General features: G+C 24.5%; 2 protein-coding genes across 2 annotated transcripts in view; one reads left to right on the forward strand and one right to left on the reverse strand.

Annotated features, from left to right (window-relative positions):
* The window catches only part of LOC145844504 (uncharacterized), a 13,941-nt gene extending 2,222 nt beyond the window's left edge, over positions 1–11,719 (reverse strand). Inside the window, exons 1-2 of the mRNA XM_082951903.1 lie at positions 11,690–11,719; positions 1,017–1,130 (exon numbers count right to left, since the gene is read on the reverse strand). Of these exons, the coding sequence (XP_082808029.1) occupies positions 1,017–1,109 (93 nt within the window). The 5' untranslated portion in view covers positions 1,110–1,130; positions 11,690–11,719. The remainder of the gene's footprint in view (positions 1–1,016; positions 1,131–11,689) is intronic.
* An 11,437-nt stretch (positions 11,720–23,156) lies between these two features.
* Positions 23,157–50,610, forward strand: LOC145845225 (uncharacterized). Its single transcript, XM_082952648.1, has 13 exons — positions 23,157–23,355; positions 30,601–30,785; positions 31,740–31,823; positions 35,014–35,124; positions 37,920–38,021; positions 39,734–39,850; positions 40,668–40,727; positions 41,264–41,329; positions 43,857–43,964; positions 45,268–45,336; positions 46,310–46,523; positions 48,428–48,511; positions 50,486–50,610. The coding sequence occupies exons 1-12, from the start codon at positions 23,157–23,159 to the stop codon at positions 48,496–48,498; spliced, it is 1,386 nt and encodes a 461-aa protein (XP_082808774.1). The 3' UTR covers positions 48,499–48,511; positions 50,486–50,610.
* The last annotated feature ends 21,479 nt before the right edge of the window (positions 50,611–72,089 follow it).

Raw genomic sequence — 72,089 nt, forward strand, 5'->3', positions numbered from 1 at the left:
GGATGTACATACACAAACAGCGTTTTATATATGTGAATTGTAGTGGTCTACCAGATCCGAAAAGTTAGGCTGGATTTAGATCCTGAAACAGCTAGTGTAGATTTTTAAAATCTCTTAAATTACGCCTAAAAACGTTTATTAAAAACCCCTTAAAGACCACTGCTCTGGAACTTTCTAAGCAATATTATAGTAATTGGAAAAAGGTGAAATGAGATAAGTAAATCAAATGCTCTACCGGGTCTGTATCATTATAATCAAGCCGGGTCGGGATCTTATTTTCAAATAAGGATTAAACCGGATTAAAATAAAGGGTTCGACCGAAACGTTGAGGTGTTTCCTCTAACATTTGCTGAGTGAAACTTTTTTTTAAGTTTATTTTTTTAATGTTCATACTTTTATCTCTTACCGACCTTACCCAAACATAATTAAAACTAGTAAAAAAAATTAAGTTTATTTTTTAATTAAGTTTATTTTTTTTTATATTTATACCTTTATTCCTAATCTACCTTACACAAACACAATAAAAACTTGAAAAAAAAAACTTTAATAAGTAAAAAAAAATAATTATGAAAAATGTTATTTTTTTATACAGAAAATTTTAGGGGAAACAACTTAACGTTTCAACAAGACTATAAATCTAAAAGGCGTAATTCGGCTGGATCCGATCTTGGGTCAGGTTTATCAATAGCTTAACAGTGGTAACTTAGCAGCAAAATTACTTAAGTTGTTTACCATATTTTGTTAAGTTTAAATCAAAATTAAGGTGGTTAAATTACTCATGAATATTAATAACCGGATCTTGACACTGTGCTTTAAACAAATCTTGTATTTTTAAACGGGAAACTTTGAAGTTAAAACTATTCTGTTACCACAAGTTTATTTCTTTAAACAGTATAATATAATTTACATATACTAGTTTTGAAACTTTGAAAAAACCATTCACCTCATTACAAGTTTATCAGGTCAAATTCTGTACCATTAAAGTTAAAAAAACAAACAATAAATTGTTTTCTCACCACAATCCTGTCGGGTTTGTGTTCATCCAGGAGCTGATTGACTTTGGAATCTTCGTCGAAACATTGGGATATGTCCAATACCAAAGTGTTCATGTTTTATTTGAAAAAAAAAACCTATTTAAAAATGCACAGTTGCTTTAAACTAATTAAATTTTAATTAAAATTTATTTGCTGTGCTTTAAAATTTAAGGTGTTAAATCTTTTTTTCTTTTTTAAAGCTCATTATTCAATGCTCATTTAGAGCAATACAAAAATTAAAACAAAACTAAAGTTTCAAAAAAAAAAATATAACTATAGCAAAATTACTAAAACAATTTAATGGCTTAATAAGCTTTTAATGTAAAACTTGTGATGACTTTTCTTTTAGTTCTAATAAAAGTCCAAAAACTTTATAAGTTTTCTGTTCTGTGTGAACGACTGAAAAAATTTTAAATTCAAATTTTATTAACAACAAGTTAGTTTGTTTAACAAACTTTATATTGTTCAGATATTTGTTATGAATAAGAATTAAATCTAACTGAACTGGTTGAATTTCAAAAAGCTAATTTCAAATATCTTTAAACTATTACTTATGCACAATTGTCACAATAGTTTTTCTTTTTTTTGTTTATGAAAAAAATTTATGTTGTTTAAAATCAAGTATGTATAGCTAAAAAGAGTGGATGTTTTCTTTTTTATAAACAGGTAATTAAACCACAGGTAACACGTAATTGTAACTGGATTTTTTGTTATCAAAACTTTTTATTTTCTTCAAGTGTTTCAGAAAATGTGTCAGTAACATGTTGACAACACTGATAAATTAGAAAATAATATAGTCAAGTTTTTAAAACATTTGGTTTTAATTATGGATATGAGCAAAGAAATATAGTTTATTAAACCAGTTGGTTCGATCAGACCTCTGATCTGTGGTCTTCCAAAAATTCATAAGAAAACAAACCATTGAAACCAATCTTATTTAATAAAATTCACGTATCCACAACATAAAGTAGCAAAATTTCTAAGTTGTCTACTTGAACCTGTTTTAGAATATTATTCTGAATATTTAATTAAGAGTTCATTTACCTTTGTGTGAAATATTTGAAATATAAAAGCTAATGACACATTTATGACCTCGTTAGACGTTGATAGTTTGGTCACACAAATGTCCTTTCAAAAAAATTGATATTTGCATATAAAATTTTATGAACTTGGTAAATTTTGATTTTGTAAAGAAATTTTGTTAAGTTGCTAAAGATTGCCACTAATGATGTAAGGTTCTCTTTCAATAATGTCATGTTCACACAATATGATGGTGTGACTATGGAGTTTCTTTTAAGACCTACATTTGCCAATATTTTTATCGGCTTCTTAGAGTCAAAAATAATTTCTTAGGTTCAAGATAGAATCCACTACTTTAGGTATGTAAATGATTATTTCGTGACAGTTAAAAATGAAGAGGAACTGAACAGTTTCTACAAGTTATTAAATGAACAGCATAATTCAATAAAGAATACAATTAACAGAAGAAAAGAATAATTAGTTATTTTACTTTGATGTAATAGTGAAAAGACAAAATACTAAATTTGTGACTAATATTTAGAAAAGAAAATTTTATAGATTACTATCTGAATTTTCAGTCACACTGTTGTCTGAAACGAAAAGTAAATCTAATCCAGACACTGTGTCATCGTGCACATTTAATCTGTTCACCTGAATTCTTTGAAGAAGAAACTAGTTACATTAAGACTTTGTTGTATAGCAATGGATATCCTTCTGAGTTAGTAAGTAGAACTGATAAACGTAAGGTTCTTCGTGCACCAGGTTCCGAACTAAATATTTTGAGCGCTTTTTTGTTGTTTAATACATTATATTAAACTTCACCTAAATTGTTCAAGAACAAAATTGGCGTCAGGAAATTGGACCAGAAAAAAGTATAAAAAATCTTCAATTTTTCCATACATAAATAAAAGATCATTTTATTTAAAGAAGAATATTAAGCAACCTATAAGTTCTACTTTTTAGCTGCAAAATCCAGAAAGATTTTTTACTCAAGTCCTATGTTGACACCTGAAGGCAAAGGTTAGAAACCCACATTTAATTTAAGAATGGTTATATACCTATTTAAATGCTATTGCGACAATAGCTGTATTGGTCTTACAACTAGACAGCTGAAGAAAAGGGTCAAAGAACATATACCTGCTTGCATTGATAAGTTATAAATAAAGAAAAGAATTCTAATAAATTTATGAATGCAATATAAAGATCAGCTATTGCGGAAAACTTGGTGAACAATCAGAGTTGTGCTAAAAATTTCTATTAGAATAGATTTCATACAATTAAAAGTTGATATAAATTGTTTGATTTGTTAAAATGGAAGCTATATGTATTTTAAATAGAAAACCTACCTTTTGCAAGCAAAAAGAGTTTGACAATAGTGTTAATATATTTACTTAATGCTCTTTTTGGTATTTATACGTTTGTATTTAATCAGCTTTAATAATTAGTATTGTGAATAATTTTTGTAAATGACTTTGTATGTAATCAATATTTATTTAAAATGATTACTACTCTTACTATATAAGTTGAACTTATCTTTTATTTATTGCTATGTATCCACTGATTAAAATAGCTTCAAATATATCTGGATTTTGCACTGAGTCTCTTTTGTTTATGAATTATATATATAGTTTATTAAAGTACAAAAAAAAAAACGCTCAAAAAACTTGGTCCTGGAACCTGATGCGTTAAAAACCTTTCGGTTATCGAATCGCACACCATGGATACCTTTTAAGGTCTTGTCTAGGATACCTATTTTTTTAACAATTTTAAAATAACTGTGTTTATCAGCAAAAAAACAACTTTTTGAAACAGGAAAATCTAGACCTTTTTTTTAAGATGTACTTAATTAAAAAATAAACTTACTCGGCTTCAAACATTGCTTAACAAACCCGAAATAAAAGTTTAGTATAAATCTTTATTTGTTTGACGTTTTCTTATAATAAATGCTCCAGCCTAAGAAATCAAAGTGAGATCACAAAGAAAAACCAATCTAATTTAAAACTAATACGATTTAAAAAATACTAAATGTTTAGACAACTTATATTATTTTCAGAGTTTACACAACATAATAGTATATTAAACGTCGCTAAAAATGTTTGGTCCTAGGACCTGGTGAACGAAGAACCTTTTGTTTACAAAATATTTAATATAAAAGATTTTAAAAATGCTACTAGGTAGACTTTTAAAGTACTTTTGTGTTGTTGAATCGATCTTAGATTTGTAGTAAAAAAATGCCGCAATACTTTTTAGATAGTTTTTGTTTGAAATATAAGAGAAAATTGATCGCTTTTTACTAATTGTCACTTCTACAATACTTGGAGCAAAAAAAAAAGGTTTAGAAAAAACTCAATTTTTCCAACTATCTATTTTGCTTAATTTAAATTTCTAGACACCAAAAAAATTAGCTGCTTGTTAGCCCACTGTGCACTACACCTCAGAACACTTGTTTGAAAATTACTTTTTATATATACACAACTATATCAACTTAAATATTATTTGTTTTATTTTTTACAAAGTATACACATTCATCATTATCCTTAAGTATATTAGATTCTATGATTCCTCTGTGTCAAAAAATGTTGTGCGGAAGTACGTCAGCAAGAAATATTTTAATTAGATAAGTTTTTATGTGTTAAAATGACACCACTCATGCAAAACTTGTTTTACATTTTAAAGTAAAATCATGGAAGTTTAAGAATATATGTTATAATATCACCAACGCTAAAGATTTGCCTGTATAGGTTTTGAGTATACTCGGTAAATAAAACTAATATAAAATCAATAATCAAAAAGTTTTAATAACAAAAAGGTATGATTATTAATATAAAAAAATTATATTTAGTGTAAATTTTACAGTATTTCATGTATGTTCAATTTCAAAGATAAAAAATCTGTGACAAAAAAGTATATTATTAGTAAAACAGTTATTTTTATGTTTGCTAAAAGTAAAGACTAAAAAAACATAGGTAAAAAGTTAAAAGAAATGTTCTTGACTCAATTTAAAATTACTTCATATCCAGAAAATGTTTTTATAATCTAATTCTATGGCTAAAAATTAAATTGCAACCAGTTATAAGATAAAATCATGTTTGTTTAACCATACTATATTTCTATACTTGTTATTATTTCTATAAGAACTTAACAAATACTTTTTATTTAAGTTGTTAGAAGCTAAAAAATTAAAACACATTTCATTATTACAAAACATTAAAGATTATATATAGCATAAAAAACAAAACAAAAATTAATTCTATTTTAGTCATTAACTCTTTTAAAAATAAACGTATAAGTCTCACTTTACTGATCCATGTATGTACAAAAATCGCTTAAGTTTTTTTCATTTATTATTTTAAAAGTAATTTTTAAACTATGGTTAATCATATACTTTAAAAATTAAATGTACAACGGTAATTTAATTGTGATTATGATTTAAGTCAGAATCGTGTTAAAGCCATTTGTGGCTTATAAAGAAAAAATCTTATAGCCTTTGAGGTACTTGTCAACTAGAAACATATTTTTAAACAAAAACATTGTCAAAGCTTAAAAGTAGGCTGTTAATATTTAATAATATTTTTTCTTTTTTTCTTTTATAATTTTTTTAAAAATATAAGTATTTGATTTGTTAAAGACTGACTCCAATATTATGTAAACAAATTTAAAGATTTATTTAGAATCATAGATGCTTATCAATGTTGTTTACATATGGTTGTTATATCAATACCTGTTTTTTAAATCTAACGTATTATAATAAGATTGAAAAATCTAATAAAATTCCCTGATATAATTCTAAATAATATCTGGCAATTTGTAGTAACATTTTTACATAAATATTTTTGAACCACCTTCTTATATAAATCTTTTAAAAAACCGTTATGAAAGAGTGAAATATATTACTTTATAGTTTTCATAATTAACATGTATTATTCTAAGACAGTATATAAAAATAAAAACATAAAATATTGATTAATAATCTTTTTTTACAGATAAAATTGTAATATTAGTATGTGTTTATTAGTAATTAATGTAATCTATTTTTACAATAACAATAAAACAGTACAAAAATAACAGCATAAAAATTTTACTTTTCTAGTATGCACAGAACTTAGTTAACTATAAAAAGTATTGAATTGAAAGAAAAATAAAACAGTATATGTCCTAAATAAGTTAAGAACTTTATAATACAATCAATAAATTTAACTAAAACCTTTTGATTGTACTTAACACTTTTTTTTAAACTAAAAAACTAATAATTATATATTTTATACAGAAGTATACAAAAATAATTACACAACTTTTATTTTTCTTAAATCACTTTGAGAATTTAGTTGTTATTATAACCACTGTGGTTGATAAAAAAAGAATACAACATTTAAAGTATTTAATAAAATACTATACAAAATATATTTCTCTGGTGACAAGTCTTGCTTTAATTGCAAATAATATTACATGAAATAAAAAGTTTTGCTTGGTTTAAAGGATGTTTCAAAGTGTTAAACAGCTTTTAATTACACTTATATACAAAAAAAGGTTTTCAAAGGACATTAAGTGTGTTTCAAGCCTTTTTGATGTTGTTAAAATATTATATATATAAACGCTAAGTTTAAATTCATACACTTTTTTTTCTAATCTAGCAACTGACAAATACTTGATTATGATTATGCAGTTAATTTTTATATTACAGAGTATATATATTACATTATTAACTTTTTAAATTGTTTTGCTTTGTTAAAACCTTAAAAAAATCACAAACCAGAGATAATTAGTGGTTTTACTTAAATTAACTTTATAAAAACATCAAAGTACTGAATAATAGTTAAAGACATCAAAAGTTTTAGCATAAAATATAATTTAACCCAAGGCCTACATAAGGTTTTTAAACTTAACAATTTTTCAAATTAAATCAGGAACCTTATTTGCAGTTATGATAAAAACCATTTTAGAGTACTTTTTTTATATTAAATACAAAAATATTTGTTTTTTCATCATGACACAACTATACTGCATTAAAAAAACTTTCAAAATTGTATTAGTTCAATTTCATTAACAAAATGATTCAATTATTTCATTGATACTTAATTATTATAAAAATCTATATATCAACTATAAAAAAACAACTATTATATGTTACTCTATTCCCTTAAAATAAAATGACTTTATGTGCTTTAAAAAGAGCTATATTTAACTTTTGATTTTATAGTTATTATAAACTTATAGACCTTTCACAAGTAAGGGACACGTTTTCCTGGAAAAATCATACGGGGTTGCAGATTACTTGGACAAGAAAATTCAAGTGGTGTACTGCCCGACAACCGAAAGGTTTTTTTGTACACCAGGTCCTTAGAACAAAATTTTTTGAGCGCTTTTTTATTGTTCAATAAACAGTCAGTTGTTCTAAATAGTTCTGGTAAACAATAAAATCTACTGCTTTCACTAATGTGATAAAAAGTTAAAATTGAAACAATAATAGTTATTTGTTATACTGATATTTAAATTGCAAACTTTTACCACAACTTTTTTAATTGTTTTAAAACGCAATATTTTGACTTTCAAGGTAGCAGTTTTCAGATTGCTGATATAGATACTCAATACATCTCATACTAGATAATCATTAGATACTTAAGAGTAAAGTTTTGACAGAAAAAGATATCATATAAACGTCTCTAAGTTGTTATAAACATGCATTTTTTTATTGTTTGTTCCTCTTTAGTGCCTGATATTGATAAATAAGAAAAACCTTGTTTGTTTGTTCTGTATAACTTTTAAAATCCAAAAAACAAAAACACATGTAGTAGGAATATTTAAATTATACAAAGAAATAAGATTGGACACCTAAAATTCGTTTTTTTTTCATTTTTCAATTTAAAAAAGATAATTTAGTGTTATGTAAGTCTATTAAACTATGTACGTCCCATTACAAAAGAGTAAAATGGCAGAGTCATTAATGATCTTCTAACCAGGTCTTTAAGTTTCTGTGGCATAAAGAAGTTCAATTTGCAAGAAAACTTTTTTTTGTGGCAAATGTTTTAGTGTTATGTAAGTCTATTAAACCTAGTTTTTTAAATCGTGTCTCATTTATAAAAAGGTATAGCTGATAAATATGGAAAACGTTCATCCAAACAACTAAATGAAAATTCAAGAAACGTTTTTCTAACAAGAACTGTGCGTATGAAAATGCGAATTTTAAGTTTTAAAGGGTCTGAGTACTACATTTAGAAAAAACTGTTAAAAATTTTAGACAATCTGAAAATTTTTCAAGTTAAATTTTATGAAAAACTTTTATTTTGGGACAAGAACTTGTTTTCGGCTGAAGTGAGCCTTCTGTTGTTACAAGATTTTTTGAAAACGTCATCCTAATGACACAAACATCCCCTGAAAATTGAAAACTGTCGCACTTTCTATAATGAACCGGTTTCAATCTCCAAACTTGAAATTCTTAGTTGGAGAACTCTTATGAGCAAATGTTAACAGTCAAAAACGAGCAATATTTCTCAGTTTCTGAAATTTGATTCAGGATCATTCAATTGTTCTAGCGCGTCAGTGTCAGCCCAAATACTTCAGGACTTATCTCTGTCGTCATTGTTGATACTTTCTGATAAACTTAAAAACATCTTAAGATTTTTTTTACAAACCCTAACACTTCATTGACTTAATAAGACAAAAATAAACAATCTCAAGGGAGTAATATGGTATAGTCGTTAGTAATATTCTAACCAGGTCTTAAAGTGTCTGTGACACCAAGAAGCACTGTTTTTGTAGAAAAGTTAACAAACTCGAAAATGCTGTATCCGTGATGCACTATTTAACTCCGTGATGCACTCAATAACCGAAAGATTTTTTTGTGTAGTAGGTCCTTGGACCAAACTTTTTAAGTTTTTTTTTGTCTTTCAACATACAACAGTTCTAACATAAAGCTTTTAGTTGTCTACTACACAGAAAGTGAGTTTCTTAGCTGACTATTTGTGTTAAAAAAAACAAAATTTTTGAAATTTTATGTCTATTATTGGTGGTTTATACTTTGTGTCACTTTGTATAAGCAGTTAGTTTTATAGATAAGTTTTATAGCTTAGTTTTGTTGATAAAACTTTTTGTGTATTGAGTATAAGTAGTGGTCAGATGGTTTTGAGATTAGTTACCGACTTTTAGAACAATAAAAATCTATATGTATCAAATGTCTAAAAAAAGTATTTGACCTGCGTTCGACTCCATCTAGAAAATTTGTACAATATTTTTTTAATATGAAAGCTTATAGTTAATTAAACGACAATAAAAAAAACGCTCAAAATATTTGGTCTTACAACCTGGTGCACGAACAGCCTGTCAGTTTGTCAGTTATTTAACCAAACATTCAGGTTAAATAATTAAAATTACACTACAAAAATAAGCTTTCTTAAATACAGTAGACTACCGCTTAAGTACGCACTTTTTTTGGTACGCACCCCGCCTTAAGTACGCACTTATCCAGAAAGACAAAATCGAGAATTCATTCTCATTTCAGCATTGAAAACCCTAAGAAGCTCCCTCATATTATCACATATGTTGGCTTTGGTGGTGCGACTTTACCTTTATCCTTAGACTTGTTCAATAGAGTCATTTTCTGACGCTTTTCATCCTTTTTCCTTAATTTCTCTAAATTTTTCTAACTTGTCTTAATTTTTTTTTATTCAAAAACTTTAAGAATATTTGCAAAGGAATAGCTAATATTAATGTGACATAATATCAAACTAGTTAAACATAAAAACTAGTTACTAATTTTATAAAGTCAAAATAAACATATAAAAAGAAACAACAGCAACAAAAAAGTAAAGTTAAAAAAAATTTAATGAGCATCTTATCATTATGCACTTATACTATAAATGTTTCTACTGATATAAACTTTCTTACAAAAACAGTCCTGAAACGTTTTTCTTTCAAAACAAAATTTAAACACTTTTTAGCTAATGGAAAACTAAAATAAATGTATTACTTTTTTATTTTATTTAAATTAAAAAGACTTATTTATTTGGCTTAATTATTTGGTGGCTAGTTGTAAGAAAGAAAACAAACAACTAAATTTCATATTATATTATGTCGTCAAAAAGTACGCACTACCCGTGCTAAGTACGCACTTTTTGGTCGGGTTCAATTTGCGTACTTAAGCGGTAGTCTACTGTACTTGAAAGACATTTTAGCTGTAAGCTTTATAATTTATTTAACTTCATTATAAATGTTAATCTGAATATTATTAGCCTAATATGTTAATTGCTGACAAAATCAGGTAAATGGCCCATTGATAAATAAAAATAAAAATTGTAAGAATTTCAAAATTGTATTTCGGTTGTTCGAAATAATTTAGTACAATTTTGCAACTAGGGATAAAACTAAAGGGTTTATTTTAGATAAAGTTTTATTTACTTTTTGTTTTTAAAGAGTACACTTTTTCATGCAATTTTTAAGCTTTGTGTGACCTACAAAGACTACTTTTTTTATTAAATTTGACCTGCCAAAAGTTTTCTGTTGAATATAATCTGTGACTGCAAAGTCTCCTCATCTTTACCTCAGTTCAAGAGTTTAAAGCCTTTATTGAAAAGCGGGCAAGTTTGCTCGAAAAATTCTTTGCAAGTTAAAGAACTAAAAAGCAATTAGATGAAAATTTAGAAAAACATATAGACAAAAGAGTAATTATGTACTTCAATACATGAAATGTAGGGAGCAAAGTTAACACAAGTTAAAATTTAAAAAACTCTAGCTGTCTACATCTGCACAAGTTGCTTTTTAGCTGGAAAACAGAGCCAAATCTTTTGAATGACCGTCCGCATTCGGGCCGAACTTTACCGACCGCTGCCTTATATCATAACTGTTCCGTTTTTTAATTGTGATATTTATTCTAAAGATATAATTGAACTTGATTGATACAGTGAACATTGTAAGTGTCATAGAAAATAAAGCTTTACAATGAAGATTACCGAAGGTTGCCAAAATTATTTGGTTTGAAAGGTTGTAAATAAACTTGTAAGGAATTATAAACACAACATACACATATTTTATCGAAGTACAGTTAGAGTGTTACCATGAACAACTTTTGATGTGACGTTATAATTACTAAATTTGTCAACATGTAAGTAAAAAGTGCAATTATAAATGTAGCCAATTATACTTATACAAACTTTTACAACTACTTTTGCAGCAACTTTGAGCTCTAATTATAAGTATAAAATGACCATAAACGTTTTCAATCAGATATATGGATAAATATTTATTCCTCTTTGTAGATCAGTTACAACAAATTAAACAGCTGAAGTTATTAAAACTTCGTTCAGAAATCAATGTCTTATATATAAAATTGAAATATTTTAGGAATAACTAAGTTAATGATCACCGATTATTCATATGGCAAGCATTTTAAAACTGTAGTCTTTTAAGTTTTTACATCTTAGTAAAAAGAAACTAATTTATGTATAAGAAAAGGTAAACTTTTAAAATTGAATAATTATTTAATTGAACAATTCAAGTTGTTTGTATACATTTAAACTGTTTAAACTTACTTTAAATTGTATTTTTTAGTGAAACGTGTAAATATTTTAGTTAATATTTCATATCTAGAACAAAAACATACATTTACACTGAAAGTACTTACAGCAAACTACAGTATATCTAACCTTATATTCAACTTATAATTAAAGCTCCACTCTGTAAACTTAATATAGAAATGAAAGTTTTTTTGCTCACTAAAACAAGTGTAATTAATTAAAATTTGTTATTTATTACCAAATTGCTATATATTGTATGCTTGGGCACAATTTCAAAGTATTGTTTCAGGAAACTAAATATATTTCCCCTATTTCGTTATCAACACACATAACCTCAATACACAATATTCAATAACGTGTATAGTAACGCGTAAAAAGCTTTTATCAGACACGAAAAAGTTATTAGTTTTCGCTGAAAAGATTACACATGTACTGAATAGTAGACTTTTTATATTTAGACTGTTTATACTAAATTGCTTAGAAAAAATAAGTTTTCAACAACTATTTTCTCTAACTTTTTTATTTTGGTTAGTCGCTTGAAGTCGTCAGTTTAAATTAGCACTTACTGCTTTAAATCTATCTATATATATATATATTGTTTATTTAACGATAAAAAATGCTCAAAAAGTTTGGTCTAAAGACTTGAAGTACAAGGAACAATAGACGTTATTGAAATAAAAGTAGATTTAAACCAACCGAATATAGACAGATTAAGTTCAAAAAAATCGAACGTTATGTACTTATAAGGTAAACGATAACGATGTTTCATACAAAAACCTTAAACAAAAGATTTAAAATTAAAAAAAAGCTTATTGACGTACTATTCTAAAACTTAACAAAGAAAAATAAACGTTTTGATATGCTTAAGGCTAAATTAAATTGTACTGTATTTTGAAATAACATTAATGTTCATAAAAAATCAGTACTATTCTGAGGTAGTAGTAATTAAACAACCTTTTTTGGTCAAAATTGTTTACGTATGGCTTAATAGTTTTATTAAAAACTAAAAATAGTAAAGTATAAATCATTTTAATGTGTTATTAGCTTTAGAAATCTTGGGTTAGAATAAAATATTTCATATTAATGTTGAAGTTGTTTGGAAATTAAAAGTATACCAAAATAAAATTGAGTACAAAGTGTTTATTTTTAAAACTGTTAAGCCGTAATTTCAACTCCAATTTAGTCAAGAATAAATTAAAAACAGGGAAATTAGAACTATAAAAACTTAATTAATAAAAAGAAAGCAGTTTATAATTTTGAAAGTTGCCACATAATCGGTTTTAAACACGAAAATTATTAGAAAATTTTCTAATTACAAAATAGCTTCGTTTAAAATTTGCTTAAACTCATATCTACTTTGTTATTTGAACAAAGAATAATACAAAAGCTTAAAACTAAGCACAGTTAAGCTTCATTTAGTAAGTTTAGCTGAAATATCTCCATAAAGAACAAGATTAATTTTGTAACTATGTTCAGTTTTCACAAAATTGCCATGCATTAAGTTTGTAGTATAAATATTAAATATCAAGCTAGATTATTATTATTCATACATAGTTTAGTTTGATATCGGTATGATATTAATTTTTTTTTACTTAAGTAGTTTTGCTAGCAATAATAGTTTAGATTGTTTTTTTTTTCTATTGGCTTGTCTTGATGTAATTTAAAGTAAACTAAAATACCGTCAAGCTTTTGATACAATACTTTATATGTTGATACTTATAAATAAAATCGAGTAATGTAATCTCTTAAATGTTGCACTTTGAATTAGTTTTATGTTTTTCATTTGTAATAATGTAATATGTAAAAAGGTTTTTTCTTACAAAGTAAACTACAAATTAAAAATTAAAAATAAACAACCATAAGGCTAAATGAAACATTCAAAATATTCAAGTGCTACAACTATACTTGTTTACAGATTTTTGAAATTTAACAGAAAAGTATGTGTCAGCTCTACGAGAAAAAGTTTCATAAACTTTCAATCGTAGTTATGGTTTGGATGTAAGTTTCCAAACTGTTATAATTGTATATATAGATAATTATTTTGCAACAAAATAATTTAAAGTATCAAGTTAAAATAGAAAGCACTTTTTATATATTAGTAATTTTAAGTATTTTACAAGTATTTCAAGTTTAACTGTTAATTTTTGTTTTTACAGGTTTAGTTTAGCTGCTATTGGTGAGTTTTTCTTCATGTATTTATTTCTTATTATTTATTTATTTATGCCTCATATTTAAAAAATAAAACTATTGAGCAGACATGGTAACATGCGTGGCAAATTAAATATATCACTACCGAAAAATCCCCTACAGTAGGGTTTTTAATCTTAAATGTAAATAAACTTTTAAAAATAGTTATAACAATTAATTTTTTATCTTAAGATAGCTTTTTTCATTCTGAAGATATTAAAATTAATTTAAGCTAAAATATTTTTAGTTTCATCATTTAAACCTGTGATTTATTTGAAAGCCACAAATTAATACTTTATAATAATTTTTTTTAAGTTTAAATATAACTGACTCATTTTCGAAAAAAGTTTATTGATTAATTTCGATTAGCTCTCTTCGGAATAAAATTGCTAAAAACTATGAATATTATAGAGTAATTTTAGTTATATATAACGAATTTAAAAAGACTAACAAAAAATAGTTACGTCATAAAAAGTTATTTTTTTATAATAATTTTCAGCCTATAATTTACAACTCTCATTTGTAGACAAGGCATGCACAAAACAAAACTAATTTTTGTATATTGTTATAAAGATATTAAATTATTTCTCTAAAAATGTTGTTTCTAATTTTTATTGATTAGTAAAGATATTAAAACATTTAAGTCTAATGTACCTTGAAAAGCTTATGTATTTAACTTTATTAAAAGTTTATACAAAAAATAATAATAGTTAATAATTAATAATCTTGAAAAAAAGATTAAAAAACCAAAAAAAAAAATTTTATATTTATAGCTTTTTCTATTCTTTTTTTTAAACTAAAAGCCGTAGCATATAACATCATAAACTAACAGCCTATATTTATTTAATTATAGTTGTATGTCTTAAAAAAAATTGCTCGATTTATTTATATGCAGTTTACTATTTTATTACAATTGAAATAATCGTAATTTTTTTTTGCCGCCAAAATCTGGTAGTAAAAAACATATTTAATTTGCAAAATATTTATTGTTATTTATTTATTCAACTAAAAAACCATGTTTATAAAAGTAAAAGTATGTGTTATCATAGTTGCATGGGATGAAATAAACAAACATGCAATTGCGAAAACTGGTTCTACGATGGGTTAGTTATTTTCAAAGTAAATAATTGTTATTTGTATACTACTTATAAGGCAGCGTCAGATAACTTGCGCACGAAGAAAGAAGCTAAAATAACCTGCAATTTTTTTCCAAAAGAGTTTTTTAGTTTAAAACTGAAGTAATGTGTAAAAAAACGAAGGAAAATTCGAAATTAAAACGCAAACCGAAACCGCTACGCATCATCGCACTGAGAAACAGTTTGGTATTTCAACTTGTATATATATAAATATTGAAGAAAAGTTGTTTGGTTGATTTTAATCATGTGTTTTGTTCAAGCGAGAAGAAGGAAGCATCTTTATATCTAAAAATTTTAATACATATATTTCCCTTCATTATAATTATTTAAAAAAAAAAAAGTTTACCACTAAGAAGATAGCGGGAGGTAAAAACCCTTTTTTAAAGCCTGCAAATCTTTTTTTTCACAAAGCAGTTTATTTTTAACTTTGGTAAAAAAAAAATTAATTACAAATATAAATCAAGCCTACTGTCAACACACACAGTTTGATATTTAAACATGTGTGTATAAACGTTTTAAAAAAAATGTTCAATTGTGTATATAAAATTTTAAGAAAAATTGATTTTTTTAATCATAATAATGTTTTTATTCAGATGGGAAATGTGAACCGTCTATTTATTTGAAAATGTTAATTCACACATTTCCTATTGTTTCGGTTTTGGACTTGTGGTGCTTGGGTTACTGCATTTTCAAAGAAGAGTTAGTTTTTCATTTATGTTTAAGTTTAACTCCAAATTTCAATTTTCTATCAAAACAGTGTTTCACTCGTTTGACTCGAATAAATCAAACGAAATCATCAGTCGAATATATAATTTGTATTTTTTTAATATAAATATGCAAGTTAGGCTAAACTTGGAATAAAACTGCCAATTATGTGTAAAAAACAAACAGCTTTGTTTAATTTATAAACTAAATGTATTTAATATAAACATGGAAAAAGACATTTGGCTAAACTTGGAATAACATTATGGCGTTTATGTGAAAAAAACATACATTTTTGGTTGACCGATTTTCATAACAAAAATTGCTATCATAATTTATTAGAGTTTTATAAAAACTCGCATTAGTTTTAACAAACTTAGTTGTTTATATTTTATGCCACGATTTCAGGCCATTAAAATGATTCAACTGGTTTTGCAAGTACGAGAATTTGTTTATAAACTTGTGATAGTTTCGTCTGTATAAAAGCTTAATCTCAATTAATATCATCTTAATATTTGATACAAAATTTTGAATCAGTTTTAGGTGAATAAGCATTTATTTTTTTATTTGTTATTTCAAGTGAGTTTATAAGCATCATAAATGGTTTTATATGCTAGCGATATCTTAAGTTACTTTTATTAAGTTTAACTTTTAGGCTTTCGTTGATAAAATCACATTAGTGTAAAAAATGAGCACACATTGTTTACAAAAGTTTTTAGGATTTTTTTTACAAATTTAAGGTAGTTGAGTTGATAAAAATTATTTAATTTTTATTTAATTAAGAAGTATATAAAACAAGCTTTTGATCCTTTTGTTTTAACTTATTTCTATACATATAAGTTCATAAAAAAATAATTTGCACAAGCAAAATAAGTTTTACTAAACCTGATTTACGAATATTTTATAGTTTTGCCTTAAAATTAGTTATTATAAGTATTTAAATGTTTTAGAATACTAAAAGTTTAAGCTTTTCCAGTTATAAAGGCTTAAATACGTTAGAAAAAAAAATAGTGAAATGTATAAAAAACAAATTTAATTTAAAAACTTTTTCAGCAAGTAAGTTAAAAAACAGTTTGTTACTTCTTCATGAAAACTTTAACAGTAAAAATAATTTTTTATAAAGTATTTATTAAACGACATGAATAAAGTATTTTACAACAAAACAATTAACAAGTTTGATTACCAAAGCTGATCTTAAAATATTAAACAATATTTTATTGTAACCTCACATCAACATAATGCATTTTTTAACTTTACTTATTATGAATCAACTTAAATAAAAATTTTGCGCTAGTTAGTACTTTAGAAAAGGTTTTGCTTTTAAAACATTTCTTATGCATTTAAAATATTTTTTCAGCGTTACAATTACTTTTTGTTTGGTATTTTTATTTATTCTAGCAACAATTTATATTTTTTAAGAAAAAGAGCCGACACAAAGAAAGATGACGATGCAGATGATGTTCAGGAAAAAAACTTGAAGAAGGTTTCCAAATACGGAAAAGCAGCAAATATTTTTAGTGTTGTCTCATTTACCATAGTGTTCTACAAGTTTTTATCGAATTTGCTGCACGTAAATGTGACGAACTAGATTGCTTATCTTACTTTTTTTAATGTTAAAAGTTTTGTGAGTTTGGTAAAAAATAGTTCGGTTAGTTACTTTTGAAGTCAATAGTTTGCTGTTTCGGATGATATCTCTTAAAATTAGCTTAGTCATATACTTTTCTTTGGTGCAACAAACATACTTTATATAAAAAAAAAACACTTAATTGCATGCTATCGTTTTTGCATTTACTATTTTAGTTCTAGTAACTTACTTTCAAGTTCAAAAATTTTATTTTAAAAATGACATATACTAATCTTGATTTATTTATTTATTCACGTTTAACCAAATATAATTGTGTATGATGTTGTTGTACAAAAAAAAGTATTAGTTTTTATTTTATTTCATTTGTATAGCTGATGTTTTAAAAATAATTGTTGTTGTACTTTCCTTTGTATACTTGTTAAATAATGTTACTTTCAAGTTGAACATGTGTATTACTTTTTGTACAAAAACAAAATAAACTATATTATTCATTATACTGCACGAACTAGTTTATAAAAAATGTTTGAAATATAAGTTTTAAAATATTTTGCGGTTCACATTTTTCCGTGAGCCCTAGTTTCATTAATATCTAGAAACATAATAAATTTGTAAATATTAAAAAAAAAATTTAGAAACATTTAAATAGTTGGATGAAGTTTACTTTAATCGTACTTTAGTGAGCTTCAAAAAATAATTTTTTTTATGTTAACACCTCAATTTGTCTACCAGATTATTTATTTAAAACTTTGACAGAAGGTTTACTACTAAACTTTAGTCTACTTTTTACGGTAAAAATAAGTAAAGAAAACTTTATATTAATAAAACTTTATATTAAAACTGTAATAAATTTATACTTGCTTAAGTTTACTTTGGACGACTAAGTTTTCGAAGTTCATCTCATTTAAATCTTAGACTTGATAAATAAAACTTTCTAAAAAACTTTAAGACTTAATTGTGACGCCACTAGCTAACGACGATTGGCGATGAGTTATCAAGTTGGTAGGTAACGTAGCGTTTAGTTAATTTTTAGATATTAAACATAATTTCATATGAAGCATTTCTTTTTAACTACAAATTATCACTTAGTTTAGCAGCAAATCAATTGGGTATTTCTATTTACTTCTGTTATTACTGCTGTACTAACCCCTGAAAAATATATTTTTGCCATAATTTAAGGTTTTATAAGTCTAGCGAATACAACTGCTGATAATTTTTAAAGTTAAAACATCTTGTACCAATTTTTACAGGTTTAGTGCAAAAACGCTATTAAAAAAAATTGCTATGTTCGATTCGCCTTTAAAAGTATATCATTTTGCTATAAAATTTTAGCGAAATTACACTAGACTTATACTTTAAGTAAACTCTATATGAAAACAGTACCAATCTTACAATTTCAAAAGCTTTAAAAGGATTTATAGAATTAGATCTTGTACTACAGTCTTTAGTTTTCCGTTATAAATTAAAAAACAAAAAACTAAAGTTTTTTAAAGAAAAAAGTTTTCATATAGTTTTAAATTATTAAAAAAAAGTATAAGCTAAAAGCATATTTACATTTAGACGCACAATTCATATTATTTAAATGAAATGTTTTAGAAATAAAAAACAAATAAAAATGTTTTAATAGAAAAATAGACTAAATTTAGTTTTTAGGGTTTGACAAAATAGTCTATGAAGTATATTGGTAGTAGGTAACAGGGGTGTGTCTATACTTTTTTCAGTGGGGTAGCACTTTTTATTGTTAAAAAAACAAAGCATTTTCTGTGGTAGCTTTAAATAAACACTTTAGAAATTTTCTTAACTGTCTACTATATAACTGTTTAATATTTTCTTAGCTACATGTTTTTTTTTTGAAATACTAGTCAAACAGAATGCAAACTATTGATAATTAATACAGTTTTTTAAATTTTAGTAAAACAATTAAAATGTACACCTAAATCATTTATCATTGACAATGTGAAAACTTTGCTTTACATTGTGAAGCTAGTATGAATAACTAAAATAATTATAAAAAAGAAACTTGACTATTTAATTAATCAAAACTAGTAACTAACTTGTCCTAATAATAGTAAAACATATTCAACATTTTGTAAACAAATTGATAAGTCAAACAATTCCAGTTAAAATAATACTAATAAGTAAAATAATTAGCTAAACATCAAATTTTAATCAAAAATCAATTATTTCTTTGTAAACGAAGTATAAGCAAAAATAAAAATTTCCAACGTTAATAAATGAAACCTTTTGACTTGTAATAACATTCAAAAATAGTTTCTGTAAACAATTTTGATTGGCTTATATTGTTTCGATAGTTTTACTTTTCATATGTGCAACTTTTGAAACTATTACATTTTTTTTACAGTTTTTACATATTTTCTACATTAAAAATTACAAAACTACGTCGTATTAGTTCAACATTATTCAAAAGTTTAGCAAGAAACCACAACTAAATCTACTTAAATATGTAAAGTCCTCGGTTAGATAATGTTTTAATTGTTAATATCACCTTTTTTCCTTATACTTCTTTTTTAGGGGGTGCACAGGCAACAGAAAACCAGTCAAAACACACCCCTAATAAATAACTAAACATTTCAATTTATTTAGATAAATTGTAGAGTAAAATAGTTCAATACTTAAATTACGTGCTCATCGTTTTAATACAGAGGGTTTTCTTAGAACTGTTTTAAGTTTTCTGTAAAGTTAGAATACACAAGCTTTAAAAAGTTCTTTATTTAAGTATAAAGACTTTTTTAAATAAACAAATCTTAGGTCAACCACTTCTTTTAGTTATTTAATTAAACTTAACAATCTACAAGCATATAATAAGCTAATTTACAAATTTTGAAGTAAGTAAAATTGTTTAGTACATAGTTCGAACAAATTTCAACAGAAACTTTAACTTTTTTAATAAGTAGCATTAAAATTTTATACCAAGTTTTCAAAGATGGAAGAAAAACAAGACAGATTAATAAACAAAATAGCCTTATTTGGCAGAAATTTAAATTAAAGCTAGTTATTTTGTGCTACCAAGATAAAATTTATTTAGTTCTGGTCGAAACTGTGTTTTCATAGTGATAAAGATATATAAAAAACCTAAAATCTTTTTTTAATAAACCGTTATATAAACCGTTTCAATAACCGAAAGGTTACTTTGTACACCAGTTCCTTAGACCAAACTTTTTGAGCGCTTTTTTTATCGTTCAATAAACAATGCTATAACCTTTTAAAATGTTTGTTAGATAAATAGTTTTCAAATTGCTGAACATTTAAAAATAGTTATTTTTTGACTTGTAACTTTATTGTTTTTTCGGTCTCTGTAAATTTTTCAACTTATTCTTAAGTAGCATTTTCTTTTGTTTTAATACCAAAATATACCAAGTCAAAGACTGCAATAATGTTTCTAAAAACATACAGGTTTTAAACTCATTAATAAATTTATACTACAACTTATTTACTTGTATACTAAAATTGTCACATACGTCAAAAATTAAAAAAACTAATTTGGTTTCAAGTAAAAAATATTTTACAAAATGTTAAGTTTAGTAGCTAACAGAATTTTTTTAAAGGTCTTTTAAAGGTAAACTATGTGTCATATGATACTGTTTAATCCGATAGTGTTTTTAGAATAGTTGATTTTAGGTCAGATTTTTTTGATAGTAGTTGCCGTTATAAATAATGTTTCTGGATAGAATATTCACACACTGTACAAGAATTAGTGACTTGTAATGCACACATTGAATAAGTGTTAAAATTTAACTACAGACTGTACTAAAACTGGTAGAAAAAAAGCATTAGTAATGTCTCATTTTTTATTAAAAACTTTAAGTATGTTTTGTCGAAGTATTTAGATGTATTAAAATTATTATTGCTGTTTAAAAAATTCATTTGATAAAAATCTTTTGGGAGATTGAATTGTTTGTATTGAAACATTTATTAAGCGTAACTACACCTCTTAAAAATTTAAAATCAAACTTTAAAACATAAGTAGGAAATAACACATCATTTTTGAAGGATGTATTGTTGTGTATGATATAAATTACACAAAACTTTACAAACTGCTTTACAACCCTAGTTTAGAACATGAAAAAATAAAAAAAATGTTTAGAAAGTTATCACGTAATAGTATATTTCGTAAAACAATTAAGAATTATAAATTCAAAAATTGAAAACACCAAAATCAAAAAATCATAATAGACAAACAAAAATGGAAAAAAATTGTAGCTACGCTAAGTAACTTGTAAACAACACCATGACATTGAAATTAAACTTTTGACAAGTATCAGTATTTAAATTAAAATGAAGAAAAAACAACTTTTTTCAATTGTAAACACTTTATACTAAACATTTTATTTCGTACCCACAGACTACTAAACAAAATCAACACAGTAATTTTTTTTTTGTTTTTCAAAAACTTAGCATTGTCTAGAAAAGGTACTTGTTCAAAATTAATGTTTGTTTAAATTTTATAGTTTTATCGTAATTATTATTCTTTTTCTTTTTTCTACAAAACCAGCTTATGTTAAGGTGTTATGTAAAAATGATTGAATTTTAGTTTATTAAGAAAATCGTTACTAAATTTAATTGAAAACATTGTACCAAAAAAAGAAAAAAAAAATTACATTAATCAGTAGCTTTGATATATTTTTTTATCAAAAATTTTTAAAGTATAGTGTAAACTTTAATTTACATACTTTCAGTGGTTTAACACCAAAAAAAATCTTGTTTGTCGACTAAACGTCGCTTATGTGTTGAGTTGAGTCATTCATTTCGTTGAAACAAAGAATGGGATAAGGTGCGCTTTGTCTTTTTGAGCAGATTTTTGTAAAGTTGGCGCGAAAAATCAACCAATTATAATCAAGAATACCTCGTATGTTAAATTGCGAGTATTTTTTCAAGTGGAATTTTGAGTAAGTATAATAAAGATGGTCTTTTGACTAGTTTTATTATAATAGTTTTTTTAGATTAGTAAAGTTTGTGTAACATTTATGATTAAAAATTAAAAGTTTATTTTTCTAAGTATGACTTTTTTTGGTAAAGTATAAATAGTCTCATTTCGTTTATAAAGTTGATTTTTTAAGTTCTTTCATTAAGTTTGTAGTTTAGTGGTAAAAATATATTATCTGTAAATGCTTAATAAGCTTTGGTTAGCTTACAATTAGTTTTACATATACTTTTAACTAGTTTAAAACATTTTGAAATAAGTATTGTCGGCTTAAACATATTTTCATTAGGTAAGAAAAAAGGTCAACATTTTTTAAAACTAGTTTTTCAATATGTTTGGTTAAGGTGGGTTAGGGATAAGGGTATATAAAAAAAACAAAGCTTTAAAGAAATTTGTTGACTCAATAAATATTAGGGGAAGTACCTTGAAGTTTCAGTCGAACCCAGAAAATTAAGGGTTTTTAACTCAGACTATCACCCGTCTAGTTCTGACAAATTTAATGAAAAGAACTAAAAGGTTTTTGACCGCTTGATTCAAAGTGGTTTTGTTTATAACGGCATGGCGTATCACGTTATGTATAAAACAGGAAAACGTATTTATGAGAAAAAGAAAACATTTTTTTGCATCTTGTACAGCTTTTTCTGCTTTTTCTTATATTTATTCTTGAATTAATAAAAGTGCATTTTCGTATTTAAATACATTTGCACTTTAGTTATTTAGTTATTTTTCTTTAAATTCATAAAATGTGTGTTCGTACAAGTTAAACAAAATAAGATTTCACAACTCAAAAAATAATTTCAAAGTAAAGCTTGTTTAGTAAAAAATTTTTTTAAAGTAAAATATTAATCCACCAAAAGCAATGTTTTCTCTTTTTAAAATTTAAATTTTTCAAAAATACAATCTGATTAACTATTATTTAGTTGTACAAGTAAACAGCGCCACATATAACGATAATAACATACACATTGGCAATCAAAACTGCATGTTCAAGTGCTAATTCAACAATTGCTCAAAATTGTATGCACTGCATTTAATTCCAACCTAAAAATGGAGGAAGATAATTTTTGTGGGTACAACAACGCGAATTTCAAATCGGCCCTGGACTTTCAGAAAACGTACGAGCCCAGGAGTTACGTTTTCTCCCCGGATGAGGACCCTTGGCAGGAGAGGAAATTGATTCCGTTGCTCCACATTAAAGCCTGGGCTGACCAACACCTAAATGTGACTAGAGGCCTAATTTCAAATGGTTAGTTTTTTTTAATTAACCAGTAAATTTTCTACGCCTAATTTTAACCTGAGTTTGAGATGTTGTTTTCTGAATATAACTGAAGGTAATTTTAAATTACTATTTTACTGTCAAGAAATTTAAGTTAAAAAATTTAAACATAAACTTTGAAATTATTAGTTATCTTAAACAACATTTTCACACACTTATCAGCTAATTTTTGTTTTAAAAGGCTATTGCTCCATATAATTTTTTAAAGTAAGTCACAACATTATATAGCAAGCTGCAAAGGGGAGAGTTTGAGACTGATATTTATATATACCATTAAAAAAAAACTAAATACTATTTAAATTTTTTTTTAATGTCTTAAGCTTTAATTTAACCCAGAAAAGATTAAGGTACCCTTGTAATTTATTTTTAAATAGTATTATTTGAATACCATAATTTTATACACTAGACAGTTTGGCCAGCCAGCTTAACTTAAGCCTGCAAAGCAAAAATATGTTGTTGCAATATTTTTTCAGCTAAAAAGTATATTTTTCAGGGTTGCCACACACTCAGGGAACTCAGGGAATCTCAGGGAATTTTCAAACTGTAGAAAATCTCAGGGAAACTCAGGGAATTTTGGCATTTTTCTTTTAACTCAGGGAAGTTTTGATTTTTTTTCTAAAATTCAGGGAAGTTTTTGAAAATTTCAGGGAAATTTTTTTCTAGATCTAGAATGAGGTTTAGTTAATCCAGTTTCAATATTTTGTTCAAAAGTAGTAATTTTTATTATTTAAGTGGTTATTTAGAATTTTTTTATCCTTGCGGCTAGTTCTTCAATATTCTTAGTATTAACATTGTAGTTATTTTAAGTTTTAAATTTATATTTACTTAAGTAAAATCAGACAGTTTAGAGAAATGAAAGTTGTTGTTAACTATTCATTGAAAAGTTCTAATAAACTTTTTATTTTTAGTTACTTATGTAGTTTAAAAAAACTATGTTGTACAAGATATGCCCAATATTTGGCATATCTTGAGCAACAGCGCTTTGCTAAAAATGTTCCAAATAAAGGTGATGCTTTGAGCAAGTTAGGAGAACAAAAAAGTAAACTTACAAAGCAACTCAAATGTTTGAATGAAGACTATGACAAATATACTGCAGATGCCAACAAACAGTCTGATTTAGAAGCAATGAAAGAATTATTAGCAAGAGGAATAGCTGCTAAGGACAACGCAAATAAACTTGAAAATAAAATTAAAACTATTGATTTAGAAATTGCATACTTAAAAAAACAGTATTAAGATTTTTTTATTAGGTAATGTGAAATTGTTTTAAAATCAAAATTATGTTTTCAGTTATTTAAAATAGATTGTGTATGAACATCTAAAAGACATAAAAAAAAATTTTAATTTTAGATTATTTTGCATCAGTTGTTAGGTATTAAGTTGTACTTTGATATGAGATATTTCTTTAGCTATTTTTTTAAACTTTCTTTTTGCAGGTTTTTTTACAATAATGTTAAGCTTTTAAGTTTTATTTACTGCATTCAGAACAGTTGCTAGGAAAGACATACAAGTCATAATGAAATTATTATGTATGCATTTAAGTGAGTTCTTCATGTGAAATTATTATTATAGTATAATTAAATTTTGTCAATTAAAATGTCAAACAAATTAAACTTTATTCTTTTATGTAGAAAGTTAACTAACAAGTTTACACAAAGTTGTGCAAAAATTTAGTTTTTAATTTTTAATTGGTTTAAACCTTTTAAGATTGAGTTTTTGAAAATAGTTTTTTTTCATAAATTTAATGCAGAAGCATACACATACAACCTTCCTTTTATTATTAAGGAAGAAAAATGAGAATGAGGTATTAATAATTTGTGTTAGAAGAGAAAAATTTTTTTTTAAGATTTGAAAAATACTCAGGGAAACTCAGGGAAATTTAAGGTTACTCAGGGAAATTTTTGGTCACCCAGGGAAGATTTTTTGGCTCAAAGAGTGGCAACCCTGTTTTTTGAAACAATAAAAATAAAGTTTTGTAGTAAAAATTTACAGTTAGGCTCTTTATTTCATAACTAACGACAGGCTGGCCAAAAAACTGAAAACCAGGAAAAACCTGGAATTTGAGGATTTAGGCTAAAGACCCTGGAATTTTGTCAATTTTAACATTTAAGTAGTAAAATTTATATTTGACACATAAATCTACAAACAAATAATTTTTCTTTTTTATCATCAAAAACAACTTTATTAAAAAACATATTTAAAGTAGCTTTACTGTATCTTTTCAATGTTGTTATACTACTCAGCACAGTTTTTAACCTTAAATTAAAAATAGACCAACAAAGGTGTCTTTCAAAAACCTGGAAAAAATTCAGAAAACCTGGAAAAAATTTGCCAAAAACATTTTACCACCCTGTAATAATTACTAAACTAATGGTTCATTATTACATTTTTTGTCACACTTTTGGCTAAAACAGTCAATTTAAATGATTGTTGTATTATTTTAAATACCTGTTTCCCACATAAATCTTTTTAAATGAATATTGGTCTGCTACTTGTAAAAGGTTGCAAACCATTTAGGTTTGCTTTTATAAAAAGCTTATATACTAACTTTTGTAAAAAAAAAGCTTTTAGACCCTTAATGTGGTCTTTATTTAAGCCATATTTCTAATTAAAAAATAGTTTTTAATATTTCCAAAATTATTGATTAAAACTGCTTAATTAAATTACATACTAGTTTAGTTGTGTAATTTTCTTAGTATATGTTTTAGCATAAGAATATTAATAAGTTATTTGTCAGTTTTAGTTATTAACAGTTTTTTAAAATATGTATTTTTTTATGTTGCATTTTTCATAACAAACAAAAAAACTTAAAAACTTTTATTACTTGTTCAGTAATACAGGGTTGCCAAAGAACCTGGATCCTGGAAAAACCTGGAATTTGACAATTTAGGCTAAAACGATCTGGAAAAACCAAGAAATTTAAACAAGTTTTAAATGTTTAATAGTACAATTTCGATTTGACTCACAAAATATATTGTTTAGATTAAAGTTTTTGTCATCACCAGATATTTTTTTATTTAAAGAAGCTTTACAATATTTTTTGAATGTTGTTAAACTAATTTTAACACAGTTATCTTAAACTTAATTTTAAACTTGATGTAGACCCTAAAATTTTTAAATTTAAAAACCTGAAAGAATTTTTTAGAACCTGGAGAAAATTTCCCAAAAACATTTGGCAATCCTGTTAATACTTAAATGAAGAGATTTTATAAAGTTTTTCTTAAAACTTTTCAAATACTTTTCAAATGATGTCATATTCTATAACTGACTTAAGAGAAGTTTTTAAAAAAAAATTGTTCTGTTTAAAACAACTTAAATTTATATAAACACAAATAAATAGTTTATTTTTTAAAGTATTAGTAGTTTTAAGTGTAAATTTAATATGTTGTTTGGTGAATTCCGTTTAAAAACAATATATTGAATTTACATGTAGGCATAATTAGAATGTTCTATTAAAAACAACTTGTTATCTATTAAATGTAAGCTTATTTGAAAGTACATGAACTCCATGTAAAAACAATTAACAAAAGTAATTAAACATGACTTCTTTTGACAAACTCTTGAAAAAATATTATAAGAATTATTTGAAAAGCTTGAAATACAATCTAAGCATAAGTATCTTGCATTAAGTTATCAAATAAATTGTTTTCAACGTCTAAGTTGATTTTAGATAATAAATCTACAAATTATTAAAACAAAAAAAAAACTTTTTTAGTTTTTTGCTATGGTTGTGTCCAATCAGCAAAACAATGCAGTATTAGAAAAAAAAATAAACACTTATTTTAATGCTTTTATGTAAGTTAACAATCAAATTTGAAATAATTTAAGTTATAATAAAAACACAATTTTTTTACAGACATTGAATTTATTTCTAAAAAAAACAAGCATAAGTTTCAACAACATCGAATATTTTTAAGAGTTATGTCTTATTGATTATAGATTATTTAATAATTAAATCAAGTTGTCTGTTATAGAAAAAAAAGTGAGCAGAAACCGCTTAGAAACTTTTATTGTAAATAATTTTTTTTATTTGGAAAGAATTTTTTTTTTTACAAAAAATTGTTATAACAGCAGAGAGACCAAATGAATTAATTAAGTACTCAGTGTTTAGAAGCTCTTGAAATAAACTTATATATCTAAAACATTTTTAATGTATAATACAATTTTTGTAAAAAGTTAAAAAAAAAACTAAAAAAAAGATAAGTTAGTTTTCAATTAAAGTTGTAAATACTCAATCATTTTTAATTATTAGTAATTTAAGGCCATAGGGGGGGTAAAACATGTTTTTTACAAGTTGATCTTATTTTAAAGAGTTTTTTCTAAGCTTGAAGATGCTTTTTATTGTTTTTAAAAATTCAAATTATTTTTTGAGATATGACTAGTCAAAGTCGGGCCGCATAATAGGTTCCCTATGGAAAGGGAAAACTAAAAAAGCAAAAAAAAGACTATTATATTTAAAATCTATCTCCTCCTACATTTTTCAATCAATGTTCTTCAAACTTTCACAGTCTAATCTTTATACAATAACAAAAAATCGTTACTTTGGAATTTAAAAAAATTTTGTAAAAATATTTTTTTTTGAAAAAAAAATACTTTTTTTAATTTTTGTGATAAAATTTTTATTTTTCTACATTATTAAAATTCTAAAGTAACGTTTTTTCCTTTTAATATAAGGAACATTTCCTGAAAATTTGAAGATAATTGCTTCAAAAATGAAGGAGGAGATAGATTTTTAGTGAATTTTTAAATTTCCAAGAAAATTGACCCCAAAAAATTTGCAGTCCATACGTTTGTATTGGAAACTTTTTACAAAAAATAAAATATCTCAAAAGTTAAATGATATTTTTAAATTCAACAAAAACAGGCTTGTAGTTTGTATTTGAAGCTTTCATATAAAAACCAAAGTTAATTTATGTAAAAAAAAATGTCTGACCCCCCCCTATGGCCTTAAATTAATTTTGTTTGAGAAAATTTGTTCAAAAAGCTCATGTATTAAAAAATATAGAATGAAATTAAATCAGCTGTATTTTGAAAAAAGTTTGTTTATAATATGACTAAATAAAGCTTTTGCTTCTAAATGAAAAAAAAAATATAATAACTACTTTTTACAAACTTTAAAAAATAACAATTAAAATTATCTGTATTCACATAGTTGCTACAAAGCAGTATGTACAACCTAACTTTGAAGAGATTCGTTTTAAGAAATGCAAATCTAAGTACTTACACTTACAAAGAATGAATCCACATCATTATCAAAACTTTAAATCAACAAACTGCAGGCCTCATTCAAAATTTAATTTTAGTTAGTTCATTACAAATTTGCCTTCAAAAATATTCCTTTAAAGTTTGGCCCAAAATGTTTTTATATTATTTTGGATTAATAAATTTAGAATATGTTAAAATAAGCTGTAAAATCCTCTAGTACTGAAAAAAAAGAAAAAAGGTATAATAAAACTTGTTATTTGCATTAGCAGTAGTCATAAAAATGTTTTTAAATACTTATTGCAACACTTACCTTTTATAACAATCTGAACAACACCAGCAAACCTAAACTTTTAAATAACATATCAAGTAACTGTCAAAACTTCTGAAAGTGGTAACTTGTTCTTAACCGTAAAAGAACATTAAAATATTTGTTTTTGATGCAAACAATATTTCCTATTTTCTTATTGTCCGTACCACAGTTAATATAAATAAATCAGAAAATAATGTATATATTACAAAGTAAATTTTGAAAAAGTAGTTTACTATAATAAAACTTGACGATTTCAAGATGCTCCACTAAACAAAATAACAAATAGTGTTTAAAATATACTAACAGTAATGTTGAAAAATAACAGTTATACTAGTACAAGTAATAGTAAAATATTGCTATAGATGTACCACCAATAAAAATAAAACAATACGTTTGTACTAGATGTTCCACTAAATACAATAACAAATAGTACTGTTTAAAAAATAATATTAACTACAAAAAATTTAAAAGTATTTCTTCCAGATGCACCCCAAGCACAATCACCACTTTACCCTAGCAAAAAATAAATTATTATAAACCTTTTATAATCTCTCACTTGACATTACAAAATAATATCTTTATAAATTATAGTTGTGAAAGTATCTGTAATAAAGCTTGTCATATCTTCCAGATGCACCACCAATAACTCCTACCCTGCGTTAAAATAATACACAAAATAATAGTAGTAACGTTTAATAAACAACTATGATAAAATTGGACTAAGTATAAAAAACACACATATTTACATGCACCTCAAAACACAATAACAAATGATGTATATAACAGTAATCTTAAAAAACATTTATATAACAACAATTTATTCATTCCAAATGCACCAATCACCCCTCCAACCCAATAGAGTCAAGATGATAATATTAATAATAAAAAAAAAAAAAATTAAATATAACATATATTTCAGATGCACCACAAAACAATAAGAAATAATCACAGTACAGCTGTACCACCAAGCACAACACCAAATAACATTTTATAATAAGATAAAAGTACTACTATAAAGTTATAATATAGTATAATAAGTTAAAATAAATAATAGTTTATTTTAATAAGTTGTAGTAAAATAATAATATTAATGTCAAAAAAACAATAATTAAATTTGTATTAAAAAAAAAATATATATTCAAGATCTACCACAAACACCTTAACAAAAGTATTTAAATCATAATAAACAATTAGAATAAATAATAAAACATATATTCCAGGTGTACCACCAATAAATCCACCCCAACATTATAATACCAGTAATAACAATATACTTATCCCAGTGTACTACCAATCACAATCACTACTTTACCCCAGCAAAAAAATAATAACAGCAATGTTATAAGTTACAATCATAACACCAATAACCACTCTCCAAGCGTATCAAATGCAATATTTTATTATTAATATTTTTAACAATAAGAATAATAAATTCCAGATGCACCACCAATAACCCCTCCCCAACCGCGTCAGAACCAATATTTTATTACTAATATTTTTAACAATAACAATAATATATTCCAGATGTACCACCAATAACCCCTCCCCAACCGCATCAAATGCAACATTTTATTACTAATATTTTAAACAATAATAATTATAAAAAAATTCCAGATGTACCACCAATAACCCCTCCCCAACAACATCAAATGCAACATTTTATCACTAATATTTTTAACAATAACAATAATAAATTCCAGATGCACCACCAATAACCCCTCCCCAACCGCGTCAGAGGCGCCCCACGGACCACCAGAACTTGCTGTCCGAGTTCGCCAACGAGGCCGACATCGAGCTGAAAAGACCCAGCCAGCTAGCCAAGCCCAACCCCCGGTTCAAGAACGCCAAGCTCAACTTGAACAGGAGGAACATAAAGCAGTCGCCTGTCAGTTTGGAAGTTCTAAAATTTATATTTTCAAATTTTTACAGCTAGTAGACACGCTTGTATTCCCGGATTTTAAGAATCTGGATAAGCGCATTCATTGTCACAGGGTTGGTATCAAACTCAAAGTTCATTTTTAACAGGAGAAACATAAAGCAGTTGCCTTTTAGTTTATCAAATAATTTTGATATTGGAACAAAAACTTTTTTTTTCTTTTGCCAATGGACACACTTATTTTCACGGGTTTTACAAATCTGGTCCATTGTCACATGGTTGATATTTAGGGTCACAGGGTTGTTAAATTAAAATTCAGCTTGAACAGGAGAAGCAGTCGCCTGTCAGTTTGTTTGTTTTTATTGTTTTTAAAAAAAAATTAAAACCTTAAAATTATAAAGGCATAAGGTTTAACACTCAAAGTTCAGCTTGAATATAATAACTATCAATTAGCCTTTAAATTTATTCTAGATTTTATAATTAATCAAAAAAATATTTTAAACTAGATTTCAATAGATGCATTTTTCTCCTAGATTTTAAGTAGTGTTTTATGCAAAATTTAGCTAGAACAGAAAATCAATAAGGCAATTTCCTCTAAGTTTATTTTTATGTTTTAATTAGTTTTATTAATTATTTTATTTATTATTTTTGGCCTTATGACAATAGATTCACATTTTCCTATTTTTTCAAATTTTGTTATTGGTTGTGCCAATCACTACTTTATGTCATGAAAAAACAATTATTTTAACACTAAAAACAACTCGACAATGTTAATAATTATTAATACATAAAACATAATTCTATTTGAATAAGGCTTGAAGATCTATTTTTTTTGTAAAACGACGTTGCCTTTGTGTAAATGAAATGTTTAATACATAAAAGCTGAAATCAGTTTTAACTAACTTTAAAAAGCATTACTCCTTTATGTAGATTGTGACGTATCAAAACAATATGTTTTTACAGAAAACCCCCCCTGCCTTAATGCCTTACATAAAAACTGAGCCGGGAACTTTTGTTGCGTCCACTTCGTCTCAAGGACAGCAAAGAGTAAGTTTGGTTTTTATTATGTTAATATTAAATTAAAAACTTTCATAAAAATAACATGTATATTCATTAAATTTTTATTTTACTTTAATAAAAGGTAGCTGTTGTTTTGCTGGTCAATTAATTAAAATTCATTTTATTATTGATTCACCTTTTTTTCATCAGATATTAATTCTGGTTTTAAATTTATTTATTTTGGAATCATATATTTAATTAATTTTTTTTTTCAAGAATATTGCAATTTAACCAATTTTTAAGTAGTTTATTTACAAATATCGAATATTATTGATTCAAGATCATCATCTAATAATCAGAATATTTAAACATTAATAAATGAATATTAAACGCCTAACTAAACAATATTAGTTTTAATTTATTTATATTTAAATTCATTTTAATCATTTTGTCTATCCATCCAGTACAGTTAAAAAAGTATTTTACATATTAAGCATAACTGCGGAGTCTGTTTAAGTTTAGTTGTATAAACAGGAAATTTTTCAAATATAATTCTTCCTTAACTAGTTAATTTATTATATTATAGAAATATACTTTATTTTTATTATCTTTCAGATGTACAACATTGAATCAGAATTTTTTTTTTGTTTTTTGTTTTTATTTTGTTTCAAAGATTCACTTTAACCAGTTGGTATAGTTTAAAAAGTTTTTGTTTGCAACATAATTGAAACGTTTTAATTACAATTACTTAGTTTGAAATAGTAAATTAATATTGTAAAGTATATTGATTGTTATAATTTTGTTTCAAATAAAGATTACCACCAACTGTATAAAAAAACAATTTGATTCTTTATAAATAAATTGGTTAAAATTGTACTTTTTGAAAATTCACTTAGAACTTTTTGTTTAAAGTTTTTTCACATTCAAACTTTTTTAATTATTATATTATATTGCAAACTAAAAAAAACTTAAAGACACAAACTGCTAAAACACATGTTTTTATTTTACGAAAAAAAAACATAAAAAATATTTTTTTTTAAATAAATCACTGTATAACTGCATATAGTTTTCCTTATATACAGGGTTGCCACTTTACCTGGAAAAACCTTGAAAAACCTGGAATTTGTGAATTTTTAAAAAACCTGGAAAAACCTGAAATTTTGATCGAAAAACCTGGAATTTTTAATAATTTTAACGTTTTCAGTAGTAAAATTTCAATTTGACCATTCAATTAAAAATTTACTTATACAGTTGTGCAGTAGGGTGCTTATAATTTTTATTATTATAGAAAAATGTTTATAAAAAAAGTTGTTTAAGAAAAAAACTGGAAATTCAATAAAAGTTACAAAAAGTGACAAAAATTAGATAAAATAAAGAAATTCCGCCATAAAACTTTCTTTGAATCGTTTGAAATTGTTCACAGTGCGTTTGTGTGACAATTAGCCACATTTGAAAAAAATTGAGCTTAAAATTCCAAGGTCGCAATATTCCGATCCCATACATTTTGCATTGGATTGGTTTTTAGAAAATCGGTTGGTGAAAATTTCTTCAAATCATCTAAAAATTTTTTACAGAGTGTTTTTATGATATTTCAGAAACATATGTTTTTTTCCAGCTGGAAAACTAAAAGTAGCTGTAAAAATAAGCACCCTGTTGTGCACTACTAAAGTATTGAGATTTAAAACTTCATGTTACTTTTTATTTTTTGGTTTCTTTTAATGTTAAAGTCTACTATGTATTAAAACCATAAAACTAATCATACTCATATTTAATTTAATTATTTCCAACAAATCTGTGCATAAGTGCACTAGGTTTCAATTATACATTTGTGTTTTACTAAAGTGTTGAAAGCTAAAATTTCATATTATTTTATTTTATTCATTATACATGTTTAGTTTCTCCTAATATTAAATTCTACCATGTATTTAAACCATAAAACTAACCATGTTGTTTGTTGTTTCTCGCGCGAAACAGAACAAAATGGTCGTTTTGAGATCGACCCCTCCCATCATAATTAAAACTGCGAGCGGCCTCATATGCAAAATTGAACCGGATCAGACGGTCGGACTCGTCGATCAAACTCAAGTCGGTTTGTTCATAGTAAAGTGGAAGAAAAAAGATAATTTTATTTAAGTTTTTTTAGTGGCAAACAGCAAGATACTGGTAAATTGTTTTTAGCAGCACAATGATATCTGTGTTGGAAATAATGCAAGATTACAAAAAAAATTTGATAGCAAGTGTTACAAAAAATTGTGTGAATTTTCAAGTAAACAGTGGGTTTGAAATATTTTATGAGTTTTAGCAACAAAACTTGAGATTCCAAGTTTGACGGTTTGGAAAAGGCCCGAACGGTGTTTTTTTTAATTCTGTATCTTGTCATCTTATTTAAAACCAGTTAAAACACTTACATTTTTTTTGTCCAGGTAGATGGAAGATTTGGTTTTGTTCTAACAAAAATTAATTTTCTATTAAGTAGTGTATATTTAAGTTTATATACTAGAAAACTTAAATACTAATTATATACTACTTGGAAACTTGGTCATTTATCAAGATTGAGATAGTAAGTAAATAGAATAATTAAGCATTAATCTGTAGTAAAGAATTATTTAACATTAAAATTCACACTTTTATGAAAAAAACTGATATTTACACATATGTTGTAAAAAAAAAAAGTGACGAATTAGGAAGTTCAATAACAGCCAAACTAGGATTGTAAATTGTTTTATAAAGCATTTTTATTTCAGCCGTACACCAATAACGAGTAAGAAAATTCAATCACATTCAAACTAAGACTATTATAATATAAATTTGTACATTATTGTATTAAGTATTTTTATTAACAGTTCAATTACTATCTAGTACTATTATACGATAAGTTTATAAGTTATTCCGTAAATAATTTTTATTAACAGTTCAATTACTAACTAGTACTATTATAAGATAAGTTTATAAATTATTCTATTAAGTATTTCTGTTGACAGTTCACTTACCAACTAGTACCATTATAAGATACATTTATAAATTATTCCATAAATAATTTTTATTAACAGTACTATTATAAGATAAGTTTATAAATTATTCTATTAAGTATTTTTGTTGACAGTTCACTTACCAACTAGTACCATTATAAGATACATTTATAGATTATACCATAAATATTTTTTATTAACAGTTATCTAACCAACTAGTACTATTACAAGATAAATTTGTACATTATTCTGTATTTTTCAATCCACAGCACAACAATGGCAATCTGGACAATTCAGTCAGCAACCAACTAGTGCCAGTGCCTTCTTCCTCTACGCAGTTGGCTACCCCGAATAGCAGTTGCAAGCCTAAAAGACCCAAAGTTTGTTTTGTTTCAACGTTTAAATAGTGTTTGATTATTTTAATTGGAAATACAAAATTCTTCGCGGTTATAAAAGTTGGTTTAAGAACATATCAAGTCAAATAAGTTTGTTGTAAGCGATTTTTCAAGCCGCCTAAAAGACCCAGAGTATGTTTTGTGTTAACTTCAAATAATTTATTTAGTTCAAATTTGGTTAGTTATATAAAACTCTATCAAATTGTACAGGTCAGCCAATTTAAAAATGTTTAAATTCAATTTAATTTGTTTTAAATAATTTTCAAGCAGTGCTTATAAATGAATGAATAATAAAATAATAACAAAATTTGAAAAAAAATCATAATTCCGTAAAATGAGTGAATCTACCAGCAGATGTATTATGACGTCATAATAAACCGATTCTTCTGTGTGAATCAGTCCTCAGGCTATTTATGTTGGTCAAATGTTAAAAATTAAGTTGAGCATATGTTTTTGTTAAAAGTAATCTTTAAGGGTTACATGATAATTCAATTTCGGACAATTCAAATTCTTAGAAAAAAATTGGAACGGCCACAAATAAAAAAGTAATGTATATTTGCAAAAAATAAAAAATGCGTATGTAGATCTCTTAATAATATCTTCCAGCTACTTTTACATTTTTCAAAAAATAAAATATTTCTTAATATATGGCTTAAATAAAGTAAAAAACATAGTTATTATTAGTATTTATAAAATATTTTGAATTTTTTTTTTTCTTGAAAAAAGAAAAAAGTAGCTTGTAGATATTATTGAGATCTACATACATATTTTTTATTTTTTGCAAATATACATTACTTTTTTTGAATTGTCGGAATTTTAATTGTCTGAATTTGAATAGTCTTGCACCCATCTTTAAGTGTTGGGATTCTATGCAGATTCTATGTGTAGTTCAGCGGCGCAGCAGTGGTAAAAACCAAACAATTATTTTTACAAATTTAAATTCTCAAATAAAATCCTTCAAATACATGTTTTTTGTTGTTTGTTGAGCAGAAAATTCTCGTGAATGCCTCCATAGTGAATGGAGTGCCAGTTTTGGATGGGAGTTTTGTTCCAATTTATACTTTTACAGATACGCCTTCCATAAAAAAAGTTAGTTGCATCAAACTGTACCAGAGGCGCACCTAAAAAATAAAAAAACTTATAACATTATATGACTGTTGAAATCGTTAGTTTTAAAATAATAAAAACAAGTTATACAGTATCCTTCTTTTATTGTACCGATATATGTTTCTGTGTGTTAACGAATTAACACACTTCAACTGGGTTCTGTAAAAAAATAATACTGAAAATAAAAAGAATAGAAGCGAATTACTACATATTTTTAAACATATGTCGGTACAATAAAAGAAGGATGCTGTATAATTTGTTTTTCTTATACATTCCAGTGAACTTGTTTCACTAGGATTTTTTTAACATCACTTAAATTTATATTTTGAATAGTCAGTTTTGAAATATATTTTTGTTAACAAACGAACAGTTATAATCGTAGTATTTTTATGATGCTAAATTAACTTTTTTTAATATCAAATTGAAATGAATAAATTTTCGCACACCTAACAAGTCAATGGTCAGTACAATTAACAACCAAATAATGAAACATACAGGCTTTGAGTAATTTTTTCGACAAAATGTATTGCTACAATAGAACAAAAATATATTAAAATAACTGCACTTTTTATGAAAGTGTAGTGAAAACTCAGTTTTAAAACTTTTGTTTTACATGAATAAAAGTAACTATAAAAATAAAAATGTTTATAAATTCATAACATTAATTTTCGCATTATCATTAGTTATTTTACATAAGTTTTTCTACATAAATTCAAATGTTTTAGATAAGCGTTAGTTGTCATTAAATTTATTTATATATGTGTGTTTTTAATTTAGGTTTTCATATTTTCATAACTTTTATATACCTATTTCTTATATAAATTTAAATGAAAAATTGTGATTTTACTGAAATTTATAATATTTTTTTCTACATATATTGAAATGCAGACATTGTGATAGTTTTACATTTGTAACTTTTTTAAATTCAAATGAAAAGTTGTGATTTTACTGAAATTTATTACTTTTATTTTCTACATATATTGAAATACAGACATTGTGATAGTTATTACATTTGTAACTTTTTTAAATTCAAATGTAAATCATGTAATACTTACTGCATCTCTTTCACAAAATTTTATATTTTATAAATAAATATGTTTTAATTTATGTAGAATTTAAAATTTAAACTTTTATACTCACTAAACCTAAATCATATAAGTTCAAATTTTTATGTTTTTGTAAATTTATAAATATATATTTTTTTACAGAAGTTAAAACGCAGATATTGTGATACAATTTCTATTTTAATAATTTTAGTTATTTTTAATATTTCTACAGAAGTTGAAAAATATAAACATTGTAATACTTACTAAACCTATTTCACAGAATTTTTAATGTTTGTCATAAATTAGTAGTTTTTTTAATTTTATACAGTAATTCAAATGTTTATACTTTTATAAGTTTATACCATATATATATATATATATATATATATATATATGGTTTTTTGAAGAAATTCAAATACAAATAATGTGAGACTTAGTACTTAATATAAATTTAAGTTTTAATATATTTTTAAATTCATAGTTTTTATTCATACAGAAATTCCAATGTAAAAATTGTAATATTACTAATAATATTTTTATAATTTTATATGTTTAGTTTATAAAAATTCAAATGCAGACATTGTGGAATGTACTATTTATATTTTTATTATTTTTTTTTTTTTGCAGAAATTCAAATGCAGGTATTGTGATACCTACTACACTTCCATTTCTTACTGCAAGAACCACGCTAAAAAAGTTCACAAAACAAGATCTGCGCGATTGTTAAATGTTAGTATTTAATCAATACATGTATATTTAATTATTAACATTTAAATTTTTATACAAATTAGTATTTAAATGAATTCATGTAAAAATAATCAAAATAAGCATTTAATTTTTTTTATAAATTAGTATCTAAATGAATTCATGTATAAATAATGAAAATAAACATTTGAATTTTTATATAAATTAGTATTTAAATGAATCGATGTATAAATGATGAAAATAAACATTTTGTTTTTTTACAAAGTAGTATTTAAATAATTTCATGTACAAATTATGAAAATAAACATTTAATTTTTTTATTAAAGTAAGATTTAAATAATTTCCTGTATAAATAATGAAAATAAATATTTATTTGTTTTTTTTAATTATTATTTAAACAATTTATTTTATAAGTAATGAAAACAATCATTTATTTTTTTTTATAAGTAGTATTTAAATAAATTAATGTACAAATAATTCAGAATACAAAATTTAAAAATATTACTGTAAGGTAGTATTAAATTAATTTCTGTATGATATATCAGCTTATTCTGTCTATAGATAAAATTCTTTTTTCCAAGATTAAAATTATTATTATTATTATGTTGTTTATTGTGCAATGTTGGACTCAGGCATCAAAACCTGAGCCACTTAAACAGGACACACAAAAAGAGAAAAAGAAAATAACTTATATTCTAAACTTAAAGATAAATTATAGATATATATATATATATAAACATAATTTAAATGACAACACAAAGTTAAACACAATATGATATACAAATGAACTAAATTAAAAATTCAATTCAAAAAATTCAAAAAACTCAAACTTATATATCACTTAGTACACACAACATAGAAGTTTGTCTAAAATCATCGCTTATAAAAGAAAAATCATAATTACAAAATAAATAAGTAAACTAATAGTTTGTAGGGGAGAGGCGTAGGGAAACGAATATTTTTTCTTTTGTTTATAGTGGAAAATTAGTGAATTTTACTGGTATTTATTGTATTTAAATCAAATCTTTTTAGCTTTTAACGAAATTGTTCTATCCCCTCACAAGATACTATATCCTGAGGTAGTCTGTTCCACATAGCTTTTGCTCTGTAAAAAAATGCGCCTTGCCACTGACTGTTTTGAAAATCATGTTTACATTTTATTTTCAAATTATTTCCTCTTAGTTGATATTTATTTTGGGAAAATATGAATTCATTAAAAAATGAACTGAAAAAAATGGCTTCATTATAGAACTCAATAATTAATCAAACAATTTTTCGCTCAATTAGCTTGTCAACGTGAATAAATGTTCAATTTACTTTTGATATTATTTATTTGTTTTTACTGGCGAGTTAACTTTGCGAAGTATTGTTAATGAAATACATTTTTGAAAAAGAATGTTTATCTAAGAAAGATTTTTTATCTAATGTAATAGTATCTTGTTTTTTATTGTATTTGAGTTGTTTGATTAGAAGGAAGATTAATTTTTGCACTGAAAATTGGTACTTTACAAAACTTCATAATTATGTCATAATGTTTTTTGCATAAGTTTTGTATTAATATCAAGCAAAGTATTGACATTAATTGAATAAAACAAGTTATTTTTATGCAAAAAAATGACAAAATTAATAAAAGCAAGCTAAATGATTAAAACAAGTAAATGTTATGTTAAATTGAAATAAAAAAACAAACTTTACAAAAACGAGAGAATTAAAACGAGAGTGTCTTCAAATTTCAGGAGTGTTATGTGGTGGTCAGCGATGCGGAACTGGAATCATCCAATCAGCAGCTCGCGATCGAACCTCCGCAGAAAATTCTCGCCTTGCCGCCGCCTAGTGGCAGAAGCTTGAGAAAGGTTTGCTTTGTTATTATTTAATAAATAATGTAGAAAAGTTACAACTTTTTTGTTTTAATAATAAATTATCTTGAACTTGAACAAAACTAATCTATTGTTTAACTTTTATTGCGTTACGCCGTTTCTCTGCATAGCAGTTCATTCAAAAACTGAAAAAAAAAAGTTATACAGAGCGATGAATTAAAAAATAAAAAAAACACTTTAAAATATAATTAAAATATGAGTTACCATTAACATGTTGTTTATAGAAATTAAATTAAAATAAAATTTGGGTAAGTTTAATTTGAGTATTCTGTTACCTATACGTTATCTAAATCCATCTTAATAAAGAAAAATAAAATTAGTTCGTATAAAGCTAAAACAATTTTTACCCAAAAGCCTCAAATAAGTTAGTATAATTCCTATATCCTCACCAACGACTGATAACTCTGTCTTTTTCTGCTGTTTTACCCGAAAACTTGAACTATATATGTGTATTTTTTATATTGAAAAATAATGAGATAGTTTTATTGGTCATGCTAACTTCGGTCTGCTTTGTAATTTTTATTCTGTATGATTTTTATAAATTCCTCTATAAGATTATATGAAATTTATTGTTTCTAATTCTATAAATATGTTTTTTTTTTAAGTTGTTTATATAGTTAATTGCCTTAACTAAAAAAGAATGCAGTTTAATATTTTATTTTGCTTGAAGAGGCCGCAATTTTTGCCACCGAAACCGGTCGTGAACAAAACATTTAATTTGCACAACTCTACCCAAAGTTTAAATAAAAATGTGTAGAGTTTTGCTGACAGAAATAAATAATTTATGAAACAGAGAAGCCATGCCACAGCTGATGGTAGCCAACCGGCTCTTTTGCCACCAAAAAAATCCAAGGTTAGTTTTTAACATTTTTAATATAACTTGGATATTTATGAAGTTGCAACCCATTTTTCAACTATGATAAATATATAGTTATATGGATAAAGTTATTAATAGTTTAAGTTTTTTTAAATTTAACGACACCTTGTTGGTGTCTGGAAGTGAAAAAAAATCTTGAATAAATGTAAAATTTTGTAAAATAATGAAATGTTTTTTGCGAAAAGTTAAAAACTTTAATACCAAGTACTTACAGAAAATAAGTCGTAACAAAAATAAACTGGCATTATATTATATTTATTTTACGGAGAAAAAGATCGTAACATAAATAAACTGGCATTATATATTTTTTAAATATTTTATTTACAGAGAAAAAGTCGTAACAAAAATAAACCGACATTATATTTTTTTTAAATATTTTATTCACAGAGAAAAAGTCATAACAAAAATAAACCGACATTATATTTTTTTTAAATATTTTATTCACAGAGAAAAAGTCGTAACAAAAATAAACTGGCATTATATTATATTATATTTAAATATTTTTTTTACAGAGAAAAAGTCGCGCCATCAATCAACTGGCGTTGCCGGCTCCCGAGACACCTAGTGAGGAAAAATGGGTACGTTTGATGAAATAATAAACAAATAAACTATTTTTATAATATTTTGAATAATCGTTTTGTTATTTAGAACAAACATTTGTAATGCAATCATACTATTGAAAACAAATTTGATGGGTAGTTTTGTATATACTACTAAAAGTTAACAATGAACGTAAGATCAGCTTCAAGTTTAGAAAAAATTTTAAGACGCCTAGTGAGGTAAAATGGGTACGTTTGATAAAATTGAATATTAAAATAAACAATAATCGGTTCCAGGTTTATAAACAAGTTTTGTTCAAATTGAATTCACTTTTAATAAATATACAGGGAAGACGTCTAGCCTGAAAATATAAGTTTAGGAGAAAAACAGTTTAAGCAATTTTAGATGTCAAGTTATGAGTTCTAAACTAGATAAGAAACATATTAAAAAAGTTGTGTTGTATTTAAGTTTTTATTTTTAAAAAAATTCATTTTAAGTAGCATTACAGTATTTTTTCAGTAAATCAAATACATTTTTAAATCTTACACTTAATTTTATAGTAGAATGAAACAAGGAAACTTTTGATTTTGAAAATATGGAAGTAAATTAGATAATAAGAACTTAAATTTTTACAAACCACTTGCCATAATATCATATTATTTCCTATATAATATGTTATAAAAAATAGTTTACAAAATATTATTTCTTGTATATGCTTATATGATGTTAATAATAATTGTTTATATAATTTTATGTACCAATAAATTGCTAATAACAAAACTTTATTCATTTAAACGGTTTATTGAGCAATGCTTTCAAAATTTAACTAATTTCCTTGTCAAAACAAATTTAATCAAACAAAATACTAAAGAATCAATCAATATAAAACTAATCAAATTAATCATGAAAACTAAAATAGATAATTTGAACAAAAATGGACTATTTAAAAATGTTAAATCAAAAATAACGAAAAAAGTATTCAAGAACATACTGAAAACTTGCTCACAAAGCAAAGTATTCAAACAAATAGATGGACTATCTATGGGATCGCCATTGGCCCCCCTTTTGGCCAATTGGTTCGTTAGCAAATTAAAAACAGTGAAAGTGTTAAGCTGGAAGAGAACAGATTTACTACCTCAATTTACAAGAAACCATCAAACACAAATGTTCTATTAAATTTTCATTCTTGTACTCCGCAATTATGGAAGAAAAATTTGATTAGACAATTGTTCGTCAGAAACAAAAGATTAGTGTCAGAAGAACTACAGAACCTAGAAACAAATAGAATAAAGAATCTTCTTTTGAGAAACGGTTATCCGATTAATTTCATAAACAATGAAATAGAAAAAATTCAAAAATTAGAAGATAAGCCACAAATTTCTAAACAACAGTATTTAACAGTTCCTTATATAAAAAAGATTTCAGAAAAACTCAGCAGAAGTATAACAAAAAATTTGGAAACAATTGGAATTGATATCAAAGTAGCTTTCAGAACATCTAAAGTTGGAAACTACTTTTCATTGAAAGAAAAGATCAACAAACTCTACAGAAATTGCATCGTTTATAAGTTTCCATGTCCAGGTGACCTGGATACCCAATATATTGAAGAAACGGAGCGACAACTGTTCGTCAGAATTAAAGAACATACAAAACCTACAAATAGCGCAGTTTTTCACATATAGAACATGTAGAATCTGTCAGAATCATAATGATATTTTTAATTGTTTTGAGGTAATTAAATTTTGTAAAAATATAAATATTTTACTTGCAGTAGAGGCTATTATGATTAAAAACTTAAACCTAAACTTGATCACAAACTAGGTCCTGAAAAAGGATCTAGAATTACACTTAACATTTTTAAATAGTCCATTTTTGTTCTAACTATCTATTTTAGTTTTTAAGATTAATTTGATTAGTTTTATATTGATTGCTTCTTTAGTTTACTCGTATTTTGTTTAATTAATTAATTTTTGTGAGTATTTATTTTATTTTGACAAGGAAATTAGTTAAATTTTGAAAGCATTGCTCAATAAACCGTTTAAATGAAAAAAGTTTTGTTATTAGCAATTAATTGGTACATAAAATCATGTAAACACCTTTCGCTATAATTGTTTATATAATATTACATACAATACGATAAAGCTCATTGTACACTATTATTATTATATATACATCTTTAATAAGTAAAAAGCATTTATATAATGTTATTTGTTGCACATAGTTAAACCACTGAATATATATATAGTTGCTTTTATAGTATTTTATTAAATAAGTATTGTTTACATAATTTATAAAAAAAATTTACTAAATAATGAAATTTTATATGTAGTTAGATCACAGAAAATATAAAATGTGCTAAAAAGTTTTGATTTTTTTGTACATTGTTTAAAAACAAAAATTTACTTTACGTTATTTATTCAAATATAAATATTGAAATTTTGTATGTAGTTAGATCACTGAAAATATAAAATGTGCTAAAATGTTTTGAACTTTTTTTGTACATTGTTTAAAAACAAAAAAATATGTTATTTGTTCAAATGTTTATATTAGAATTATTATATGCAGTTAGAACACTGGAAGTGCAAGATGTGCGCTAGAGTTTACAAGGGGAAGCGGAACATGAAGAAGCACTTCAGGCATCACCACGGAGACCTGCCCAGGCTCTGCCCCGACGTTAGTTTGTTACGTCATAATCTTGTTAATTGTTACGTCATAATAAGTTCTAAAGTTGTCAATAAGTCATAGTATTTCAAGTTGTTTTTTAATGTTATTTCAATATTACATCTCCCCAGACTCTGCCCCGACGTTAGTTTGTTACGTTATAATCTTGTTAATTGTTACGTCATAATAAGTTCTAAAGTTGTCATTAAGTCATAGTATTTCAAGTTGTTTTTAAATGTTATTTCAATATTACATCTCCCCAGACTCTGCCCCGACGTTAGTTAGGTTTAGTTTGTTACGTCATAATGTTATAAGTTGTTTGTTATTTCGTCACGATGTTAGTTTACTACCAAAAATCTCCTGAAGTTAGTTTAGACCAGTGTTTCCCAAACTTTTATTCAAAAGCCTCCTTTAAAGAAATAAAAAAAGTTATGGCCCTCTCCAACGCGATTTTTCATAAATCTACTGTTAAAATCAGCCAAAGACCTTTTTTTTTGTCATTAACATCGTCATCAGCTCAAGAGTATCTAGTGTAAGTTTCAAACTATTGCCTTGTGGACCCATTACTGCCCATGGCCCCAAAGGAGGCCACTCGGCATACTTTGGAAAACCCTGGTTTAGATGTTTTGGTGATATTGTTACGTCATAATTATGTATGTGTTTGGTGAGCCCTGAATTAGTTTGTAATTTTTAGATCATAGTGTGACTCTACGTTAGTTTGTTATTACAACACAAAGCGATTCCATGTTGGTTTTTGTTACGTCATAATATCACTCATTGACAGTTGGTTGTTACGTCGTAAGCCGACGTTAGTTTACATATAGTCACCAATCGTTGTTTTATTTTTTTTTATATTGACAAGTGCAATGACACTGTAAAAAAATATTTCTAAAAAGTCTGATGACATTTAGTATTTCCAACAAATGAGTAATTAGTTTGTGTCAATACTAATTAAGGGTTTAGAATCAACATTTTTTTTAGATCTTTTATTAAATTCATGTGATAATATATTTTCAATTTCATATGAATTGTGTGATAAAGGAAAAGTTTTATTTTCAAAATGATGCAGGATTTGTTGACAAAATGTAATTTTTAGTTAAGTAACAAAAATAAATGACAAATGTAATTTATTATTAAGTCTAATGGTTGCTGAATAAAAAACATTTTTAAAAATAATGCTTATCGTGTAATTAAATACACTTAACTTATTTTTATGGTTTCTTTTTTTTTTGTTGTTAATATGCATTTTGTTATTTTTTCAGTATTTTTTTTATTATTATAAATTTATTTTATTTTCTATTTTATAATTTTTCAGGCCGATTTCGCAGACTTGACGTTCGGCCAGGCTGCTGAAAACCTCAAGTTCGAAATTTCTTTGAGAAAGGTGAGAAATTGTTACGAAATATAAAATAATGATTTTAATGGTAAAACATTTTTAAAAAGAGAAGCCAGTTAGTTACATATTGTATTTCGTTGAGAAAGGCAGAAATTAACAATACGAAATATTATTTAAATATTATTTAAATAGGATAAAAACATAATTTTTTTGATAAGTAGAAAGCTAGTTACGCATTGTACAATAGTTTAAGCGTAAAAATTTTGGAGATATTAATGTTTAAAATTATTTGTCTGATGAAATATCTAAATCAGCAATTTGAAAATTAGTTGTTCTTAATTAAACACCTTTAATTTTGAAAAGATGCCTTCATGTTTTAATAGCTTTTTTTTTTGAAATCTATTTGTAAATGAACAAAATATTTCGTTTTTATTTAAACTAAATTAGTATAAAAAAGTAAAGTTTAAAGACTAAATACATCCATTTAATATTTACAAAAACATCTTAGAGATTTTTTATATAAAAGTTTAAACATAAATCACTTATTTTTAAAAAAATGTTGATTTTATTGTTATTAGCAAGCTTATTTTGACGATGTGCTAAATGAAATTAATCAATAAACTTTTTTAAAATGAGTGATTACTGTTTTAAAATTTTTAGTAAAAACCATTTAATATTTACCAAAACCAAAGATTTCATATTGTTTTTAAATTTAACTGTTTTCAATTATGGCACTAATTCCAAAATTTTCATTAGTATTTAAATTCTTAAAATAAATTTGAAAAATATAAGTGCAAAATTTGGGTAGAATGAAAAAAAAAAATTCATAAAAAATAACAGCATACAAAAAGTATTGTTATTTCGATTCATAAAAAATGCAAAGTTAAACAAAATTTTTATAGCTGAAGAATAATCTGTTATTTATAACTTTATTTTATTGAATAAATTACCAAAGAGCAAATAAAATCAGAACTTTTACGATAAATCTTGAACTTGCTCAAATTATTAAAAAAAATTTCAGGGCAAAGTTCTTGCGGTAAAGCTGGAACCCAACAGAAACTACGAAGCTGCAACCAATAGCAACCAAGTAGCTTTCCCTAGCAACCAAACTGCAACCCTTAGCAACCAAGCAAGTGTCCCTAGCAACCAAATTAGTGTCCCTAGCAACCAAATGCCAGCCCCAACAGTTGAGGTTGAATTGGAGCGACCTGACACTAGTAATCTGCCATCTAGTGGTCAGTATAATGTTTTATTATTTATTTCCTATTTTCAATTATTAAATAAAATATAAAGTTATTTATTTGCTATTTTAACTATAATATATTAATAAAAATTTACAGAAATTTATTTGCTGTATTCAACTAGAATATATTAATAAATTAACAGATTTTTATTTGCTATTTTCAACTAGAATGTATTGATAGAAATTTACAGATTTTTATTTGCTATTTTAACTAGAATATATTGATAATTTGAAGATATTTATTTTCCAATTTCAACTGGAATATATTAATAAAATATACAGATTTTTATTTGCTAATTTCAATTAAAATTTGTAAATAAAATTAACAGATTTTTATTTTCTATTTTCAACTAGAATATATAAATAAAATTTGCATATTTTTATTTGCTATTTTAACTAGAATATATTAATAAAATTTACAGATATCAATTTGCAGTTTTCAACTAGAATATTTAAATAAAATTTACATATTTTTATTTGCTATTTTTAACTAGAATATATAAATAAAATTTACAAATTTTTATTTGCTATTTTAACTATAATTTATTAAAAAAGTTTACAGATATTTATTTGCTATTTTCAACCAGAATATATTAATAAAATTTACAGATTTTTATTTGCTATATTAACTAGAATATATAAATAAAATTTACAGATATTTGTTTGCTATTTTCAACTAGAATATATAAAAAAAAAATGCAGATTTTTATTTGCTATTTTCAACTAGAATATATTAATAAAGTCTACAAATTTTTATTTTCTGTTTTCAACTAGAATATTTAAATAATATTTACAGATTTTTATTTGCTATTTTCAACTAGAATATATAAATAAAATTTGCATATTTTTATTTGCTATTTTAACTAGAATATATTAATAAAATTTAAAGATATTTATTTGTCATTTTCAACCAGAATATATAAAAAAAATTACAGATTTTTATTTGCTATTTTAAATAAAATATATTAATAAAATTTACAGATTTTAATTTGCTGTTTTCAACTAGAATATTTAAATAAAATTTACAGATTTTAATTATGTATTTAAATTAGAATATATTAATAAAATATACAATTTTTGATTTGCTATTTCCTACTAAAATAAATATTAAACATTTTTATTTGCTGTTTTCAACTAGAATATTTAAATAACATTTACAAAATGTAACATTTGAAAAATGTAACATTTAAAAAAAAAGTTATTTGTTTCATTTAAACTAGTTCAGAAAAATTTCGGTAAAAAGGTTTTGACCGCAAGGTGGAGTAATATAGTAATTGAAATATTAAAGTATAGTTTTCTATCAAATCATTGTTGAGTCTGCTGCTTTTAATAAACTAAAAAAAAAACTTTTTGTAAGATAACTTAAGTTGGCTATATTATAAAGAAAAATTCCGAATAAACTTAACAAGTTAAACAACAAAAATTGAAAGCAAAAGGAGTTTTTAATAACTCATAATTAATTCTAACCACTCAGCAATTTAAAAAATCTTTTCAATATTTACTTATTATTAACCATCTCCTACATTCCACAAGCCAGTCACACAGTACTTATTTGTTAGTCAACCTTGATTAAATTAAACTTGGAACAAAAATTTTAATATGCAATACCATATTTAACCAAGTTTACATCATAAAGAAGTTGTAAATATCACGAATTTTTATTTCGTATTTTATTTAAAGTCTGTTTCAACTTTTTAACATTTTAAGTTGTTAATAATTTTTCTCAATCACTGCAAGCTTATACAAAATTTATGTGTTGAATTAAATATTATTCTTACTTTAAATGATATTAGTTAATATGGAACAAAACCACTAACATGCAATACCATACTTGAACGAATTTACATCAAAAAAAAATTACAGATAAAATAGTTTAATTTTTTTTATGTTTTTTAGATGAAACGAGCGACGAAATGAAAAGTTTGTCGGATTTGAAGAAAAAGCAAAGAAAAACGATAAACAAATAAAACTGATGTTTTTGTGAGTTGTCAGCTTGTTTTTTGTAAGTGTGTTAATTTTAAAAGTTGTTAGGAAATATAAAAAACAAATTTTGTGTCAAAATAAGGTTAGTAACAGACAATAGTAAAAGAGAACTAACAATGTCGTTTTGTAATTTGTGGTGTATATAAATGTTCACTTTTATAAAATAAAAATACCAAAAAACCTGGAAAAACCTGAAATTATAAGCAACTTTTACATGTTATGTATTAAAATATAAATTTGAAACAAAAATCTATAGCATAAATAATCTTTTTTGTCGTCATTAATTTTTTTATAAAAAAACAAATTTAAATAAGCTTGTAATATTTTTTTAATGTTGTTATACTGTTTAACACAGTTTTTTACCTTAAACATAGTTTAAAACTACAAATAGTCCCTAAGACGTCTAATTTTGAAACTTGGAGAAATTTTTAAAACCTGGAGAAAATATTTAATAACCCTGAATTATAGAGTTTCTTTATTTTTAAGTTTAACTGTTTTAAAAAATTAAAAAAAAACTATAAGTTATGTTGCAAAAGTGTTTTTAGCGTACAAAAACTCAATAGTTTGCAAAGTAATGAATTTACAGTCATGATCTTTTTATTTTTTATTAAACAAAAAACTATTTGATCTGCTATTTTTGATTTGATGATAATTTTATAATTTTTTTTTAATTTGTATCGTTTAAGATTAATAGGTATGTTTATAATATTCAGGGTTGCCACACACTCAGGGAACTCAGGGAATCTCAGGGAATTTTCAAACTGTAAAAATCTCAGGAAAACTCAGGGAATCTCAGGGAAATTCAGGGAATTTTGGCATTTTTCTTTTAACTCAGGGAAACTCAGGGAAGTTTTGATTTTTTCTCTAAATTTCAGGGAAGTTTTTGAAAATCTCAGGGAAATTTTTTTCTAGATCTAGAATGAGGTTTAGTTAATCCAGTTTCAATATTTTGTTCAAAAGTAGTAATTTTTATTATTTAAGTGGTTATTTAGAATTTTTTTAGCCTTGCGGCTAGTTCTTCAATATTTTTAGTATTAACATTGTAATTTTTTTAAGTTTTAAATTTATTTTTACTTAAGTAAAATCATATTATAAAATCATAAATAATATTATAGTATTATAGTTAAATTTTGTCAATTAAAATGTCAAACAAATTAAACTTTATTCTTTTATGTAGAAAGTTAACTAACAAGTTTACACAAAGTTGTGCAAAAATTTAGTTTTTAATTATTAATTGGTTTAAACCTTTTAAGATTGAGTTTTTGAAAACAGTTTCTTTCATAAATTTAATGCAGAAGCATACACATACAACCTTCCTTTTATTATTAAAGAAGAAAAATGAGAATGAGGTATTAATAATTTGTGTTAGAAAGGAAATTTTTTTTTTTAAGATTTGAAAAATATTCAGGGAAACTCAGGGAAATTTAAGGTTACTCAGGGAAATTTTTGGTCACTCAGGGAAGATTTTTTGGCTCAAAGAGTGGCAACCCTGAATATTACAAACACAAGTAAAAAACTTTATCGGACTAAAATAATTTTCTTATACGTTTTTAAGATTTTGTTTTTAAATTAAAGGCATAATTTTTTTTTATCTGCCTTAAAAAATTATATAAAAAAATTTAAATCATAAAGTAAATAAACAATTTTATTAAAAAAAAAATTAATTATTTTAAAGCTAACTTAAATGCGTATTACTGTGTAATTTTAATTTTTTTAGATTGAGAAGTACTTTTAATGAAAATTTAAGTGTTTTTAAATTTAAAGGCTAGTGTATAAAATATTTTAACTATTTTTGTAATAAAAAAATATAATAAACTTTAAAATTAATATTCAGTTCATTTCAAACTCAATGCCAAGTAAATAATGCTTTTTAAATTTATAACCAAACAGTGTATTAACTTTAGTAATTAATATTTAAACAACATTTGTCTAAATAAGATGAAAAATACTAATTAAATTGTATTTTCACAGATTGAAAGGAATTTACAGCGATTGTGAATTATTTTAGTGGAAATTTGTTAGCCAATTTATTTAAATTATTTATAAGTTCCTTTTGCTTTTTTGTTTTCATCGCAAATAAATTACTCGGTGAAAAACAAAATTGTAGTTTTGGTATTAATTAATATTTGTTTGAATATAAAATAAATATTTTTATTAAGTTATGTGTAAGCTGTTGTTATTTGAAAGTTTTTTTTTCAACTTAAAATAATGAGCACAAATAAAACCTCACTGATAAAAAGTTGTTATATTTTTTATTATCATTATTTCTAATAAATGATTATAAATGATTTCCAATAAAGTACTTTTTTAATATTTATTGTTAGTAATTTTTTGTGACTAAATTTTCAGTGAAGTTATACGACTGAATCATAAAAAATAGATGAAGAAAAAGTAAAATATGTTTAATTTTTTAATACTTTACAAGCAAAGTCAATTGAAAACTGCTGGAAGTATGTGAAAATGTTAATAGAAAATCTAATTTTACGGAATTGTTTTCAAATAAAAAGTTTTTAAAATCAGCTACATTACACAGGGTTGCCAAAAAACACTGAATTTGACAAATTAAGCAAAAATACCTGGAATTTTGAAAAAGAATCACTAAAAAATCTGAAATTTTAAACTATTTTTACTTGTAAAGTGACTAAGTTTAATTAGATATGAAAATCTTGCATAAAGACAAAATATGGTCAATGGAATTTAAAAACAAATTTGAAAGTGGCTTTTCAGTATCTTTTCAATGTGTTTTAATACTTTAAATTGACCAAAAAAATGTTTGAAATAAAACTTTTTAAGACAAAACACAGGTATCTAAAATAAATTAATTACTTGTGTGAACAAAAAATACTGTAACCGTTATACTTCATTTATACAACTTTGATTTTTTTATACGAACTTGGTTACCGGTGCAAAATAGCTTAAGAACTTTAACAAGCGACAAATTTGAATCAGAATTAGTTGGGGCAAACAAATAATATCTAAAGAGTTGTTAAGACAAAGCACAATCATAACATGGAAAATTAAACAGTTTACGCATTAAGTAGTAGTTTAGTACATTTTACTTTATTGTTTGTGAAGTAAATGGTGAAAGTTTTTCCTCATAAAACACAAGCAGTAAAACCGTAATCTGAAAACGGCATTTTTACACCTTGTTCTATTTGTTCAGTGTTCAAGTCGAAAATTTCAACGCTGTCTGTTGCACTAGATTCAGTCGAGCTGCCAATTATTTGTAGTTTTTCACCAACTTTCGCAACTGAAAAACAACTTCTCGCAACACGAAGCCGGGTAGCAATAATTTCGACACGTTTTGTCACCGTGTCAATTTTCTCAATCTTCGGTGTTATCAACTCGTCATCATCACAAAACCCACCGAACACATAGATGAAGTGTTTGTGGGCAACAGCTTGGTGGTCACTTTTCGCAATTTGAAGTTCAAATTCTGAGGTTTTCCACTCTTCAGTTGATGGGTGAAACTCTTCTATGGAATTCAAACAACTACCTTCATTGTTACATCCGCCTATCGCGTACACTATACCCCCTACATTCACTAGAACATGACTGCATCTCTTCATACTCATACTTGGCAGATTTTTAAACTGTTTGGAACTTGTGTTAAATAAAAAGCAATCGTTAGTTGCAATATTTTTATTATCAATGCCACCAGCAATTAACAACGACTCCTCATCATACAAACATAGTCCAAGTTCTTCTCGATATGTTTTCATCCTGGCGACTATTTTGAAATATTTTGATGAAACGTCGTATTGTTCTATAGTATTGTTGCCATGACCTCCAACTAGGAAAACATTGTTCCTCACTTTTATAGTTTTGTGATGAAATCTTTTAGTCGGAAGATCTGGAAGTCTTGTCCATTGTTGACTTGAAGGAGAAAACAAGTAGCAAGAGTTTTCGTTGTTTAAACCTCCGAACAACATGACATCTGTTGTTTTTTAAATAACTATTAATATTAATATTTTTTAGCCTTTCTTGTTTATCTGATCGTTGTAATTTTTAATTTTGTTAAATGTTTTTTATTTTTAAACTAACTTTAATTTATCCGTTTTATTTTGCCGAAGCTTGTTTTTATTATTTTTATTAAAATAAAGCTGTCAACGGAACAACACACGATACTTAAAAGTAAAACTTTAACCAAAAAACCTATTTTAATTAAACATTTATTTTTACTTTTACTCATGATAAACAAAACTGTAGACGTGTACTTAAATTTTTTGCTTCAAATATACTTGTTAAGTTATTTTTTTTTATATCTTTACTTATATGTTGCACTTTTAAGTTATATTATGAAAATTTAATTGTTTAAAAGAAAATATTTTATTGAAGATTATATTGGAAGTGGCCTAGTATTTATTGTAAGTACAATAATTAAAAATAAAAAAGAACAATTTATATAATCGATTTCAAGCTAAATTTCTATTCAAATTGTTGATAATAGATATATATCATAAAATAATTTATGTTAAATACAACTTTAGCGTAAGAGACAATTTTTTAATATGACTTATCAAAACTAATACAAACTTTAACAGTGGTATAACACAAGTTTATAGTATTAGTAAAACCTAAACATTATTTTAAAGCTGTTTACTGTTAATTTCTTCAGCCTTAAAAATAATACAAAGCTTAAACTATTTTCACAAACTTTTATTACTTGTAGCTTTCAATGTATTTTCTTCTCGATCTTTGAAAAATTTTAATTCCTCTTCTAGTTTTTTTTCGGATATTTTTAGTTGTGCTATCATTTTATCTTTTATTTTCAGTTTCTCTTGCAGTTTTTTGTTCTTCATTGCAATTGTTTTTTCAGATTTTTCAAGTTCTGCTATTCTTTGATCTTTTATTTTCAGTTCCTCTTGAAGTTTTGTAATTTCCTCTTGCGGCTGATTAGCTAAAATTTTTTATTTTATTTTACTTACAAAGTTTTCTACTAAAGTTAAATTTAAAACAAAATACGCGAAAAATCAATCCTAAAAAGATACTTGAAAATTTTAATAAAACAATTTTTTAAACAAGTTTAATAGAAAATATAATTGAATGATACATTGCAGTAAAACATTCTTTTAATGGATTTACAAAACTTTATAATAAAGTAAAAGAACAAAGTTGCTTTTCAAAAGTTTAATATATTTTGGTACACTTTTCTGCTTTGAAAATTTTTGAAAAGCAAAAAATTCTTTAACAAATCTAAAAATTCACTATTTTTGTATGAGAAAAGTAAATTTGAAAATAAAAAACTTCTCAAACTATAGTGGTCTAAACAAAAATAATTATCAAAAAATTCACAAGAAATTTGTTAGTATACATTTTAAAAATAAAAAACTAACTATAACATGTTTTATTTTTAATAATAAAGATATGAAAAATGTTCTTCCTTAAAACAAAAACAACTAAAATTAGTATTCCGACAACAAAAGAAAACAAGTTATATATTTTTTCGAACTTTATAATTTTCCAAGTCTAAAAATGAAGAAAGTTTCAACCAAATGGTTTTACAATATTACATTTAAGATTTGTAATACTTCTTATATTTTTACACTGAAAATTTAACAGTGGCTCAATTTATTGTGTTATAAAAATACATAATTCATAAGACGTACATGTTGAAAAGTTTACGTTTTTTACTTTATGTTATGCTCGAGATATACAGATCATTTGTTGTACATTGATTCTTAATTACTAAAGATATAAATAACTTAATCTAAATAATACAAGTCAGTAATTTGTTTTATTTTATGTTTATAAACAACAAGTTGTTTTAAAAAAACTATACAGAGTATAAACACTTAAGCTTTTTATTACACATGGTATAAGTTATTTCATACAAAAAAAAAAAGAAGTAGTTTTGAAAAGTTTTATTGGTTTTTATTTTAAGTCTTAACTTGTTATTATTTAAAATAGTAACTAATGAATAAGTATTATTAAACAAAGTCTTAAGAGAATTATATTAATAAAATTTTAAAAAATGTTAATTAAATAAGAAATATAAGTTGATTTAAGTTAAACTTACAAGATGCAGATCCTGCTTCACTTTTATTTAAGATTTTAGAATTGTCTGATGCGTGAGTTCCTCCAATATGAATATTTCCTTTAGAAATTACGTTGATCACAGTTCTGTTAAATTTAACATTATTTGTTCGGATTTTTATTAAAGTACTTTAATATTTGTGTAAAAAAAAACTAACTTATCCTTATTAGTAGAATTTGATTTTATTCCAGCTTTTGAAAGTTCACTTTGAACAAACCGTTCTACATCATATTCATCTTGTTGTTCGGATTCAACTTGTTTCGAAGTGCTTGGTGCATCCATGTTTACTTTATTTTATCAACTTTAACACTGTATTGTTTTCGAATGTAAGTATTGCGTTATACAGTGTTTGTAGTTTTATTTTAAGCAATACATAACTAAAATTCTTTTTTTTTCATAAATAAATCTTATGTCCTGAACAAGTCATTAAAAGTTATCAATGAGGTGTACGACTTGATAACCAGGTCCTAAGATCGAATATTTTGACTGTTTTATTATCGTTCAATAAACTGTATATATTATCTGTATGTTATTAGCAGTTTTTAGAAAGATTTATTACATTCTTGCTGAAATAACTCATACCTTGTCTAAAATGTGATCTACAATGTTTTAGTTTTACTTTCTAAACTATAAGCAAACACTTTAAACTTAGCAAAAATGTTTGTAAAATTTTGTTGCTTACTATTAAATATAAACAAAAATAAATCAAGTAAAGCGTTTTGTTGGTAGTGTAAATTGTTAATACTTATAATAAATAAACAGAATAATGTGAAACTTGTCTTTAGCTGATACAATACAAAAAAATTCAACACTATTACAGCTGTTTTAAATTCTTTTCCAACTATACTTATTAATTTAATGTATTATAGTAGTCAAATATTACCATTAAATACAGAAAAACTTTGAACTTAATAAATTTAAATTTTTGGTGAATACTATCCAATATAAACATTTAAGCTTACTAATTTTTTAACAAATTGAACAAAATTTTGCTAGCTATTCAACTAACTTGAAATAAATATACAATTGTAAATACTAATCAAACAAACAAAAACTACTGAAGTTTAAGCTCAAATGAAGAAGCGCATTAACAATTGATATTTATTTATTAGGTAAACAAAGTTGCAGCGCTGTGCTAAATTTAATCATTAATCTGAGTAAGTTTTCATCGACTAAAATGAACTCAATAGTTATTTGTAAAATTTGCTTTTTCTTGCTCAAAAATTAACTTGTCAAAACTCTTTATACTACTAAAATACATAATTTTTCAAAAATTTTTTTTATTATAAAATGCTACACTTAATTAAAAGTATTAATCTTTATAAAACATATGTAAGTTTTTTAAACAGTTTATTGTAATCTACTTAAAGTTCACTAAAAAGCACAAGTATTGAGTTAAGAAATTTAGCAACAAATTGTAGATCCATTTCATTTTAATATAGTTTACTAAACAGATTGAAAAAGTAATCTACAATCTCCTGTACAGTATTTTTATCTCAAAACAATTTTCTAAGCAATTTTAAGTTTGGTTTTAGAGAGGGTTATTCCCCTACTCAGAATTTGTTTAAAAGGTACTACTGTCTTATTTTTATAAGGTAAACACTGTTTGTGCAGCCTTTTGGATTTTAGTAAATAAGTTGATAGTGTAGGTAGAAATATCTAACTAAGGAAACTGTAATGTTATGGTTTAAGAAGCATCTACTAGTTGGATATTATCTAGATTGAAGGAAACCGTTTGTTAGCTATGAAGGATTTGAGTCAACCTGCGAACAAAGTAAATTTTGGGTACCAAAAGACCCAGTGTTAGGACCGTTACTGTTCTAAGTATATACATATTATTTAGAGAATAATACTAGTCTTAGCATTCTTAACTTCAGATTATACAAGTTTTTACAAAACCTTCACAAAATATGTAACAGAAAATTGCAAACTTAGTATAAAAGTTGTAGTACAAAATATAAATTAAAAAGTTATTTTTAAATTAAACATACAAAACAAATTGACAATTTTGTGCATAAATTAAAGTAAGAAATCTTTATAATTTTAAGAAAATAGTATAAAAATTTTAGTTACAATTTAAAGTAAGGTAGATAAAATTTATTGACTGTGTAAAAGTTTTGTTAAATTTTAAAAACATGAGAAATTAAATGTGAAGCCTCTGCATTTATATGCAAATTTACTAATTCTATAGTTTTGTGTTTAGTGTTGATTTTTTTTTTGTAAAAACAACAAACTAAATGTTTTGAAGTAACTTTTCTTTTTATAACCATTTCAAAATAAATCTATGCAAATTTAAAAACAATTACCCTGATGTAAATTACTCAGTTTATTAAAATATTAGTAAAAGGCTATACAACAAACAATTTTCTATAGTAAGCTAGTTGAATATCAGTTTTCTCAAAAAACACTAAATTAACTGTTTAGATTGAAAATAATATACAAGTTAATTAAAGGTATCGTACAAAAAGCTTAACATCTAACTAATTATTATAAGAGACTTAAAAAAAAAGTATGTAAATTACTTGTTGTGTAAAATTTGTTTTTAAGTAGTGGCAAAGTAAACAAAATCAGTTTTTGTAATCTTGTTAAAATACACAAACAAAGAATTCTAAACAATTGTAGTTCTTTTAGCTTCAAAAGAAATTAAACACCTTGAATAAAGGACATTTAAACTTTTTTTTTAAAAACAGGGTCTTTGTTTTTGGACGAGAACCCCTTAAAATTCTGAGTACTAAAGATTAAAAAAAACACAAGCATATTATAGAAGTAAATTTTCAGTAAATACTGTATTAATGAAAGCAATTCTCCGTTAGTACAACAAATTATTTTTGCATATTTTTATTTTAGGTGCTTTTTACAATCGGTTTAATATTAAAATTTAGCTTAAAAAAAGTAAAAACTATTTGCTGATAATTTGCTAATATACGTGTAAAACACATCTGCACCTTTTTAAGAATCTTGCCACAAAAAAAAATTACTCTTTAATAGTTTAAAACCATATAAAAATCAGACTATTTAAACTTACGCTTTAAATTCTTTTAGGCGTCTTTAATGATACCAGGTGCACCATAAAAAGCCATTTTGGTTGTCAAGACATTTTGTGCGAATAGCTTACTTTTTCAACAACGGGGAATACCGGTCGTGTATCGTTGTAGTGTGACGTCACTATCACACACGTGCTTAACATGGTGACGTCATGACTGGGCTCAAGTGACATCAAAGTGTAGTAAGAAGGTCATTATAAATTTTTAGGTTTAATATGTGTTTTTTAAATTTCCTGTGCAACAATTTGAATATAAATTTTAATTATTATAAGTTAGTCAACTTATACAGAATTATTTTGTTTCTACTAAATAGCAACAAATTATTTTAAAAGGTTATTTAGTTTGTTATTATTAGAAGTTTGTGTAAAACTGTTGAAAAATAAACTTTTAAAACCGTAAATATAAAATAAAAATAAATTTAAAACAATAAGGTTTAGCAGAAAAGTTGAAAATTAAAACAGTTTTGAGACGGATTTATTACAATTGTGCTTGAATTACTCATACTATCTAAAAAGTAATTTATAATGTTTAAGTTATACTTTATAAACTATTAATAAACAGTTTTAACTTTACAAAAAAAAAATTCAAAACTTTATTGCTTGCTTTTTAATATAAACAAAGATAGATTGAGTAAAGCGCTTTGTTTCTGTATTGTGTATTGTTAATATTAATAATAAATAAACAGTATAAAATAACTCTAGTCTTTAGCTGATACAATATTAAAAAAAATCAACATCATAATAACTGTTTGAATTTTTATACATCTATACTTATAAGTTAAATAAATTATAGTAGTCAGATATTACCATTAAATACAGAAAAACTTTGAACTTAACAAAATTAAACTTTTATTAAACAGTATCCAATACAAACATTTTATTTTAAACTTGATAAATTTTTAACAAATTGAACAAAACTTTGCTAGCTATTCAACTTACTTGAAATAAATATACAACTGGAAATACTATTCAAACAAACAAAAACTACTGAAGTTTAAGCTCAAATGAAGAAGCGCATTAACAATTGATATTTATTTATCAAGTAAACAAAGTTGCAGCGCTGTGTTAAATTTAATCATTAACCTGAGTAAGATTTCAGGCGACCAAAATGGACTCAATAGTTAATTGTAAACTTTGCTTTTTCTTGCTCAAATATTAACTTGTTAAAAACTGTTTATATTACTAAAACAAATAATTTTTCAAAAAATTATACATTAATATAAAATGCTGCTCTAAAAGTATTACTTACATAAAACATATGTAACAATTTGTAACATTTTATTGTAATCTACTAAAATTAACTAAAAAGCACGAGTTGTGAGTTAGAAAATGTAACAAAAAATTGTAGATCCATTTCATTTTGTTCTAGTCGAAATAAACTGTCTGAAAAAGTAATCTACAAAAGCCTGTACAGTTTTTTTATTCTAAAAACAATGTTTTAAGCAATTTCTAGTTTGGTTTTAGAGAAGGTTATTCCCCCAACTTCGGCATAGTCAGAGTTTGTTGATAAGGTACTGTCTTATTTTGATAAGGTAAACACAGCATGTGCAGTCTTTGGGTTTGAGTAAAACATTAGATAGTGTAGGTAGAAAAATCTTACGAAGGAAATTGTAATGTTAAGGTGTAAAAGGTAATATGAATCTACTAACTAGATCATATCTAGATTGAAGGAAACCGTTTTGCTTTGGAGAATATGAGTCAACCTGCTAACAAAGTAAATTTTGGGTACCACAAGGCTCAGTGTTAGGACCATTACTATTCTTAGTACATACAAATGACTTAGAGAATAATAATAGTCTTAGCGTTCTTAACTTCAGATTACACAAGGTTATACAAAACCTTCACAAAAAAAGTAACATAAATTTTCAAACTTAATCAAAAAGTTGTAGTAAAAATTATTAATTGAAAAATTTAACTTTTAAATTAAAAGGTATTAAACAAGTTTGACAATTTTGTGCATGAAATTAAGTAAGAAATCTTTTTAACTCTGAGAAAATAGTCTAATAACCTTAAGTTACATTTTAAAGTAAGGTAGATAAAATTTATTGACTGTGTAAAAGTTTTGTTAAATTTTAAAACATGAGAAATTAAATGTGAATCCTCTTCATTTATATGCAAAATTACTAATTCTATAGTTTTGTGTTTAGTGTTGATTTTTTTTAGTAAAAACAACAAACTAAATTTTTTAAAGTAACATTTCTTTCAATAACCATTTCAAAATAAATTTATGCAAATTTGAAAACAATTACCCTGATGTAAATTACTCAGTTTATTAAAATATTAGTAGAAGGTTATAAAATAAATAATTTTTATTAATAAGCTAGCTGAATATCAGTTTTGTATAAAAAATTAATCAACTTTTAGATTAAAAATAATATACAAGTTAATAAAAGGTATCGTACAAAAAGTTTAAAATCTAACTAATTAATAAAAGAGAGTTGGATCAGTTACCCCACGTTTGTATGGCTTAATTAAAAATTCATAAAGAAAACATTCCTTTGAGGCCTGTTTTATCTATGGTTAATTCAGCACAACATAAGTTGGCAAAGTTTTTAAACTCGTGTTTTGAACCAGTTTTAAAACACATCTCGTCATATTGGTTAAAAGATTCATTTACGTTTGTAGACAAAATTAAAGAAATGGAAGCTAGTAATACGTTTATTACGTCTTTTGATGTTAAAAGTCTTTTTACTAACGTACCGTTGGAAGAGGTTATTGAAATTTGTGTTAATACATTGTTTAAGTTAAGTAAACCTACAATTAGCAGAATTAGTTTTAAAAAACTTTTGAAACTTGCAACTTCTGGTGTCAAGTTTAGTTTTAATTCGTTAATTTATTCACAACAAGATGGGATAGCCATGGGATCCCCCTTGGGACCAACATTAGCAAATATATTTATGGGTTATATTGAATTAAAAGTTTTTCCTGCGTTCAAAAAAATAATTTATTGTATCTAAGGTATATGGATGATTGTTTTGTTTTACTTAAAAGCGAAAAAACTATGGATAAATTCTTTAATATTTTGAATAATGCTTATGAATCTATAAACTTCACACAGAAAAAGAAAACAATGATGAATTTGCATTTTTAGACGTACAAATTAAACGAAAAGAATATATATTTTTGACTTCTGTTTACAGAAAAAAAAACTTTTACAGGATGTTATTTAAATTTTTAATTAAACTGCAGTTTAAAGAGAAAAGTAAGTTTAATAAGAACTTTGTGTCATTTGGCACACAAAATTAGTTCTCCGGAGTAGTTGCTAAGTGAAATCAAACAAATCAAAACACTATTAAACAAAAACGGTTACCAACAAGAGTTAGTTAACAAAACATTTCATTTACATGTAAAAAATTTGGATAGAATAAAGACAATAGGACCGGAAAAATGTGTAGTTACTTTAAAAATTCTATTTATTATTAAAAGCTGAGAGATATTAGAAAAGAAAATTAGACAATTAGTAAGAAATACTTATTATGCAGAGAACCCTAGAATTGTTTTTACCTCTAAACCACTAATAACACCAGGTGGTAAGGATCCAATATCAAAATTAAATAAAAGTATGGTAATCTACTAGTACAGTTGCTGTTGTACAGCAAGTTATATTGGATTAACAAGTAGGCATCTCAGGAAGAGAATAAAAGAACACATACCAAAATGTGTAGAGAAATTTTGCCTGTCAGATAAGAAAGATGATATACCGGTTAAGGTTTTAAACGCATCTAAACGTTCATCAATTTCAGAACATTTAGTTAGTAATCCAACTTGTGCAAACAATTATAATATAGATAGATTAAAAAAATGATTAAAATTTGTAGCAATGTTTTTGATTTGATTAAATTAGAAGCCATTTGTATTTTGTTAAGGAAACCTGTTTTATGTAAGCAAAAAGATTTTGACTATACTGTTTCTTTATTTTTGTAAAACTTTATAACAATTGTTTTCATTTTATTTATGTTTAGTTTTACTGTAGATCAATTATAACGAAAATGGACTTATTTGGTTTTTGTCTTTTATTAATCTCTTGATTACTTGATTACTTGGTTGTTATATAAGTGTGTAAAATCTTATCATTTGTTATCATTGTACTCTACTGAAGAGAATTGATCGAAATATATTTAGTATTTTTGAAAGTGTGTGTCTTGTATAACTTATTGTAATAAACTAGTCACTTATGTTCCAATATCTAATAAAAGAGACTTAAAAAAAGTATGTAAATTACTTGTTGTATATAATTTGTTTTTAAAGTAAAGGCAAAGTAAACAAAATCAGTTTTTGTTATCTTGTTAAAATGCACAAATAAAGAATTTTATACAATTGTAGTGCTTTTAGCTTCAAAAGAATTTAAACACCTTAAGTAAAGCACATTTAAACTTTTTTAAAAAAACAGGGTCTTTGTTTTACGAAGAGAACCCCTTAAAATTCTGAATACTAAAGATTAAAAAAACACAAGCATATTATAGAAGTAAATTTTCAGTAAATACTGTTTTAATAAAAGCAATTCTCCGTTAGTAAAACAAATTATTTTTGCATATTTTCATTTATGTGCTTTTTACAGTCGGTTTAATATTAAAATTCAACTTAAAAAAAGTAAAAACTATTTGCTGATAATTTGCTAGTATACGTGTAAAAATAATCTGCACCTTTTTAAGAATCTTGCCACTAAAAAAATAGCTCTTTAATAGTTCAAAACCATATAAAATAAGACTATTTAAACTTACGCTTTAATTTTTTTTGGCGTCTTTCATGTTACCAGGTACACCATGATGGGCCATTTTGGTTGTCAAGACATTTTGTGCAAATAGCTTACTTTTTTCAACAACGGGGAATACCGGTCGTGTATCGTTGTAGTGTGACGTCACTATCACACGTGCTTAACATGGTGACGTCATGATTGGTCTTATGTGATATCAAAGTGTAGTAAAAAGGTCATTATAAATTTTTAGGTTTATATTTGACTGTTAAATTTCCTGTGCAACAATTTGAATATAAATTTATATTATTATAAGTTAGTAAATTTATACAGAATTATTTTGTTTCTATCAATTAGAAACAAATAATTTTATAAGGTTACTTATTTTGTTTTTATTAGAAGTCTGTGTAAAACTGTTGAACAATAAAATTTTCAAACCGTAAATATTGAAGAAAAATAAATTTTAAACAATAAGGTTTGGCAGAAAAGTTGAAAATTAAAACTGTTTTGAGACAGATTTATTACAATTGTGCTTGAATAACTCATAGTATTTAAAAAGTAATTTATAATGTTTTAGTTATACTATATAAACTATTAGTAAACAGTTTTAACTTTACAAAAAAAAAAAAACTTTATTGCTTGCTTTTTAATATAAACAAAGATAGATTGAGTAAAGCGCTTTGTTTCTCGTGTGTATTGTCAATACTAAAAATAAAAAAAAACATTATAAAATAACACTAGTCTTTAGCTGATACAATATAAAAAAAATCAACATCATAATAACTGTTTGAATTTTTTTTATACAACTATATAAGTTAAATAAATTATAGTAGTTAGATATTACTATTAGATACAGAAAAACTTTGAACTTAACAAAGTTAAACTTTTATTAAACAGTATCCAATATAAACATTTAATCTTAGACTTACTAACGTTTTAACAAATTCAACAAAAGTTTGCTAGCTATCCAACTTACTTGAAATAAATATACAACTGTAAATACTAATCAAAGAAACAAAAACTACTGAAGTTTAAGCTCAAATGAAGAAGCGCATTAACAATTGATATTTATTTATTAAGTAAACAAAGTTGCAGCGCTGTGCTAAATTTAATCATTAACCTGAGTAAGATTTCAGGCGACCAAAATGGACTCGGTAATTTTTTAAAAGTTTTGTTATTTAGATATATTTCTCGCTCGCAAAATAACTTTGATTAAAGTTTGTAAGTTATTTATTATTGTTTAAATATATAGTCTTTCAAAAAAAATTCTGTTTTAAAATAAATGTATGGATTTTAAAAACATTTGTAAAAATTTGTAACACTTTATTGTAATCTTCTAACAATTAAATAAAAAATACAAGTTGAAAAATAGTATCAAGTGCAAAACTTTTATTTTTTTTAAATTATCAACATATGGACACATAAAATAAAATAAAATTGTGCATAAGTGTCCAACAAAGGAAACGCATTTATGAAGTGCTTTTGAATTTAAGTAGAGCATCTGGTAGTGTTAATAGAAGCATCTTACTAAGAAAATTGGAATTTTATTGTGTAAGAGGTAATATGCTAATATTGATTAGACAATATCTAATAAAGGAAACAATGCGTTAGCTTTAAAATATATGTGTCAACCTGTGAACAAAGTAAATTTTATGTACCTAACGGTTCAGTGCTAGGACCATTATTGTTCTTAGTATATATAAATGACTTATGGAATGATATTAGTTTTAGCGTTCAACTTTGCAGATGACACTATGTTATAAAAAAACTTTCACAAAAAACTCATATTTAGATAACAGTAAAAATGTTGATACAGAATTATAAAAGTATTAGGTTGGCTTATGGTAAACAAATTCAAAATAAACCTTAATAAAACCATTAGCATACTTTTACTCTACACCCATTTTGAAAATGTAGTTTTGGAAAAAGATAGTTCTTATTATAAAAATAGGTAAAATTGTTGTAAAAAAGACAAATCGTTCTAAAAGTTTGGTAGTAATTACAAACATAAATTTTAAATGATTAGAACACATAAAAACTGTAACAATATAATTAGAAAATACATTGGGTGCGTTACACAAAACAAGAGACTTCTAAAAATATTATTATAAATATTTCTAAATCTTTTTTTCTGAGCAACGTTAAACTATTTTCCATTGTTTAACATGTCAATATTAGTAAAAAAACAAAAAATAAGAATTAGTCTATAAAGTTAGAAATGATGCTTTTTTAAACTAGGCTTACACTTAGTTAATTTTTTGATAAATTTACAATTAGTATATTTGTATAACCTCAACTTATTTAAATTTACTTTAAACTCTTTAGTGCTTTTTACTTTAGTTTTTTTATTATTAAACTGTAAGTTTGTTTGACCGTAAAAGTATAACGTGGGCTTTAAAATAGTATGAACATTTTTTTACTTACATAACTTTAAACCAAGCTGTATAAAAGTGTATTGAATAAAACAGTTAAAGTTGAAGAGAAAAAAAGACATTAAAATTAAGAAAAAATATATATACAAAACAGGTTCCATACTCTATTGTATTTTGTTTTTTTACTATCGTATTGTAAAGTTTAAGCCAAAACAAAATCTAAACGAAATTGCATCTAAACATAAATAGTAGCAACTTAATTTAAAAAAACATAAAGTTCAAAAAAGTAAAGAAATCTATATATATCCTACTTTTTGTGCTTTTATATATTTTAAAACTATAAAATACTGATTTTTACGTCAAAAAATGCTTAGTAAGGGTATTTAGTCGATAGCTAAAAATTGTGAAAAAAGGTATGGTCCGTTATAAAGTTTTATAAAATATTTTCAAATGCTTATTTCTTCATTTAAGCTTATAATAACTGCTCGTTTTCAATTTGATGATATATTAAATTTACAAAATTTCTAGTTTTTGATTGGTTTTAAAATAATTCAATAAGACTTTTTATTTTATAGCTCACTCTATACTTAATAGCAAAATAAAATGCAGTTTTTTTGAACGTTTTATCTTCTAAGTGTTTAAAATTTATTTAATGACTGTAATACGCTTTTAAAAGAAAAACTTTACAGATTTAAAAAAAAAATAAAGTTTTCTACATTTTTTTTTAAAGTGAAGAAAAAAATTAAGGTTAAATAATATCTTAAAAGTTGTTTTACGTTTTACTTGTATATTCATACTACTAATAATACAAAACGAATGAGCTGCAATATGAGATTTTAAAACTTATAAGTCAAAAAAGGGTTCAGCGTACGCCTCACAGTTTAAAATATCATATTACTACATCTTAATTAAATTTAATAGTTTATCAATTTTAATGTGTTGAAAATTTGAGTTTAACCTGATTTTTAAAAAAATGCTGAATTTTTAAACTGGTGTAAAAGTCATAAATGTTGATAAAAGTTTCTTTATATTCGTTTTGAGCTAATTTCCACTTAAACAATCAATAAAAAAAAAGTTAACCTTACCTCAAATTAGAATAAATATTGGTTTTCACTAAAGTAAAACAGTTTAATAAAAGTTCGAATCTCGGGCTGAAGCGATAGTTTAATTATAATCCATTATAGTCACAGAAAAAAACTTTAATTGTCAATAAAGCCAAACATAATGGTAAAATGCATCAGAACCAAATGAACTGTGGTACAACTATAAAAAGAGTGAAAAGTAATAAAATTTTAAAATACATGAAACATAGTTCAGTCCAGTAATGTTTAATCAGAATTTTTGTTCAAATGAGGTATTATTTTGTTATTAAAAATAGTAAGCTAACTGTTTAAGAAAAAGTTGCACAAATCATGAAAAAGAATGTAAACGTTAATGTAATAAGATCAAGTAATACTTTAAGCTCAAGTTTTTAGATGATAATCTTTTAATCCTGAATAAATTGTTTTAAATGATGAGGGATTTAAATTTCAGCTCATAAACACCTTTGATTTTTCTCTTGGTCAGTCGACCATAGATGTAGAGGGTATTGTTTCATATTTTTATTATTTCTTAGTTTTTACTGATCTTGTTAAAATGTGGATAACTTTTTGATATTTTTCAGTAAAATTAGGTTCTAAGCAACCTTTTGTACTAATATAGTTTTCAATACTTTTATTTTATTTTACAAAATTAAAAGTTCTGTTATACATCAAATGTATGTAATTTAGTTATAAGTTTGTTTGATAAAAATAAGAGCTATTAAAAAAGTAAAAAAATCTATGTTCAACTAAACAATATTTTTTTAGTTCATAGTTTTATAAATTTTAAGAAACTTTTAAACATTTAATTATTTATTATTTTCTATTTGTAAACAAAAACTATATATTAAAAATAAGCAGGAAAATCTAGCTTTGCAGAACAAACTTAGTTTAAATTAGATAAAGTTGGCAGAATTGTTCAACAGAATGAAAAAAAAAATAACACCCCTTAATATTGAGCTCTCAAGTTTAAGAATTTTGATTAGTTTATTTTATTCAATATTTATACTAATTTTGTTAAAGTAGATATGTTTACTTTAATTTTAAAAATAAAACACAATTTTAAAATAATGATTGAAACCAAAATAGAGATTTTTTGTTGTTTAAGATTGTTTGTATTTTTTGATAAAAATCAGGGACAAAAACACTTTTTGTTTTCTTAGTTTTTAATTTTTTAAATAAGTAAATATAATTGTTGTTATTTGCTTAAAAAATTGTTTATTATTTACTGTCATTTGTCATAGTTTTATTTTATCTACCTTGTTTCAGATACCAAATTACTCAAAACCAACTAGAAAGTTATTAATAATACAGTTTTTTTTGTATGTAATTTTTTATTTTTGACGTTTTAATTAAATTAGTATTCAATACATATTTCAACCTATTATAGATTTTAAGTAATTTATGTCCAGTTTTCTAGATACTTAACAGAAAAATAATCTTTTCAGTTTAAAGTAGGTAGAAAAACTTCATATAAAGTTTTTGTTATTAAATAAAATTTTAAGCAAACCTATATTTTTTTTTCAGTGTTAGTATAAAATACATTGCTACTTCAAAATATATTGTTTTAGTTTAACAACTTATACATTTATATATATTTACAATAAACAAAAAACTAAACTTTGTTTTTTTGGATCTTTATTGCAATAGTGTGCTTTACTGAACATGGTAAAAAATATAAACAAAAATAAAAAATTACTTTTTAAGACAGTCTTTTTATGCCTATGAAACATATTCAAACTAACATCTTTTGAAAGATTTTTAAAACAAAAAAAATTTTTTTTAATCATTTATCTGAAGATAAGCTTAATAACTTTAAAACTGTATCATTTACATCTTTTCTTTCAAGTAAAACAGAACTTTTTGTGAAATAACTACTTAGCCTTTTATATATTAAGTAATTCTTTAGTAATAGTGATACAAGTTAATACTTTACACACATAATCAAAAACTTTTGGCTTTAAATTAATTTTTTTTATTATAGTATTGCTTTTGTCCACAGTATATAACTAACATCTTTTAGTAAGCTTTCTAATCTGCTTTTATCCCTTTACAATATTAAATACTATTTTAATACATGTTATTTTAAAATAAACCTATTGAAATAGGTTTACACCAAGTTATATGTGTTTGAGCAAAAATCTAATGTATTTTGTTTTATTTAAAATAAGTATGAGTTGGTTTAGTGCTTAGATTTAAATTTAATATAATTAATAAACCATAATTAACTTATATATTAATACTGGTAGTTAATAATTTTAGAGTAGAAATATGTGACATTAATAGTGTTCATTGCACTAGTTTTTTATATTCTTTTTATTTAGATACTAACAATACTTGTAAAAGTAATATTTTTTTAATCTTTGTTTGTTCAGAATTTTTAATTTATTTTCATTTTGTGTGTAATTATTAATATGTGTGAGGTTGCCACTGGCTTCTCATAACTCCAGCTAGTTTGAACATTTAAAAAAGGTGACTTAGACTAACTTGACATTTTTATTATTCTAAGGCTAGTTTTTTATGACTTTGAATCTCCTCTCTTTTAAAATGTGTTTTTTAAAATTTGCAGGTATTTAAGCTTGATTAACAGTATTAAATTTATTTTGGAATTTACTTATTCAATTTTTTAAATTTTCAGTCAGACATATATTAGTTTGGTCCAACTTAGGATAGTTTTGGTCACTCAGGCTGGATGTTTCGACTCAAAGAGTGGCAACCCTGTAAATGACGGAGAAATAGTAACTTGAAATAGAGCCAGGGTTGAATCGTAATTATAAAATAAAAATCAGTACATGATGTTGTAGGAGCACATCAAATATAAATTTATAGCAGTTTTTATAGGAATTAAAACAATATTAAAGTAAAGGAACTTATATACATAATGCAGTTAGTTTAAAGTAGTATGTGTTGCTCTGTGTCATCAAAAGCCACATTTAATTTTATATAAACCAAGTAGTTTATATATTTTTTATCAACTTTTTTGCATTGAAATAACTCATAGGCTTGTTATGAGATCTTGAAATACTTTGAAGATAAAATATTAATGTAAAGTGCTTTTTGCTTAATTAGAAAAAAAATTACTTATGACTGGTTTTGTTTAAGCATGAGTTAAAACATTAATAATAAGTATGTTATAAGTAGTTATAAGCTTATGTTAAAAATATTCTAATACCTTTCTAAGTTAATCATAGAGAAACTTGTACTATTTGTAAGCAACCAACTGTAACATTAAAAAATGCTTGCTCTTTTAAAATTTAAACAACAAACTGAGCTAAATAAAATTATTTAAAAGCTAATTAGAAGATTTAACTGAAAAGTTATTAAACTATGTAGACTAAAAATAAGTTTTTATCAGTATCTTCTGATAATTTGTGCTTAAACCTACCTATAAATTAGTCTAATTAATTTTCTTTTTTTTGTGCTCATGTATTTTTTTTTTTACTGAGAGTATAACATTAGCTCATATATGTTTTGCATGTTTTACAGAATTTTATTTTAAGTTACACAGCAAACAAACAAATTAAAAAAAGATGTGCGAGTTCAAACAGGACAATGTTGAAGACTATTATGAGGTCACAGAAGAAATTGGAAGGTTAAATTAGTTTAAAATTTTGTAGTTATTATTAGCATCACAACTAAAATAAGTATACATAGCAAGTTTAGAAATGATTTAAAATATTAAAACATGCACTAAATTGATGTTTTTAAAAAGAGGTTGTAAACTTTAGATAATAATCAGTTTTTTGTTTAGTATAAAGAGTGTTTTATTTAGTTTATTAAGCACATGGGTTACTTTACAAAAAAAATCTTTGTAAAATATGATCAAGTAAAAAAAAACACTTTTAAGGCTGAATACAATAATCAAAAAATTGTTTGTTATTTAAATTTCAAATATTTTAAAACAGTCAATTTGTAGACAAAATGTATTATTTCTTTTTTTAACACAGATTGTATACTAATGCTTTAATTTTTTCATTTTGAAATTAAAAACATTACCCCTTTTAACTAGTTGCTTTAGTACACTTAGGAAAAGTTGGTAAAACCAAGTTTAGTTAGTGAGCCTAATACTTTTTATTGAAATTATTATGCCAAATTAATAAAATCAATAGGAAATTAAAAAAAATAATACAAAAATATGAATCTAAATAATAATAAAAAATTTACTGGTATACTTATGCATAAAAATCTTTGATGAAAACTATAGTTTTTTTAAAACTCAACAAGTTACTTCAACAGAGCTATAAAAGTTGAAGAAATACAATTTTATGTATTTTTTATTTTACTACCTTAGTTACCCTTACCATTGATCGGTTTTTTTCTTATCATTTCTTTATTTATCAATTATTGTTCTTTTAGTTTTTTACTCTGATTCGTTTGGTTTGGAATTGTTAGTGTATTCTTAATTGTAATTTACCACGACAAGCTGTTATAAAGCGTAAACATTTTCACAAAAAAATTAAAATTAAAGGCATTAAAAAATCATTTTACTTTTCTCAGAAAAATCATAGAGACCAAAACAAGCAAAACAAGTTAAAAAATCAAAATTTTTCTACTAAAGTTTTGGTTACCTTAAGAAGCTTAATATATTTATTACTAGTAGTGTTACCTTAATATTATTTTACTCAGTAGTACCACCTAACTTTCTATTATAACTAGTTTTTACTTATAATTTTATATAACGCTTAATTTATATTCTTTAATATTTAAAGTAAAGACAATATTTAAATTTAGTTATTTTTGAAGAAAAAAATATTTATTTTGATTTTAATAGCATTTGGTTTATAAATTTCTTAAGAACATTATATTTTAAACAAGTTTTAAGAAGGTTTAAAGTTTAGTGCTTTTTAAAAGTTATACACAAAAAACTGCCCAATTACTATATAAATAAAAAAATTTAATTTTATTTTAAGTTTGTTTTTATAATTTATCTAATTTACTTTAAACTTGTTAAAAGTATTAAGTACTAATAAGAAGTATGTTATAGGTTCTTAAAATTTTAAAGTACATTAACTTACTCATAGTATAACTGATTGTAAACAATATAACTAGTAACTTCTTATTCTAATAAACAGTTATAAAATGCTTCTATATTTTGTATAGATACTAGTTCAAAACTAATGTTCACAACTAACTTTTAAAAAAACATAAACTAAGCTTCTTTTAAACATATAATATAACATTCAGTTTTGTACATTTTAACAGAGAAATAAAAATTTATTAGCAAAAAGCAGAAAAACTTTCGGTAATACTTAAAAAATAAACAAATCATAAGTTTAAAGTCTATCATTAAAATGAGTGGATATAAAAGTTATTAGAAAGCAAAATCTATTTCAATAACTCTTATATCGAAAAATTAAATAAACTTTTTTAAAAGTGTAGATAACTTAAAATCAATATTTTTTGTAAAAATAAACTTAGAAAAGTATTTGCTGTTTAACTTTTTACATTTGCAACATCTATAAGTTAGAAAATATAACCTCAATTTAAACTCACCAAAATATCTTTCTTTATAACAATTCATCAATAAAAAAATAAATACAACTTTGATAATATTAATCAAATAATTTAATTGAGCTTTTTTCATTCAGCTTGAATAAAAAAAAAGTAAAAGTGTTAAAAAGAAAATAATCAAGTAAAAAAGTTATTATTAGTACATAGCAATAGTACACACTCAAAATATTTAGTAACTTTAATTAAAACTATATAAATTAGTTAATAATTTCTTTAATTTTTAAATATTTACAAACTGATATTCGTAAAATAACGTCATAAAACAATTTAAAAAAATCACCACTAGAAGGCAATAATGAGCACTCTAAAAAAGTCAGTTTGATGCTCAACAATGCAGCAAAAAATCAGAAAAATTATTAACTATTAACTTACAAACGAGAATATTATAAAATATTTTCTAAATGTGAATACTAGCTAATAGAAATATATGTAACAAAAGGGAAAATCAGTTAAGCGAAAGTTGTTAGGTGTTTTTACAAAAATATTATTTAAACTGAAATTGAACAATCGTGCAAAAAAAATATCGTTTTTATCATAAGCTTCTTCGACTGCAAATAACAAAATAAAAATTCCACAAAAATTATAAACATTTTTATTAAATCTTAAGTCAGCAACAGATATAGTTAAGCAAAGAAAAATTTGTGTTTATATATCATTATGTAAATATTACAAAATGTTTTGATTCACCGATTATTTTATTAGAAAAAAATCAATGGAACAAAATGGCTTCGCGCGCAATCTGCACTTTCATGCTTGTCACGTGGTTCTGATGCCAAGTATGGTCAAGTAGAAAATAAAAAAACCGCGAAAACTTCTAGAAAGCAATCGACCGAAATAACA

This window comes from Thalia democratica, chromosome 9 (genome assembly GCF_965202585.1).
Source record: "Thalia democratica chromosome 9, ktThaDemo2.hap1.1, whole genome shotgun sequence".
Taxonomy (NCBI): Eukaryota; Metazoa; Chordata; class Thaliacea; order Salpida; family Salpidae; genus Thalia; species Thalia democratica.

What these genes read in the sequence shown, in the direction of transcription:
- LOC145845225 (XM_082952648.1), top strand. Translation starts at nt 23,157, where the DNA reads ATGGAGGAAGATAATTTTTGTGGGTACAACAACGCGAATTTCAAATCG. An exon ending in GTGGCAGAAGCTTGAGAAAG is followed by an intron (nt 39,851 to 40,667) that starts GTTTGCTTTGTT and finishes TTTATGAAACAG; the next exon opens with AGAAGCCATGCCACAGCTGA. An exon ending in TCGAAATTTCTTTGAGAAAG is followed by an intron (nt 45,337 to 46,309) that starts GTGAGAAATTGT and finishes AAAAAATTTCAG; the next exon opens with GGCAAAGTTCTTGCGGTAAA.